This window comes from Somniosus microcephalus, chromosome 6 (genome assembly GCF_052327205.1).
Source record: "Somniosus microcephalus isolate GS21.2 chromosome 6, FLI_Smic_1.0, whole genome shotgun sequence".
Lineage (NCBI taxonomy): Eukaryota > Metazoa > Chordata > Chondrichthyes > Squaliformes > Somniosidae > Somniosus > Somniosus microcephalus.
Window position 1 is genome coordinate 152,979,939 of NC_140992.1, and position 72,089 is coordinate 153,052,027.

Sequence of the window (72,089 nt, forward strand, 5' to 3'; positions counted from 1 at the left end):
TCTGTAAAACCCGGAAAAGACCCGTATACGGAGGCTGGAGCGGGCTGCGATGGGCGCCTTGACGAATGAACACAAATTTGGCCTTCATCAACTCCACTGGAATGTGGGAGGCAGAAAAACCGTGTTGCGACGTCGGAACTGGCCGGAAGCACTGGGCCGCTTCCTGGTGAGCTTCCCGCTGAGTGGCTGCGGACCACGGCTGTGTAGGGGACGGCAGGAATTTGCCTGGTACCCGGAGCGGCTGGCCGTAAACCATTTCCGTGGCCGAAGCCTGCAGGTCCTCCTTTGGCGCCGTGCGCAACCCCAGCATAACCCAAGGCAGTTTATCGACCCATGCCGCGTCCAGGAGGCTGGCCCTGAGCGATCCCTTCAATGAACGATGAAAACGCTCACACAGCCCATTCGCCTGCGGGTGGTAGGCCGTGGTGCGATGGAGTTTGGTGGCTAAGGCTGAGGCCACCACGTTCCAAAGCTCAGATGAGAATTGTGGACCGCGGTCGGACGAAATATCCATCGGAACCCCAAAGCGTGATACCCATGATAGATTAAAGGCTCGAGCGACATCCGCAGAGGTGGTAGATGTCAGGGGAACCACCTCTGGCCATCTCGTGGTGCGATCTACCATTGTCAGAAGGTGTGTGAAACCCCGCGACGGCGGGAGTGGCCCCAGAAGGTCGACGTGGACGTGGTCGAACCGACGTTCCGGTACCTCGAAGGTGGCCAAGGGGGCCCTGACGTGTCGTTGTACTTTGGCTTGTTTACAAACCACACATGTGTTCGCCCAGTCGTGGATGTCCTTGAGCATCCCTCTCCAGATGAATTTGGATGCTAGCAACTTCTGCGATGCCCTCACACCAGGATGCGAAAGTCCGTGTATGGCGTCAAAAACTTTCCGATGTCAGGTGGACGGAACAATCGGACGAGGGTCTCCCAAGGAGACATCACAGAGTAAAGTGGTGCCCGCCGAATGGAATGGCACATCCTATGGTTGAAGGCTGGCGGACTCAGAACGAAAGGCTTGAGTGTCCGGGTCGGCAGCTTGGTCGGCCGCCATTCGCGCATAATTGATCCCCAACTGCACGGCTTGGACGGTGGCACAGGAAAGGCAATCTGCTACCAGGTTGTCCTTGCTGGCCACGTGCCGGATGTCGGTGGTAAATTCAGAAATAAATGTAACCTGTCGCTGCTGTCAAGTGCGGAGACCACGTAAAGATAACGGGTCTGATCCTGCACGACATTGCGGAGCTCGAACTGCGCCTCTACTTGTACGAACCAGGAGGCCGCCTGTTGTTCCCAAAATTGGGGGAGCTTCAAAGCCACTGCGTTGGCTTCCATCATGGCCCTGCGTTCCGTTTCCGCCGCGAAGAACATCCGCGAGGATTCGGGGTCACCAATGTAGGAGTGCTTGAACTCCTAACGAAAGTACTGAGACTGAAACTAGCAATTAACCAAACGTGGTTTAATGCACTAGTAAAAGTTACAAACAAAAACGCAGGAGAAACTTTACACAGGTCTGTACACCAACTGGTTCCACGAGGACAGAGGGGGAACGCCTCTCCCCTCTGACGTCATGACGTCATCACGTTTCCCGCCGTTGGGAACGTCACGTGACCTGTGTGATGACGTCATCGCGCTGGATCGCCATTTTACCGAACCCGCGCTGTTTATACAGAGCAAACACTTAAAGGTAACAAGCCCCTGTTAAAGGCAATTATATACATTACTGCAAGAGTCTCTTGGTGGCTTTGCCACACTGGTGCAATTATGTTGGTTGAGGGATAAATATTGGCCAAGACAACAGGGATATCTCCCCTGCTATTCTCCCAATAATGCCGTGGGGTCTTTTACCTCCACCTGAGAGAGCAGACGGGGGCCTTGGTATAACGTCTCATCTGAAGGACGGCACCTCCAACAGTGCAGCACTCTCTCAGCACTGTACTAGGAGTGTCAGCCTGGATTGTGTGCTGAAGTCTCTGGAGCGGGACTTGAACCCATGTCTTTCTGACTCAATAGTGAGCGTGCTACCCACTGAGCCATGGCTAGCACCAAAATACATGAAGGTCGAGCAACTGTTACCAGGCCGGAGTGCAAGTAACTTGAGGTTTATTATGTAGCAGTTTGTCTCCTGTTGGTGTTGACTCTTGCTGTGAGCTACTGCAGCCTCCAAGGGCCTTGACCGTTTGTGAACACTGGGGACATTTTTATAAGTTAGCGCACCTGCAGCGACGGGTTCGTATATCGGGAATTTGGATGTAGACCGAAACCCATGCACACTGGATTGTGTGCAGGGGGCGTCCCATCTGTATCCAATTTCCCAAGCTCCAACTCGTTGAATTTATCCATGGATTAGCAGACACCACAGCACAAGAATTACCCAATATCTGGCACAAAGCATGGTCAGCCATCGTGATTACATAGAATTTTACAGTACAGAAACAGGCCATTCGGCCCAACCGGTCCAGGCAAGTGTTTATGCTCCACATGAGCCTTCTCCCACCCTACTTCATCTCACCCTATCAGCATACCCTTCTATTCCTTTCTCCCTCATGTACTTATCTAGCTTCCCCTTAAAACCATCTATGCTATGCGCACCAACTACTCCATGTGGTAGTAAGTTCCACATTCTCACCACTCTCTGATTGAAGGCTTTCTCCTGAATTTCCTATTGAATTTATTGCTGAATATCTTATATTTATGGTCCCTCGTTTTCGATTCCCCCACAAGTGGAAACATCTTTTTCAGGTCTACCCGATGAAAGGTCTTCATAATTTTGAAGCAATTAATTAGGTCACTTCTCAGTCTTCTCTGGATAGATTAGGAACATGGGAATATAGGAACAGTAGGCCATTCAGCCTCTTGAGCCTGTTCCACCATTCAATGAGATCATGGCTCATCTGTATCCTAACTCCATCTGCTCGCCTGGGTTCCACATCCCTTAATACCTTTGCCTAACAAAAATCTATAGATCTCAAATTTAGAATTATTAATTGAGCTAAAATTTACTGCTTTTTTGTGGGAGAGAGTTCCACACTTCTACCACTCTTTGTGTGAAGTAGTGTTTGCTAACTTCTCTCCTGAATGGGCTGGCTCTGATTTTAAGGTTATATTCCCTTGTCCTAGACTGCCCACCAGCAGAAAAAGTTGCTCTCTATCTACCATATCAATTCCTTCCAAAATCCTAAAGACCTCAATCAAATCACCCCTTAACCTTTTATATTCCAGGGAATACATGCCTAGTTTATATGATCTCTCCTCATAATTAAACTCTTGGAACCCTGGTAACATTCTAGTGAATCTGCGCTGCTCTCCTTCCAAGGCCAATTGGAGGGTAGCTAACGTTACCCCACTATTCAAAAAGGGGGGTAGGGAAAAAGCAGGTAATTACAGACCTGTAAGCCTTACATCAGTTGTGGGCAAAATGCTGGAGTCCATCATTAAGGATGAAATAGCGGAGCACTTAGCAAATGGGGACAGGATAGGACAGAGTCAACATGGATTTACAAAGGGTAAATCGTGCTTGACTAATCTATTGGAATTTTTTGAGGGAGTAACTGGTAGAATAGATGGGGGAGAGCCAGTAGATGTGGTGTACCTGGACTTCCAAAAGGCCTTCGATAAGGTCCCACATAAAAGATTAGCATGGAAAATTGAGGCTCATGGGATAAAGGGGAAAGTTTTGGCGTGGATAGGGAACTGGCTGTCAGATAGAAAACAGAGAGTTGGAATAAACGGCTCATTTTCTGAATGGCAGGCAGTAACAAGTGGGGTACCACAGGGATCTGTCCTGGGCCCCCAGCTGTTCACAATTTACATTAATGACCTGGATCAGGGAGTCGGATGCAGCATTTCCAAATTTGCAGACGACACTAAACTAGGAGGGGGGGTGGGCTCAGAGGAAGAGACCAGGAAGCTCCAGAGCGATTTGGACAGACTGGGCGATTGGGCGGATAAATGGCAGATGCACTATAATGTGGACAAGTGCGAAGTTATCCACCTTGGGTGCAGGAACGGGAGGGCAAATTATTATTTAAATGGCAATAGATTGGGAGAGGGGGAAGTACAGAGAGACCTGGGTGTTCTTGTACACCAGTCACTGAAGGCGAGCATGCAGGTGCAACAGGCGGTCAAGAAGGCAAACGGTATGCTGGCCTTCATAGCAAAAGGGTTAGAATACAGGAACAGGGATACCTTGCTGCAGCTGTACAGGGCACTGGTGAGACCACACCTCGAGTACTGTGTACAGTTTTGGTCGCCTCATCTGAGGAAGGATGTTCTTGCCATGGAGGGGGTGCAGCGGCGATTCACCAGGCTGATACCAGGAATGGCGGGAATGACCTATGAGGAGAGACTATGTAGTTTAGGGATGTACACACTGGAGTTTAGAAGATTGAGAGGGGACCTCATAGAAGTGTATAAAATTCTGACAGGTCTAGACAGACTGGATGCAGAAGGAATGTTTCCCTTGGCGGGTGAGAACAGAACTAGAGGACATAATTTAAGGATAAGGGCTAAACCATTTAGGACAGAGATGAGGGGGAATTTCTTCACTCAGAGAGTGGTGAACCTGTGGAACTCATTGCCACAGAGGGCAGTGTACGCCAGCTCATTAAATATATTTAAGAGGGAATTAGATATATTTCTACGGGCAAAAGGGGTTAAGGGTTACGGAGAGAAGGCGGGGACGGGATACTGAATTAAAAGATCAGCCATGATCTCATCGAATGGCGGAGCAGGCACGAAGGGCCGAATGGCCTACTCCTGCTCCTATCTTCTATGTATCTATGTATCTATGTATCCTTCCAAAGGTACGGTTGTATACGGGGCTTTGTAGCTAAACTTACTCCCCTTTATATTCTAGCCCTCTAGATACAAAGGCTGGTATTCCTTTGGCCTTCCTTGAGTGATCTGTTTGGTGGGGAATGAAAAGTTAACACTAGTGCAGTAAAGATTGGCTCTGCTCAGGGTAGAGGTGCAATTGGACCAAGAAGTAGGAGCTTTGCTGTACATTACCAACAGTGACAGTTGGTGCAAAAAGAGGAAACTCTTCACTCTGTGTATAAATTCAGATACAACACAAGCAGAAATGTTGGATTTGCTCCTTGATTTCTAGCAATGTCATTGCACAGTTGTGTGAACAGACACCTGCATTTGCCCTGTTTCCAGTTTTCTCCCCATCTCTCCTGGGATGATGACATGCGCTGGAGTGGACCACAAAACATCTCACTCTAGTGGTTGATCGGTCATCTGTGCATGTAGGCAAGCTATTTGACTGTAGGGTTGGGGGGGGAATCACAGCTGAACCCAGTCCTCATCTAATATCCACAGGCACCTAACTTCTAGTCGGACACACTGGCTAAGATAAGCATCCCTCATGCTGACCTGCTGGGGTCATCTGACACACTTTCCCATTGAACTGTCAAGGGATCTTGCTAATCTATTACACTTGACATTGTACTCATCAAAGTAAAGATGTTAGTGGAAAGGGAGAAGTAACTTTGAGATATGTCAGCAGAAAACAGTTGAAAAATCACAGAAGTTGCTCACCAAAGTACACTGGCGATTTTGTTGACGAGATATTAATCACTGGGATTTTGTTGTCTCATCTGTACAGCAAATGTCAAAAAAATCAGAATAAATCTATATTTTAATGTCAGGAAAAATAGAGCCATTGTCAACACAGAACTAGCAATTTAAACAGGTTTAATTTAAAGTGGCATCACTAAGAGACTATAAGGAAGCATAGAATGATTTAATGTCGGAGCAAAAGTTCCCATTGTCAATACTCCTGGAGTTCCAAAAGTGTCTTCAAGGACAATCTGAGCCTTCATTTGCTATTTTGTCTAAAAAGTACGGGTGAGCTTAAGGTGGGTACACTTACTGGAGAGAGGGCATTGAGTAAAGAGATAGGACATTAGGCATAGGGGGTGGGTGTCTGAGTGTAAAGTGTGAATGCTGAATATTCTGGATTCTGGTGTTTTCCACTGAGTCATGCTTCAGAGAAGTGCTGATTGCCCAACCTGCCTGATTATAGCTCTGTGAGGGGAATTGGTTTCTGGTGAAATTGCTCTTCACTTGACTGGATACCTCTCACTTTCCCCTTTTATGATGCTGGTGTTTATTAGCTGACATTAAAATGTTCCCTTTCATCTTCTAATTAACATTGAAATGTACATTTCTTACCCTAGACCCACTACAACTCCACAGAGAGAACTTCTAACAGTGTTTTATTCACTTTTATGTTCTCTAATCTGCAATCACACTTTCTTTGAAACAGCTTTTTTAATCTATTGTTGAAATAGGCTGGTAACAAAACACACGTACTGCTTACAGTGTCTGAGTATTTCGGAGTGTGAGTTTAGGTGAGTTATTTTTAATGTATTCACAGGATGGTGGGTGTCACTGGCAAGGCCAGCATTTATTGCCCATCCCTTGAGAAGTTGGTGGTGAGCCACCTTCTCGAACCGCTGCTGCCTGTTCAGTGAAGGTACTCCCACAGTGCTGTTAGGGAGGCAGTTCCAGGATTTTGACCCAGCGATGATAAAAGAATGGTGATATAAGTCAGGATAGTGTGTGACTTTGAAGGGAACTTGGAGTCAATGTTCACATTAATACTTTTTGGGTGCACGACCCGATTAAGGGGCTGCCTGACCCATTGAAATTACTGTGCTGATACGCTTATCAATTAATCCATAAAAAGCGATGAATTAGGATGGTAATGAAAAGGTTTTTATTAACTAAAGAACAGAGCATGCCTCTCGTGGACGACTGGTTCCAAGAAGGAAGTGGGTTGCCGAGCAGCCACCTTTATACCAGGTCATGTAGGCGGAGCCATGGGTGGAGCCAGCTGAGGCATGCATTGGTACACAGTGAGTAGCAAGAGGTAACAATGTGCAATAACGATAATAGTAGTGAACAACAGTGAACAACAATGAAAATGATAACAGTGGTTTACCACATTCACCCCTTGTTTAAAATTGAGTCCGGTGGGGTGAAGTGTACTAAAAGTTCGTGTAGGTAAGTCTATCAGGAGGCCTTGTATGCCGTCCTGATTGTCGTAGCAGCGGCGGCGGCGGTGCAGTATCCAACCTCGAATCTGATGTCTGAGTGGTCAACGAAGGGTCCTGGGGCTCCGGCATGCCATCTACAGGGGTTGGGTTGGGAGAAGTGGTGGAGAATAATGGTGGTGATTCAGGGGTGCCCGAGGGTGCGAGGTCTCGTATGGAGACCGTGTCCTCCCGCCCGTCTGGGTATGTCACGTAGGCATACTGGGGGTTGGCATGTAGGAGGTTCACCCTCTCAACCAGGGGGTCCATTTTATGGGTCCTCACATGCCTCCGCAGTAGGACGGGCTCAGGAGAAGTCAGCCATGTCGGTAGCGAGGTTCCCGATGTGGACTTCCTGGGGAAAATGAACATTTGCTCATGAGGGGTGGCATTAGTGGCAGTACAAAGCAGTGACCGGATGGAGTGGAGTGCCGCAGGGAGGACCTCCTGCCAGCGAGAGGTCGGAAGGCCCTTAGATTTTAAGGCTAAGAGGACGGCCTTCCAAACCGTCGCGTTCTCTCTTTCCACCTGGCCGTTCCCCCGGGGGTTGTAGCTGGTGGTCCTGCTCGTAGCAATACCTCTCGCGAGCAGGTACTGACGAAGTTCGTCGCTCATGAAAGATGAGCCCCGGTCGCTATGTATATAGCTAGGGAACCCGAACAAGGCGAAGAAGTCATTCAGACATTTGATGACCGTGGTACTGGTCATGTCTGGGCAAGGGATGGCAAAAGGGAAACGGGAGTACTCATCAACTATGTTGAGGAAGTACACGTTGCGGTCAGAGGAAGGGAGAGGCCCCTTAAAGTCGATGCTCAAGCGCTCGAAGGGGCAAGTGGCCTTGATCAGGCGTGCTCTGTCTGGCCTATAAAAATGCGGTTTGCATTTGGCACAGATTTGGCAGTTCCTGGTCATAGTCCTGACCTCCTCGATGGAGTAGGGCAGGTTGCGGGCCTTAATGAAGTGGCAGAATCTGGTGACCCCGGGGTGGCAGAGGTCATTGTGGCGGGTCCGCAGCCTATCAACTTGCGCGTTGGTGCATGTACCTCGTGATAGAGCATCTGGGGGCTCATTGAGTTTCCCGGGCCGGTACAAGATATCGTAATTGTAGGTGGAGAGTTCAATTCTCCACCTCAAGATCTTGTCGTTCTTGATTTTGCCCCTCTGCTTATTATTGAACATAAAAGCAACTGAACGCTGGTCAGTGAGAAGGGTAAATCGTTTTCAGGCCAGGTAATGCCTCCAGTGTCGCACCGCTTCCACAATAGCCTGGGCCTCCTTTTCGACAGAGGAGTGTCGAATCTCGGGGCCCTGGAGGGTCCTTGAGAAAAAGGCCACGGGTCTCCCCGCCTGGTTAAGGGTTGCAGCTAGGGCGAAGTCGGATGCATCGCTCTCCACTTGGAAAGGGATGGACTCATCCACTGCGTGCATTGTGGCCTTCACAATATCACTCTTAATAAGAGTGAAGGCTGCACACGCCTCTGATGTCAGGCGGAAGGAGGTGGACTTGATGAGGGGTCTGGCTTTGTCCGCATAGTTGGGCACTCACTGAACATAGTAAGAGAAAAACCCCAGGCATCTCTTCAGTGCTTTTTGGCAGTGGGGGAGGGGGAGCTCCATAAGGGGGCGCATTCTGTCGGGGTCGAGGCCAATGACTCCATTCTCCACTACGCAGCCGAGAATGGCAAGGCGCGTGGTGCGAAACATACATTTCTCATTATTGTATGTTAGATTCAGCCGCTGGGCCGTACGGAGGAATTTCTCTAGATTAACGTCATGGTCCTGCTGGTCGTGGCCGCAGATGGTGACGTTATCCAGATAGGGAAAGGTGGCCTGCAGCGCGTTCTGGTCAACCATCTGGTCCATCTCCCTTTGGAAGACCGAAACCCCGTTGGTGACGCCGAAGGGAACCCTAAGGAAGTGGTAGAGGCGGCCGTTTGCCTCGAAGGCAGTATACTGGCGGTCCTCAGGGCGGATAGGGAGTTGGTGGTCTGCTGACTTAAGGTCAATGGTGGAGAATACCCTGTATTGCGCAATCTGATTGACCATATCTGATATGCGGGGAAGAGGGTACGCGTCCAGCTGAGTGTACCGGTTTATGGTTTGGCTGTAGTTAATGACCAGGCGGTGTTTATTGCCGGTCTTAACGCCTACAACCTGGGCTCGCCAGGGGCTGGTGCTCCCTTCGATAATGCCCTCCTTCAGGAGCCGCTCCACCTCAGAGCTAATAAAAGCTCTGTCCCCGGCGCTGTACCGCCTGCTCTTGGTAGCGATGGGTTTACAGTCGCGGGTGTGGTTAGCGAACAAGGGAGGGGGGGAGACTTTGAGTGTGGAAAGACTGCAAATGGTGCGTGGCGGGCGATTTAAAAGCTGTTGGTTGCAGACTGTGAGTGGGGGGAGGGGTCCACCGTATGCCAATGTGACACTTTTAAGGTGGCACTGAAAATCCAACCCTAGCAGAACGACAGCGCAAAGACGGGGCAGGACAAGAAGTTTAAAATTTTTATATTCTGTGCCCCTAACCGAAAGGGTCACCACACAGTAGCCGCCGACGTCCGTTGAATGGGACTTGGACGCCATAGAAATCTGATGGCACGTTGGCAGGACCGTGAGGGAGTGGCTACGCACCGTGTCGGGGTGAATAAAACTCTCCGTGCTCCCGCTGTCAAACAGGCAAGTAGTGGCACGGCCGTTTACCGTACTGTCCATCATGGACCTGGACAGATGATGAGGGAGAGCTTGATCCAGCGTAATGGAGGCCAGTGTATGGCTGAGTGAGCCGGTGTGGTCATCAGACGAGATGGTGGTCGAGTCCAGAGACAAAATGGCGGTTGAGTGCGGCGGGCAAAATGGCGGCAGCCATGATTCCGATCCCCACGCGGCCGGAGGTGCTCAAAATGGCGGATAAGATGGCTGCCCCCACAGTTCACACGTGGCGCTGCTGGCGTTCGCGGGTTTCCCTCTGCAGGCGTTGGCGTAATGGCCTTTCTTCCCGCAGCCAGAGCAGGTAGCGGTCTTCGCCGGGCAGCGCGCTCTAGGGTGTTTTAACTGGCCACAGAAATAGCATTTTTGGGCCTGGTTACGGGACATCGCTGCAGTAGTTGGTACCGGGGGCGGTGGTCCCAGTTGATTTCGGGACATCGCTGCAGTAGTTGGTACCGGGGGCGGCGGTCCCATGTCCCAAGGTCGCGATGACCATGGCGTGGCACCGTTACGTGAGTATGCTTTGAGGTTTCGGTGGGCCGCATCTAATGAGAGCGCGAGGGCTACGGCCGTCTTCAGGTCGAGCTCCCTGCTTTCGAGCAGTCTCTGCCGGGAGTAGTCGGACTGGAGGCCCTTAATGAAGGCATCACAGATAAGTCCCTCCACGTGTGCCGCAGCCGATACCGCCTTACAGTCGCAGTCCCTGCAGAGTGTCTGTAACGCCCGTAAAAATGCCTCTACCGATTCCCCCGGTTGCTGCCTGCGGGATCCCAGGAGGTGTCTGGCGTAAATCGTATTCACTGGGCGCGTGTATTGCCCTTTTAGCAGGCCGAGAGCCGCCATGTACGTAGTAGCGTCCCGGATGAGTGTATATACTTGAGGGCTCACCTGGGCGGTCAGAACTTTTAATTTGTTCTCCTCTGATATCACGGCGGAGGCTTCTAGGAAGGATTCAAAGCAGCTCAGCCAGTGTTCGAAATTGGTAGATGAACCCGCCGCTTGAGGGTCGAGGTCCAGGCATGCTGGTCTGAGGGCTCGCAGCAACGCCTGCTGTTGTTGCTGTTGTTGCTGCTCAGGTGCCGACATTTTAACTTTAGTTAATAAAATTGATACGCTTATCAATTAATCCATAAAAAGCGATGAATTAGGATGGTAATGAAAAGGTTTTTATTAATGAAAGAACAGAGCATGCCTCTCGTGGACGACTGGTTCCAAGAAGGAAGTGGGTTGCCGAGCAGTCACCTTTATACCAGGTCATGTAGGCAGAGCCATGGGTGGAGCCAGCTGAGGCATGCATTGGTACACAGTGAGTAGCAAGAGGTAACAATGTGCAATAACGATAACAGTAGTGAACAACAGTGAACAACAATGAAAATGATAACAGTGGTTTACCACATGTGCATTTGTGTTGTTTCCTATTATAACGCCATTGGGCGAACTGCGCGAGACCTGCAGGTTGCTGCGTGGCTGTGTGGCCGTGCAGCTTAATGGGAACATTGCTTGGAGGTGGTGGTGTTCTCATGCACCTGCTGTCCTTGTCCTTCTAGGTGGAAGAGGTTGTGGGTTTGGGAGGTGCTGCCGAAGAAGCTTTGGCTAGTTGCTGCAGTGTATCTTGTAGATCGCAGATTTTCTTTCCAGTTTTGAAGAAGGGTTCAACTCAAAACGTCAACTCAGATTTCTCTCCACGGATGTTGCCTGACCTGCTGAGTTTTTCCAGCATTTTCTGTTGTTATTGTAGATGGTACACACTGCAACCATGGTGCGCCAGTGGTGGAGGAAGTGATTGTTTAAGGCAGTGCATGGGGTGCCAGTCAAGTGGGCTGCGTGGTCCTGGATGGTGTCGAGCTTCTTGAGTGTTGTTGGAGCTGCACTCATACAGGCAAGTGGAGAGTATTCCATCACACTCCTGACTTGTGCCTTGTAGATGGTGGAAAGGCTTTGAGGAAGCAGGAGGTGAATCACTCACCGCAGAATACGTAGCCTGTGACCTGTTCTTGTTGCCACAGTATTTATGTGGCTGGTCCAGTTAAGCTGCTGGTCAATGGGGACTCCCAGGATGTTGATGGTGGGGATTCGGTGATGGTAATGCCATTGAATGTCAGAGGCGATGGTTAGACTCTCTCTTGTCGGAGATGGTCATTGCCTGGCACTTGTGTGGCACGAATGTTACCTGCCACTTATCAGCCCAAGCCTGAACGTTGTCCAGGTCTTGCTGCATGCGGGCATAGACTGCTTCATTATCTGAGGAGTTGCGAATGGAACTGAACACTGTGCAGCCATCAGCAAATATCCCCACTTCTGACCTTATGATGGAGGGAAGGTCATTGATGAAGCAGCTGAAGATGATTCAGCCTAGGACACTGCTCTGAGGAACTCATGCAGCGATGTCCTGGAGCTGAGATGATTGGCCTCCGACAACCACAACCATCTTACTTTGTGCTAGTTATGACTCCAGCCAGTGGAGAGTTTTCCCCAATTCCCATTAACTTCAATTTTACTGGGGCTCCTTCATGCCACACTCGGTCAAATGCTGCCTTGATGTCTCTCACTTCTCTGGAATTCAATGATTGGACCAAGGCTGTAATGAGGTCTTGAGCCGAGTGGTCCTGGCGGAACCCAAACTGACCATCGGTGAGCAGGTTATTGGTGAGTAAGTACTGTTTGATAGCACTGTCGATGACACCTTCCATCACTTTGCTGATGATTGAGAGTAGGCTGATGGGGCAGTAATTGGCTGGGTTGGATTTATCCTGCTTTTTGTGAACTGGACATACCTGGGCAATTGTACACTTTGTCAGATAGATGCCAGTGTTGTAGCTGTACTGGAGCATTTTGGCTAGAGGCATGGCTAGTTCTGGAGCATAAGTCTTCAGCACGACAGCCAGGATATTGTCACGGCTCATGGACTTTGCTGTATCCAATGTGCTCAGCTGTTTCTTGATATCATGTGGAGTGAATCAAATTAGCTGAAGACTGGCTTCTGTGATGGTGGGAACCTCAGGAGGAGGTTGAGGTGAATCATCCACTCGGCACTTCTGGCTGAAGGTGGTTGACGTAATAAAGACTCACTACGCACTTGGTTGTACATAAAGCAAGGCTTTAATCGACTTGTAACAAAACATGGAGGTCTAGTTAGTAGTCACTAGCTTCCTGTTTCCAGATTGTCTCTGGCCAAGGTGGGCCCACGCCTGAGTATTTATACTCCTCGGACGGCGCCCTCAGCTGGCCGTTCAGTAGTACTTCCTGAGTTACTTCTTGTAGAAGTTGCGATTTATGACAGTGGTTGTGACTATATAAGTGTGTGTATGCATGTGAATGTGTGTGAGTATATGTGAGCGGGCATATGTATGTGACTGTGTGTATATGTGAGTGTATAAGTGTGTGCTTGTGTATGTATGTGTGCGAGTGTGTGTGTGTGAGCATGTGTATGTGAGCGTGTGTGTATGTGTATGCATGTGTGCGAGTGTGTGTGTGTGAGCTTGTGTTTGATTGTGTATGTATGTGTGTGAGTGTGTGTGAGCATGTGTGTGAGTGTGTATGTACGTGACTGTGTGTATGAGTGTGTGAGTTTGCGTGTATGTGAGTTTATGTGTGTATGTGAGTGTGCTTGTGGTTTTGTGAGTTTGTGTGTGTGTATGAGTATGTTTGAGTGTATGTTTGTGAGTGTGTGTAAGTGAGTGTGAGTGTATTTGTGAGTGCATGTGTGAGTGGCTGTGTGCGAGAGTGTGTGGTGTGTGTATGGGAGTGTGTTTGTGAGTGTGTTTGAGAGTGTGTGTGAGTGTGTCAGTGTCTGTGTGTGTGTGTATGTGTGTCAGAGTTTGTGTATATGAGTGCGTGTGTGTGAGAGTGAGTGTGTGTGTGAGTGTGTGTGAGTGTGAGTGTGTGAGTGTGTTTGTGAGTGTGTGTGAGTGTGAGTGTGTGTATGTGAGTGTGTGTAAGTGTGAGTGTGTGTGAGTGAGTGTGAGTGCATGTGAGTGTGTTTGTGAGTGTGTGTGAGTGTGAGTGCTTGTGAGTGTGTGTAGGTGAGTGTGTGTGAGTGTCAATGTGTGTGAGTGAATGTGAGTGTGTTTGTGAGTGTGTGTGAGTGTGAGTGCTTGTGAGTGTGTGTAGATGAGTGTGTGTGAGTGTCAATGTGTGTGAGTAAATGTGAGTGTGCTTGTGAGTGTGTGTGTGTGTGAGTGTGTATGAATGTGTTTGTGAGTGCGTGTGTGTTTGTGTGAGTGTGTGTGAGTGTGTTTGTGATTGTGTTTGTGAGTGTGTGTGAGTGCGTGTGTGTGTGAGTGTGTATGGGTGTTTGTGAGTGTGTGTGAGTGTGTTTGTGAGTGTGTGTGGGTGTTTGTGAGTGCATGCATGTGTCACAAGGTCACAAGGAAATTGGTGTGCTTCAGCAGCTTTCTACCTCAGTGGATGAAAGTACTCACACTAAAATCAAAATTAAAATAAACCATATCATAATCATAATCAACATTATTGTCATTGTTAGTGCACAAGTGCAGTACAATGAAATGTAGGCTTGCGACATTCATTTGGCTTGTAATACATTAACATAAACATAATAAAGTGCATTGGCAGATGTGCAGGCTTTAGAGTTTATTTGTGGAGTTCAGTAGGATGACAGCCCTGGGAAAGAAGCTGTTCCTGAATCTGGTCGTTCGGGTGCGAATGCATCTGTAGCGTCTCCCAGATGGCAGGAGGGCGAACAGACTGTGGCTGGGGTGGGTAGGGTCTTTGATGATGGTCAGTGACCTCCGTAAACTCAGAACACACAAAGAGAATGTCAGTCAGCATTGGAAAGAGAAAGCGAGTTACAAGTCAGATCCTCGACCGGAACCAGTCCCACTAGAATGTGAGATAAATGATGGGACGAATGGCCTCCCCCATGCTGTAAGGTTCTTTGGGGGAGACATTCGGTATCGCCCCGTTTGTGGAGCTAAAACTTTAAAAGTTGAAAAGTTAGCGCCAGGCGCTAATCATTCCCGCCTCCCGTGAAATTCAGTTTTAGCGCTCCAGGAGGGAAGTGGAGCGCTAAATCAAGCTAAAGTCTGAGAGCAGGGTGGCAGCGGCAGAGCGCTGAACAATTTTGAGCGCATTGCAAACGGCACTCTTTCATCACAGAGGCTGCTTCCCTTGCTTAAAGGGAAAGGCCGATGATGCTGCACAAGCTAGTTGTCATCAGTTCTGTTTTGCAAGGTGACCTGAGCGACTGCCATTACAGCCCCAAACACACTTACATAGCAGAGGGCTTGGACATCTTGCACCAATGAAGCAGTAAAAACTTTGCGCAGGCACCAGGCTGGTGCAAATAATAAAGGTTGCGTGAGCTGAAAAGCATTCCCTTTAATTACCGCTCCCAAAGCAGCCAGCCAAGTTCACAATGCCTCCTCTTGCTGGTGTTGTCAGCACGAGGCGATAAAGCAGGGGGCGAGAGTCAATTTTCCATCCGGGGCGATAACGGGGCACTGCGCACTTTATGACATCATGATCTGTGAGGCGCTAGAGGCCCAGGCGCTAAGAGTTAGCACCGGCGCTAAACCGGCACTGAAGATCGCAGGCGTCACTGCATTTGCCGTGCCTGGGCACTGAGAGTTAGCACCGGCAGTATACCGGCACTGAAGATCATGGGCGTCACTGCATTTGCCGTGCCCGGGCGCTGAGAGTTAGCACCGGCACTAAGCCGGCACTGAAGATTGCGGGCGCCGCTGCATTCGCCGTGCCCGGGCGCTGAGAGTTAATACCGGTGCTAAACAAGCACTGAAGATTGCGGGTGTCGCTGCATTCACCATGCCCGGGCACTGAGAGTTAGCACCGGCAGTAAACCGGCACTGAAGATCGTGTGTATCGCTGCATTCACTGTGCCCGGGCACTGAGAGTTAGCACCGGCAGTAAACCGGCACTGAAGATCACGGGTGTCGCTGCATTCACTGTGCCTGGATGCTGAGAGTTAGCACTGGCAGTAAACTGGCACTGAAGATGGCGTGTGTCGCTGCATTCGCCGTGCCAGGGCGCTAATGGGAGGCGCTAACATACCGAATATCACGGCCTTTAACTCTATGATCTTTTCCCACCAGCCACTGATTAATCTGCTGTGCACTCTCAGCCTTTTCTAATTTGATTACAGTTTTCCAGAATTCATGAATTCCTTTCTGCTTCTGAAATTGAAATAGGAGTACTTCAAAATGGAAGTCTGAATCTTTGATGTGTGAAGTGCTGTGCCAATATATCAAGTCTATAATGCCAATCTTTGTTGATGTATTGTCATCTGCAAAATAGAGAAGAATCGAGTATAACCATGATCTTTGTATACCAAGGTGCTTATGTTCTGCCGTGGCTCAATACCTCTAAGTTACGAAGGTTCAAGTCCTCCATGAGATTTCCGCACATAATCTAGGCTGGCACTCCAGTGCAGTGCTGAGAGAGTGCTGCACTGTCAGAAGTGCTGTCTTATGGATGAGACATTAAACCAAGGCTCCACTTGCCCTCTCAGGTGGACGCAAAATTCAAAGTATTGGATTTGCAAATTGACTGCCGTGTTTCCTACGTTTCTAAAGTACTTCATCAGCTGCAAAGCACTTCGGGATGTTGTGAGGTTGTGAAAGGCGCTGTAGAAATTCAAGTCTTTATTTTCTCAGATTGCACTGTTAGACATGGACTTTTCTCTATTTGGGAGATCAAAGTAGCTCAAAAAGACAATCATCACCGACAAGACTCATTCTAATATGGAGATGATGAACCGTAGTACAGGGTCTCATGTAACCTGAGTACATCAGCATCAGTCAATTCATTTGAACAGGAGTAAGCACCACAGCTCAAGCTCATTTAGGATCATGAGAGACAAAGGCCTAGAAATTCACTTTGGGGCGGCCAGCTCGCTCGCGCCCAAAAGTTAGCGCTGGGCGGGGAGGCATTAGCGCAGATATTCGTCTTCTGCGCCCCAATTCGGAAGCGGGCGCTATACCAGGGTGTGCCCGCCTCCGCTTGGGGCGCTGCAACTGAATATCGGCGAGCTAGTTGCCGCAGCGCTGCCCGCAGCGGAGCGGCAGACTGCGGTACAGCAGGCCTTCCTCCCTCTCTTAAGGGGGAGGTGCCTGCAACAACTGGAGCCCCGATCGCGAGTGCCGGCAAAAGAGCCCGGCACAACGGAGAAGTGCCGGGCTCGCGGAAAGCAGCCTATCAATGCCGCGGGGGGGTGGTGGAGGAGGCCGGGGAAGGAGGTGCGGGCAGGCGGCCACCGCAAAAGTGGCCGGCCGCACCTTCCGCTTTAAAGCGCCCCACTAAGGCTGCAGGACGGCCCCGTTTTCTGGTCGCTGTTTGCGGCCGCTTCGGAGGAGGCGGGCGCAACTAAATATGGGGATCGGCGTGGTTTCGGGGCGTTACCGGGGCACCGCGCACACCGATGACGTCATCGGTGCCGGCGCAGCGCTAACGGATACCGCCGCCCTTAACGCTGCACTCAATTTCCGCGCTACCAACCCCGCCGGCGCAGAAGACCTCTTTAGGCGCTAAGTGGGCGCAAGGCCCACTGAATTTCTAGGCCAAATACTTTTAAAATTCCGTGCTGTGATGTGCCTTGGGTTTGCTGAGATTTAGTTTTCATAGACTCATACAGCACAGGAGATCATTCAGCCCATCATGTCTGTGCCGGCTCTTTGGTAGAGCTATCCAATTCCCACTCCCTGCTCTTTCCCCATAGCCCCGCAAATTTCTCCTTTTCAAGTATGTTTCCAATTCCCTTTCGAATTGAATATACCTGTATTTATACGCTTAAGTATTTTCTATCTCGCCTCTCAGAAGGTCTATGTTAAGCTAGTCACCTACGGCCGCGGCCATTCTCTGATGCTGTCACGGTGACGGGGAGTCAACATCATTAAGAGAACCATTTGACCAGCTGAAACCTGCCAAAACTGTGAAGCAGTGAAACCAGGGGTGATGGCACCTCCTGGTGGTGAGCTGTGGTGCTGTAAGAGTGGAGCAGCGATTTCAGCAGCTGCTGTAGCCTGGTGCAGTAAGCCAAATACCAGGGCTCACTTTCTATATGGGAAAGGGGCTGGCACCCCAAGAAATGCAATGTGTGCTTTCTAAAGTTTGCCTCTCCACGACACAAGCCTGTTCTAAAGGTAAGAGGCACCCTTGAACAGTCCCATTTGTTTTCTATGTCGAATAACATTGGGACTATACTTTGTCTGTAACGTTGTCTTTGGGAGCGATATATGAAACATGTTAAGAGAGTTGCGCCACAGATAAGATACTTTAGAAGGGCTCTCTATTAATGAGGGAGCCCTATCCAATACATGTTAGTGTGCATCCAAAGTGGCTCGATGTCACTGTGGCGGTGCTGTAAGAATTCGCAATAATTTACAGTTCTGAAGATTCATTTTTGATCAAAGAATCCCTGGGCGATGTGCTTTTAAATTTTCAGGGATAAAAATGGCTGTCACCACATGGCCGAAGACAAAGGACAATGCTTTGTTTACAAAGCAATTGAATGCTATTAGCATTTGTTTGTATATCGAGTGGATACATCTAAACTGCAGAAGAGACTTTTGCACCTTGAATGGGAATCGTTCAAGATTTGAATGGGTTTTAAATCACCCAGCACTGGACAATAGAGCAGTTGTATCTCCCTTTTGTTTCAGCCCAGGAAGCTCCGGAAGACACATTAACCCAGTCTAACCACTTTGAGTTAGCCAATCACAGCTTTCTCTTGTGTATTGGACCCTTTTGGGTGGGGAATTTTGCACACAGCCTGCAAGGCAGGACGGGAGGGGCTCACCAGATATAAAGGAGGGCTGAGCAGCCAGCTCGCTCTCTTGACTCTCTCTTGACTTCCTGGGACCATAGGTGAGCTCTCTCTCTCTCTCTCTCTCTCTCTCTCTCTTCGCTGGACCACATGTGAGCAGAGTTTCTGACTCCTCAACAAGGCAACCTAGGAGGAGTTAAGGGGGGATGGTGATTTAAGGGAATTGCTAAGATTGTTTAAATAACATTGTAGCCACTGTATCCCTCGTTTTCAACATCTGCAACCCCCCTGTTAAGCAATTTTCCTGTAATTACTGTGCTCGTGTGGGATAGTTTGATATTTTGATTATAGTTCTTTTAGTTAAAAAAACTTGATTTTTTTCTCTCATCCAAACTACGTGTCTGTTTTAATATCAATAATTATAAGCCCTGCAGTCAGAACTGGAAGGTGGGGTAGCGATTCGAAACCGCTGTTTTAAAATTGGTTTTATTGGAACTTTAAACCAGTTTAAAGAAGCCCCAACCCTACAGTACCACCGGTTGTACCTTACATAAAGACACATAATTCCCTTTAACTTACCTTTTGGGGCTGTTGTCCTTTTAACTTACCTGTTGGGGCCATTGCCCCTTTAAGACGCGCCCTAGCGCGCTGACGTCACAGCACGTATGACGTGATGTGCGTGCGCCAGCACAGCCCGGCCTCCCGACTTCGGCCTCAGCGGCCAGCGACGCAATGACGTGCATCACGTGACGCCCTAAGCGTGGGAAACGCGAGCAACGTGATGACGTCAAAACACAAACGCGATGACATCATCACGCTCCCCACAGGACTGCGAACTCAGTCCTCGTGGAGTCCCCGCTGGGACAAGACCTATACCACGGTGCTCCTACAGTCAGTCATCTTACCTGCCATCTTACCTGATGTAATTAGTCTGTTCCTGTAAATAAACAACTTGTTAATAGTTCGTCGAAGTCAAACTCTCTTATTTAGTGGAGATCTACACGAACCGCTACATCACTGAGAATGTGTTGCGTTGAGGGCTGTTACACGATCCAGGAGGATTCATTGTGAAGCATGAAAGCAGAGCTGAACAGACAGTGTTGAAGTGACGGGAACTCTTCATCTAATGGGTATAAACCAATGGGGAACCCAACAAGCTTGGACTTCAATTACTTTGTTTAAAACTTGAGCCTGAGTTGATATATATCTGATTCAGGCCCTTTACACCGTGTTCACATGTTACAGGGTACATGCCTCTGAGTCCACAAGCATGACCCTGACCTTCTGGTCGCCTGTTATTTTAATTCTCCACCCCTCTCCCACTCTGACCTCTCTGTCATCGCCCGCCTACACTGTTCCAATGAAGCTCAACGGAAACTCGAGAAACAACACCTCATCTTCTGATAAACACATAAGAAATAGGAGCAGGAGTAGGCCATTCGACCCCTCAAGCCTGCTCCGCCATTAAATATGATCATGGCTGACCTGATATTGGCCTCAACTCCACGTCCCTGCCCACTACCCATAACCCTTGACTCCCCTATAGTTCAAAAATCTGTCTATCTCAACCTTGAATATATTCAATGTCCCAGCCTCCACAGTTCTCTGGGGTAGAGAATTACAAAGATTCACGATCCTCTGACAGAAGAAATGCCTCCTCATCTCCGTCTTAAATGGGTGCCCCCTTATTCTGAAACTATGACCCCTAGTTCTAGATTCCCCACGAGGGGAAACATCCTTTCAGCATTTACCCTGTCAATCCCCCTCAGAATCTTATATGTTTCAATAAGATCACCTTGTAGGTATTCGTGTTGACCTCTGAGGGCGAATGCCTACTAAATAATTAAGTTCGACTTCAGATGAACGATAAATAAGTTGTTTAATCACTTGAACAGATGAAATACAACAGGTAAGCTGGCTGGATGCAGGAACACCGCGATGTAGGTCTTGCCCCGATGGGGACTCCACGAGGACTGAGTCCGTAGTCCTTGGGAGAGCGTGATGACATCATCACGCTCAGTCGCGTTTTACCGCTCTTCGGGTGTCACGTGACCACGTCCTGACGTTAGCGCGTTGGCCCGTGCTTGGGGCGGTCACGTGACCCGTGCTGATACGTCGGCGCGTTCACCCAGTGCGGAGGCTGGCCGTTGAGGCCGAAGTCGCGAACGCGGGAGCAGGAGCTGGAGGCCGAGCTGAGCCGACGCTTGCCGCGGGGGATCACGTCGCTCATGTCTGCCGGCCGATGCAGCCGAAGTCGCGGTAGGCTGGGCTGTGCCGGCGGCCGTCGCGCGTAAGTCACATAATGCGTGACGTGACGTCAGCGCACTAGGGCGCGTCTTAAAGGGGCAACGGCCCCCACAGGTAAGTTAAAGGGGCAACGGCCCAAACAGGTAAGTAATACACGTACAGTTAGGTTAAAGTGAATTATATACATTATATGTGTAAGGGACACCCGGTGGAACCGCCACATGCGCCCCCTCAGAATTCGCATTAAAGAAAGTCCAAAGATGAGATGGTCTGACGAGCAGGTGGTCTCAGTGGGCGTGCTGTCTCGACTTGGCGGGCGAGGTCTGAAGATGCTGGTCATAAGCGGATCCTTACGCGCGTCATGGCGAATAAAACGTATCCGCCAAGCGAAGGACCGTGGAGACGTGCGACCGCTGCAGCCCGTGGTTCGAACAGGCGCCTGGGCGAAACAACGGGCCGTGTCATGGAGGTGGACGATCGTACCTGGTGTGCCGTAACGATGATGGCGGTTGATGGTCAGGCGGGCGATATCAAAATATGCTGGCCAACTCATGGTGGCTTGCAAGCCAGGCAGGCGCGGATTATGGCTTTGTTGACGTTAGTGAAAAAGGAAAAACACAAAGTCCCCAGTCTGACGAAACCTGCAGGAGACTGGAACGCATGGGACGGTGCGTGCCGTAGTGCTACGACAGCAACACAACAGAGAGTGAAGATACAGGGAGTTGTAACTCGTCAAAGAATACTCTAGTAGTTGTTTACATGTTTCCTTGGGTGTTCGACTGTAAATAGCAAGGATTGTCCCTTTTTCGTTTTTGAATTTCTGATGCTTCGAAGCTGTTAGGAGCTTTTTGGATGATAGTAGGACTAAAGGTTAACTGGCCCTGCGTTGAGCCTCATTTTTTAAGTCCTCTTCACTGATGGGAGTGGCCAAATCGAGTTCTTCATCTGGAAGGCAATTGGAAGAGCCACTGTCCACACAGTGATGCAACAATTTTACCCCTTGATTGCCCCTGCCAAAGTGTTTGAAACTAAAAACTGGTGAGGCAGCAACATTGAGGAAGCGATTGAGCAAGGGGGTGTGCATCTTGAGCTCCATTTCTGACTCTTGCTCTACTTGTCTGTTGAGGACTGGGCTATCAATCACACGCATGTCAAAGGCAGATCCTAAAAAGGATGGTTTGTGAGTCTCGTTGGCCGTAGCGATGGTGTAAGGAGGCTGAGCTGTGGATTCATTCCAATATTTCCCAATCAAGCCAACCTGAAGGATTCACTGAGCGAGACTGCCATGTAGTTGTTCTTTTGGGCAATTAATGTTCTGTGTGTGTCTTCCGAAGAAAATGGTCACCTTCATTGCATGAAATCACTGAGAGGCTTCCGGGAAACGCCATTTCATATAGTAGAGCGGACAGTAGTCAGCGGTGATGTCTCATCTCAACATTACATTCAACTCTGTGCCTTGCGGTGCCAAAGGAACTGGAAATTAACCAGATAGAATAGGAAACATTTTCTATGTATTGTCAATTGACGTGCAGCTGTGCTTCAAATCCTTGATGGGTACAGCTTCGCACGAATCCTGTGCCCCATAGCCCTGGTAGGCAGGTTACTGCTGGGCTTGGCATGGACCATGCCACTGTTTCAATGAGCGCGAGTCTTGTGTGGTTTACCACCAGGAGTGACAGTGCTGTTCTTTGCTTTGTAGACATAGGCACCTCTCGTGCCCAGGTAAAATTCTGTTTCCTTGCGGCAATAAACCCCCTCAATCTTCAGGAGAGCAGTGCTCTCTTTGGTTTTGAAAGCCTCGTTTATAGCCAGTAAACATAGTTTTGCAGAACATATGGATATTACAAGGCCTGATATCAGCAATGAAACAGTAGAAGGAATAGTAACCTGCTTTCAGAAGGTTTTCTGTCAATGTTCCAGTAGGAAGGCTATTCGTTCGGCACTTGTCCGGTCGTGAAAATCAGAGTGCAGGCTTTTGACCTGCTGTAGCTTAAAACCTGTTTCTAGCACGTGCTCTATGGAGAGGAATCGCCTCCGGACCCTTGTGCTGAAGGACGAGAGAAATGGTGGGATGGACCGGGTCGTCGTCGCTTTCGGTGGGGGGAAACTGCCGGAAGGGCAGCAATGCTGCTTGTTGTTGCTGTTGACTTAGTGAAACTACTACCGAGAAGGCGGCACGCTTCTCTTACTCGCCGGCAAGTATGATAGGTAACACAACCAGCAGGCCGACGGGCTGGTGCGTCGTCGGCGGGGAACGAGTCTTCGAGTTGCACAAGGGGTGGAGCCTCGTGGCTTGCGAGGGTGAGTCCTCGTGGTATCCCCGCCGGGCGCGCTCCGATCTTGTGGGCCTGAACATGCTGTACCCCGCGCTTGGAGAGATTTATACTTGCTGTTGCGTTGGACGTAGAGGCGACTACGGGGACGGAAAGCAAATGCATGGCCTGCCCCCCGTCGCTACTCCCGGCGAACTGGACTTATACCTTTACCAAGCAAGAGGGCGATTGTTTCTCCCTGAAGTGCGGCAGCGACAGCGAAACGGCTGGTGCTTCCATGGCGTGCTTCTTTTGTGAAAAACGTTCACAAAAATCGAGGTCCAGCTGCTTTTTTGTTTTGTCCGTGAAAAACGAGATCACCTCCAGGCTGCGCTTCCCTTGCGAATACGTTTGCAAACACGGGGTCACCAGGTTCAGGCTGCGTGCTTCCTCTGTGAAAACCATCCACGGAGGCGGTTGTTCGTCGGTTGTTCGTCGGTCGTCGTCTGAGGAGACGAGGTTCAGGTTGCGCGTTTCTTCCGTGAAAAACGTTCACGGATACGGGGTCACCAATTGTAGCGTTGGAATTGATGAGCTCCCGTACTCACGTCGTTGGGTCACCAATTGTAGGTATTCGTGTTGACCTCTGAGGGCGAATGCCTACTAAATAATTAAGTTCGACTTCAGATAAACGATAAATAAGTTGTTGAACAGATGAAATACAACAGGTAAGTTGGCTGGATGCAGGAACACCGCGATGTAGGTCTTGCCCCGACGGGGACTCCACGAGGACTGAGTCCGTAGTCCTCGGGAGAGCGTGATGATGTCATCACGCTCAGTCACGTTTTCCCGCTCTTCGGGTGTCACGTGACCGCGTCCTGACGTTAGCGCGTTGGCCCGCGCTTGGGGTGGTCACGTGACCCGCGCCGATACGTCGGCGTGTTCACCCGGTGCAGAGGCTGGCCGTTGAGGCCGAAGTCGCGACCGCGGGAGCAGGAGCTGGAGGCCGAGCTGAGCCGGCGCTTGCCGCGGGGGATCGCGTCGCTCATATCTGCCGGCCGATGCGGCCGAAGTCGCGGTAGCCTGGGCTGTGCCGGCGGCCGTCGTGCGTACATCACGTAATGAGTGACGTGACATCAGCGCACTAGGGCGCGTCTTAAAGGGGCAACGGCCCCTACAGGTATGTTAATGGGGCAACGGCCCAAACAGGTAATTAATACACGTACAGTTAGGTTAAAGTGAATTATATACATTATATGTGTAAGGAACACCCGGTAGAACTGCCACAACCTCTCATTCATCTAAACTCCAATGAGAATAGGCCCAATCTGCTCAACCTTTCCTCATAAGACAATCCCTTCATCCCAGTAACAACCTAGTGAACCTTCTCTGAAATGTCTCCAATGCAAGTATATCCCTCCTTAAATAAGGAGACCAAAACTGTACGCAGTACTCCAAGTGTGGCCTCACCAACGCCATGTACAGTTGTAGCAAGACTTCCCTACTTTTATATTCCATCCACCTTGCAATAAAGACCAACATTCCATTTGCCTTCCCAATTACTTGCTGTACCTGCATGCTAAACTTTTTTGTTTCATGTATGAGGATACCCAGATCCCTCTGTACTGCAGCATTCTGTAGTATCTCTCCATTTAAATATTTTGCTTTTCTATTCTTCCTACCAAAGTGGATATCCTCACATTTTCACACATTATAATCTATCTGCCAAATTTTTGCCCATTCACTGAACCTACCTATATCCCTTTGCAGACTCTTTGGCCGTGATTTTCCCAGGCCCGAGGAGGTGTGTTTGGAGGCAGAACGATTGGGAAAATGGCAAAAATTGAGTGCGGATTCAGAACCCACATCCAACCCGCCTCCGTGCAATTTTGCCGGACGCGGGTTTCATGGGTGCAATTCGATCCCACCTCCATCAGTCGGGAGAGGTGGTTAAGACCCTTAAATAGTGGTTAAGGGCCTCTATAATGCTATTTTGACAGGCCTTTGTTATTGTACCATATTTTCTAAGTGTTGTACGGCCCTCTTATGTAAAGGAAAAGCCATAATTCAGAAAAATACACCATCCTATGAACAAAATTCTGACTATATTAAAACATGATAAATTGGGGTTAAAAATCTAAAAAGCCTCAACGACACAAGCTGTAAACAGAAATACAGGCTTCTGAGATAAGATGAAGTGTTAACACAAAAGTTGTAAACACCACACAAGCTTTTGAAATGGGAATTGATTGTTAATACTAAAACAATGGCCCTATTGAAGCAAACCATTGGAGTTTCCAGAAAGTCTGCAGTTTGGGAGAAACACAGTAGCAATGCCCAAGTAAAGTGTTAAAAACTTGGGGCTAGATTTTCAGTTGCTTGCGCCAGCAGTTAGCGCCTTAAGAGAAGTGATTTTCGGGCGCTATGCGTGTAGCGCCTGGGCGCAGCGCAGTTTGCGCCCCGCCCCAAATTAAGTTGCCCGTTAGCGCCGGCGCAAAGTTTAGCGGCCGCCCGGATGCGCGTGCAGAAAATGACGTCACATCCTCGTGCAACGCCCTTTGGCCGCCCTGATTCCAAACTTCAGTCGGACCGCCCCATTGTGCGGCTGGCATCCAGAGCGTTTGTAAAATGGAACGCAACACACCCTGGGGAGCGCAAATTAAAGAGCACTCCTCCTGCACTATATACGGCACTCTGCATGTGTTGTGTGGAAGGATCCAGTGTGTGGTTGTGAACGGTGTATTTATGTTTCCGGACTCCTCCTCCTCCTCCTCCTCCTCCTCCTCCTCCTCCTCCTCCTCCCCCTCCTCCTCCTCCTCCTCCTCCTCCTCCTCCTTCTCCTCATCATCATCATCATCATCATCTTTTCCCCCCCAGAATCTGCCTTTGAAAAAAACACATGCACCCTTCCCCTTTAAGAGCTCACTGGCACCAGAGTGTCTGCCGTGCGCTGCGCCCGAGCTCGGGTGTTGCGCTCTGCACCGCCGGCTTAGCGCCTAAAGATAGTAGTGGAACGCCTCTTTTAGCGCTCCACCAACCTCTTAGGGCGAAGCCACTGAATTTCCGGCAACAGGGCGCTACTTTGGGGCGGGCGCTAACTTCGGGCGGGCGCTAAGGTTAGCGCCCCAAAACTGTCTATACTGAAAATCTAGGCCTAACACTTCAAACAGAAACACAGAGGCCTAGAAATTCAGTGGGCCTTGCGCCCACTTAGCGCCTAAAGAGGTCTTTTGCGCCGGCGGGGTGGTAGCGCGGAATTTGAGTGCAGCGGTATTGGCGGCGGTAGCCGTTAGCGCTGCGCCGGGACCGATGACGTCATCGGTGTGCGCGGTGGCCCGTAACGCCCCAAAACCGCGCCGATCACCATATTTATTTGCGGCCGCCTCCTCCGAAGCGGGCGCAAACAGCAACCAGAAAACGGGGCCATCCTGCTGCCATAGTGGGGCGCTTTAAAGCGGAAGGTGCTGCCGGCCGCTTTTTCGGCGGCCGCCTGCCCGTACCTCCTTCCCCGGCCTCCTCCACCACCCCCCCCGCGGCATTGCCGGCTGGTTTCCGTGGAGCCCGGCACTTCTCCGTTGTGCCGGGCTCTTTTGCCGGCACTCGCGATCGGGGCTCCGGCCGTTGCAGGCACCTCCCCCTTAAGAGAAGGAGGAGGCCTGCAGTACCGCAGCCTGCCGCACCACATCGGGTGGCGCTGCGTCAACTAGCGCGCCGATATTCAGTTGCAGCGCCCCAAACGGAGGCGGGCACACCCTGGTATAGCGCCTGCTTCCAAATTGGGGCGCAGAAGACGAATATACGGCATGCGCTAATGCCTCCCCGCCCAGCGCTAACTTTTGGGCGCGAGCGAGCTGCCTGCGCCCAAGTGAATTTCTAGGCCAGAGGCCTAGAAATTCAGTGGGCCTTGCGCCCACTTAGCGCCTAAAGTGGTCTTTTGCGCCGGCGGGGTGGTAGCGCGGAAATTGAGTGCAGGGTATTGGCGGCGGTAGCCGTTAGCGCTGCGCCGGGACCGATGACGTCATCGGTGTGTGCGGTGGCCCGTAACGCCCCGAAACTGCGCCGATCCCCATATTTATTTGCGGCCGCCTCCTCCGAAGCGGGCGCAAACAGCGACCAGAAAACAGGGCTGTCCTGCTGCCATAGTGGGGCGCTTTTAAGCGGAAGGTGCGGCCGGCCGCTTTTTCGGCGGCCGCCTGCCCGCACCTCCTTCCCCGGCCTCCTCCACCACCCCCGCGGCATTGCCGGCTGGTTTCCGTGGAGCCCGGCACTTCTCCGTTGTGCCGGGCTCTTTTGCCGGCACTCGCGATCGGGGCTCCGGCCGTTGCAGGCACCTCCCCCTTAAGAGAAGGAGGAGGCCTGCAGTACCGCAGCCTGCCCAACCGCATCGGGTGGCGCTGCGGCAACTAGCGCGCCGATATTCAGTTGCAGCGCCCCAAACGGAGGCGGGCACACCCTGGTATAGCGCCCGCTTCTGAATTGGGGTGCAGAAGACGAATATACGGCATGCGCTAATGCCTCCCCGCCCAGCGCTAACTTTTGGGCGCGAGCGAGCTGCCCGCGCCCAAGTGAATTTCTAGGCCAGAGTCTTTAAAAACCATGTGCCTTTGCTAAAAGTAACATCAAATGAAACAGAAAACACAATTATATATACAGCTGATTGAAGTAGCTAAGAAATGCATGGAACTCCCTGGTTGAAGTGGTTTTTATTTACATGTTGTAAAAGGTACACAACAGAACACTTTGAAAATATGATTTCAATAGATGACACCAAGCAATCACATTGTGTTTGTGTTGAACTTGGAACACATAGGAGGCACGATGTCTGATTATAACCAGTTAAGCCAATATTAAGAATTGAATGGAAGCCCTTTGATAAAAATGGCATCAAATAGATACGTAAGTTATAACCATTTATTTATGATATGTTTTGAAATCCTATACAGCAGACAGGATTCTGAGAGTTGGCAGCGTAAATGACAGTAAGAATTGAAAAGAATTCAACAAAGTATGACTAGAGATAATTAGCTTACATCAGCAGAAAACTTCAAAGGATATACCACTGAAAAAAGGGTATAAAAATAGGAACTTTCAAAGAGAAAGTCAGAAGTCGCTGGAAAGGACAAGCGATTCTTCACTTCAGAGGCAGGCGCTGTAAGTTTTTAATTCTTTGAGTCACTGGGATCAAAAAGGTACTCTTATTTGATTTTGGTGGATATTCTTGATTAGAAATAATAAGAAATGTATAAATATAACAAAGTTAAGATTTGAGAATAAGGATCTTTGAGAATAAGAAATGTAAGCTATTTATATTTTGAACTGTTAAAGTCGCGATTGACTCACAAGCTGTTAACTGTATGTCAGCTTTTAAATAAATCGATATATTTTTAGAATTGTCTCAAGTAGTATTTCTGCATCAAACTCGCGAACTCAATTTCTGTACACTCTTTTGTGAGGAGTTGCAGAATTCTGGGGGGTTTTCTGGTCCCTCATAATATCTGGAAGGTTACAGTCCAGTTAAACTTATTAAAAGTGCTAACTGGAAGATGGTAACATCTTCAAGTCATTCCTTTCCTTTAGAGAGAGATAACCTGGACCTTTAGACCCAAATAAGTGTCTTATAGAATTTGGCTATCTCTAACTTTAGTTGAAGGTGAATGTCTGGGGAATACGCCTGATCTGGGGTAGCCCAAAAAGGGCTAGGACTAGTAATTATCCCTTCACTTAAACCACGCCAGCTAAACCTGGCGGGTTGACAAGTGGGTGGCCTCCTCACAGCTGCAGCTCCACCATTAAAACAGAGCTTTCAAAAGGGTTCAGTTGCACGTGGCAGAACTTTTGTTCCACACGTCTTTCAGCACTTTTAGCAGGCCTACCGAAGTCGGAGGTGCTGCAGCTTTTATCTCTCAACTGTGGGACCTCCTTGGCAAAACTTCTCCCCGCTTGGACTGAGCACTTCCCCAACGGAAGTATCTGCTAGCAGCATGGGAACCATTTAGTTCCTTTCATCATGGGCCTCAGATTTGGATGAGGAGCAGCCACGGCAGCAGCAGAACCAGGCAGCTCAGCAGCAACAACAGCAGGAGCGCCAACCTCCTGCTCACCCACCTGATTCTACACAGGGCAGAAGGCGCCAGCACATGGAAGCACGTCACCTCAGGAGATACCCCCAAAACAGGGTTTACAGACAGAGCATGAGCTATCTCAACATGACTGAGCAGCAGTGCCAAAGTAGGCTGAGAGTTCCACGGTGGCATAGTGGTTAGCACTGTTGCCTCACAGTGCCAGGGACCCGGGTTTGAATCCGGCCTCGGGCGACTGTCTGTGTGGAGTTTGCACATTCTCCCCGTGTTTGCGTGGGTTTCCTCCGGGTGCTCTGGTTTCCTCCCACAGTCCAAAGATGTGCGGGTTAGGTTGATTGGCTATCATAATTTGACCCTTAGTGTTAAGGGGATTAAATACGTGGGGTTACGGGGATAGGGTGGGATATGTGTTGGTGTAGGGGTTACGGGGATCGGGTGGGATATGTGTCAGTGCAGGCTCGATGGGCCGAAATGGCCTCTATCTGCACTGTGGCGTTTCTGTGATTCTGTGATCTGTGCACTGCTGCACCAACACCTGGAGCCCAGAGGAGTGGGTGGACACCCCTTACCAGTGGCTTTCAAAGTCACCACCGCACTCAACCTTTTTGCCTCAGACTCCTTCCAGGGATCATCAGCAGACATCAGCGGCATCTCCCAGTCAGCCACCCACAATTGCATCATGCAGGTTACCAATGCCCTTTTCACAACGCACACAATTACATCCAGTTCACAGGGGCACAGGGTCCACACGTGGCGGAGCAAAGCTAGGAGAGTCCTGCAACCTCCGATGAGGACTCTCCACTGTTGTCCCTGTCTCCACCACCTGCTGATGTTCACCTGTGAGCTGTGATACACAGGGTGACAACACTCTTCTATGTCCCAAAGGTTCCACCAAGGTGTGCGTTTCTGCACTGGTGCTGGGTGCGCTTACATTTGCTGATGCTGCATCCTCAGTGGTTGTACGTTCCCCTGAGGAGTCTTGCGGCTCAGACTCTTCCTCGTCGACAGTGGGGGGGGGGCGGGGGGAGGGTACTGTGGATGGTCCTGTTGGGGAGTAAAGGCATGGGTTAGACATTTCACGGAAGTCTGGGATGCACATGCAATAGTGCAGATGCTCAAGTGGTATTCTAATAATGTACACCAGCACCCATTTCAGTCAGTCAAGCAGTGTAAATGAGAGAGACGCAAAATTATTCTGTCACCAGCTTGGTCTGCATTGCCCGTCTGTCCGTCCCCCACTTCCACCTCCACCTCTGCGCCGGCGATATCCAGGGCCGCCTCTTCAGCCTGGGTGAGAAGCGCTATGGAAGGTGGCCCACCTCCTGTCTTCGGCCTTTCCCTTCTATTGTGGGGTCTCTTTTCCTGCAGTGAGGGAGACAAATGGAGTTTGAGTGAGAATGATGGAGTGAGTGCAGAGAGTCCAGAGCATAGATGCTTAGAAAGAGACAAAGATGGAGTGAGGTTCCATGTCCAAGGGTACTCCCTGTGTGTTGTTAGTCATTGTCATTGCATAAAATTGAAAGGAGTGTGAGGGCAGCATAGTCGAATAGTCAAGTGATTGGGTTCATAGAGTGAGAGGGATGATGAAGGGTGCAAGGGTTGTAAGTGTAATGTGGGATGTGTAAGAGAAGGTTGACTATGCGGAGTGCTGGTGATGAGAGGAGAAGGGGAGCAGAAGGAGGGTCAAGTTGAAGGTGTACTCACTTTGCCTGATCTTACAAGGTCATTGAACCTTTTATGGCACTGCATCCATGTTCTGCTGCACACTGATCTGGAGGTGATATCCCTTGCCAGCTGGACCCACACAGCCTTGGTTTCTTTGGGAGGCCTCTTCCTCCCAGATGAGGGGAAGAGCACCTCCCTGCTAGCTCTCGCCCCCTCAACCAGGATGCCAAGCACCTCATCTGAGAACCTTGGGGAGGCCCTTGCCTTGGAGCTGGCCATTCTTCTCTGTGATGAAAGTAAGGAGTGGTGCAGCAGCGACCAAAAACCAGTGGAATGAGACAAGGCAGCAAGCAGCCCTTAAATGAAGCTGGATAAGTGACATCAGCAGAGGGAAGTTTCAGTCCCAAAAGACTAATTGGCCCAGGGGAACCCACACCTCTGAAATTAACTGGCCAATTAGGGGGAAATCGCAAATTTTTCCCACATGACAGTGGAGGCGGGTTGGAACCTGCCCAAACCGAAACCCGCCTCCAACCTGCCTCCAAAGGAAAAATCGCCCCCTTTGTGTCATCCTCACCACTTGCTTTCCCACCTATCTTTGTATCATCAGCAAATTTGGCTACAATACACTTGTTCCCTTCATCCAAGTCATTAATATTGTAGTAACCTGGGAGGTTATGAGTAACCTGATCCACCAGGTGGTGCTGTGGCAATTGGTCTCCTGAGTTAAGTCTGCTCTGTACTGGTTGTACTCTTTGGTTTTTGCTGCCTCATGGCAGAAGCTTTTATGTGCAAGTGTTGATTAAACCATGTTACAGAGTTAACCTGTGTCTGTCTCCATCTATGGTCACCTCAAGATACCATATATGGCGACGAGAATAAAGGACGGAAAAGTTTTGGTGGATCAGTCATAGTTATGGAGTATTCGGAAGAGGTGCTCGGGTTGGTTAGCAAACTAGTCGGAAAACCACGAGGATGGGCCGCGGGAGTCGAAACGGAGTTTGATTTTTTGGCTGAAGTGATCGGACTCCAAGGATGGCAGGAACGGTAGGCTCCGTGGCACCTTTTGACAGCGAGTCGCAGTCTTGGGAGGAGTATTGTGAAATACTGAGCCATTTCTTTATGGCAAACGAGGTGGACAGTGCTGAAAAGAAAAGGGCCATTTTACTGAGTTGTGTGGGAGCGCAAACCTATACACGGATGAGGAATCTGCTGAGCCCGGAGCGGCCAGGAGAAAAATCTTTTGACGAGTTGGTGAGTCTACTAAAGAATCATTTCAATCCGAAACCTAGTGAAATAGTACAGAGATGGAAATTCAATTCGAGGATTAGGAGGCCGGAAGAAAGCGTTACTGAGTATGTGGAGGAGCTTCAGAAGCTCGCACAGGACAGTAATTTTGGAAATGCACTCACAGCCATGTTAAGGGACAGACTAGTATGGGGAGTTAACGACGACAGTATACAGCAAAGGTTGCTGTCAGAAGAAGGATTAACGTTTGAGATGGCACTTAAAAAAGCACAAGCCATGGAGACGGCTAACAAGGACATTAAGGACTTAAACAGTATGAGCAAGGAGAAATGGAGTAAACCAGTGGGAGGAGCTGTTTTCAAGATGGAAGCTGGCGCAAAAAGTCCACCAGTCGTGGTTGGGGATTGCTACCGATGTGGCGGGACGAGCCATTATGCAAAGGACTGCAGGTTTGCAAAGTCAAAGTGCCACAATTGTGGAAAAATAGGGCACTTAAAGAAAGTCTGTAAAAGGGCAGTGAGTGAGAGAAGCAGTGCTAAAGGGGCAAAGCATGCTAAAGGGGGGAGGGAGAACTACACAAAGCGGGCAAATTACATACAAGAGGAGGAAGAGCCTAGTGAGTCTAGTGAGGAGGTTTTCACTATATACAGTATGGACACTTCAAGGCCCAACGTAGCTCCTCTCACTCAGTATTTGATAGTGAATGGAGGTCAAGTAAAGTTTGAGATTGACACCGGATGTAGTGTAACCATAATGTCACAGGCTGAGTACGCCAAGCTATGGGGGGAAGCAAATGTACCAGAGCTAGTTGTAAGGGTTTGGGGGCTTCTTTAAACTGGTTTAAAGTAATTTTCCTGGTCTTGCAGCCTTTGCATGCACTTAGACCAATTCCAATAAAACCAATTTTAAAACAGCGGTTCCAAATCGCTACCCCTCCTTTAGTTCTGAGTGGAGGAACTTATAATTAATGATATTAAAACAGAACAAGTGGTTTGGATGAGAGAAAAATATCAAGTTTTATTACCTAAATAAACTACAGTCAAAAGAATAAACTATACCACACGAACACAGTAATTACAGTAAAACTATATAACAGGGGGTTGCAGATGGTGAAAACGAGGGATACAATGGCTACAATGCTATTTAAACAATCTTAGCAATTCCCTTAAATCGCCACCCCAAACTCCTGCTAGGTTGCCTTGTTGAGGAGTCAGAACACCCTGCTCACCTTTGGTCCAGCGAAGTAAGAGAGAGAGATAGCTTCTCAGCTGCTATCTTTATACCTGGTGAGGCCCCTGCCATTCTGCCTCGCAAGGGCTGTGTGTAAAATTCCCCACCCAAAGGGTCCAATACACAAAAGAAAGCTGTGATTGGCTAACTCAAAGTGGTTAGACTGGGTTAATGTGTCTTCCGGAGCTCCCTGGGCTGAAACAAAAGAATGCAACAGCCCTATTGTCCAGTGCTGGGTGATTTAAAACCCATTCAATTGTTAAACGTTTCCCATTCAATGTACAAAAGTCTCTTCTGCAGTTTAGATGTATCCACTCGATATACAAACAAATGCTAATAGCATTCGATTGCTTTGTAAACAAAGCATTGTCCTTTGTCTTCGGCCATGTGGTGACAGCCATTTTTATCCCTGGAAATTTAAAAGCACATCGCCCAGGGATTCTTTAATCAAAAAAATTGATCTTCAGAACTGTAAATTATTGCAAATTCTTACAGTCCGCCCTTGGATACTTCCAGCTTGCTTGTAGTATCCTCTTGAGGAAATGAGCAATAATTTCTGACCCCTCACAAACAACCATCCCCTGTATTTACCTAATAGCTATCTGCCACTGATCCCCATCCCGTCTATTCCCCTTAAATTCAAGAAAAAAACCACGGTACGGTAGGCATCTTACAGATACTTCAGTTTTCAACAAGGGGTCTCATACCCCTACACGCTTGTAAAATTATACAGTGTAAACCAAATTTACAATCACTTTTATTACATCATAAGTTATTACAAAATGTTGCAATCTTAGTTACACAATGTAATCAAAATGATCCCAAGCACGGAGAGGGTCCTACACCTCTGCTCAACTTGGAGTTGTCACAAACTGGTCCCAAGCACGGAGAGGATCCTACGCCTCTGCTCAACTTGGGGCTGCAACACAAATTACAAAAAATCATTAAACAACATGCTTAAATGAACCCCGATCATCACGTGCCAATGATGGGTTGTGAAATTCGAGTGGGCATTGCTCCTCCCACTCAGGCAGTAAAAGTACCTTCCAACCCCTTTTAATCATCTTAAACTTTAAAACAGGCAGAATGGATTTACCGACCAGCCTGCTCCACCAGCCCCGAGCCGTTCCCTTGTCCCTGTGTGGAGGCGGGGCACCCCTCCTGTTTAAAATTACCTGGCACAGACCGAGGCCGGGGAATATGGGATCTCATGACTCCCAGTCCCTCCCCCTCCCGTCTTCCCTCGACTGGCTGCAGAAAATGATGGGTGCCTGTGTGGCGGCTCTCCCTGGCCCCACACTGATCCGGCCACCCACTCATCCTTCCCAGCCACACTTATCCTCTTTGCCCGTGGGCCCCCGGGTGAGTTCCTCCCTCCCCCGACTGCACCCACGTGACTCTTGGGTCACCCCCTCCTCTATACGATCTATCCCGGGCCATCACCACCCACCCCCGAGGAACGCGTCCCTATGACCAGCGCCCGTGCTTCCCCATCATGACTCCTCAAAAGCGAGGTCTCCCGCAAATGAACTTCGGTCAGGATAGTGCTGGGTTGGGGGCCGTGCCCCACCCATCTGGAGCCATCTCCTCCCCGTAGGAGGAGTAGGCAAATTCCTCCGGACTCTGTCCAGTTTTTCCCGAAGATCGCTGCGGGGTCTCCTGGATTCGTCCAGTGGTGAGGTGATCCCCATCATTCTGTCTCCATATCTCCATTCGATGCCCAGCTCGGGCTGGGCGAACATGGCTGCTTCATTTTCCAATCTCTTAAAAGGACATGCAGCCAGGTCTCACTGACCTGCTGCCTTAGGTAGAGACATGGTCGGGTCCCTTGACCTCGGACCAAAATACAAACATTTGGCACACATGTTAACCTAAACTCTTTAAACTTAAACTTAAAACTAGTTACATCAACAAAACTTAAAATACACCTTAAAGCAAGCTATATACACACACATAGCTATAATACAGATGCCGCCCGTCTCCGGACGGCCAGACTAATCTCTGGCACTGTTGCAGATTGCTGCTGGCTGCAGCGAAGCTGGACTGCCTCCTGTCTCTGGTCCCTCACAGCTTATGGCTGTTGAGTGGGGGCCTCTGTTCTCTGGCTTCTCCCTGGCTCGGGAGGCCGCCTTACTCCACTGTAAAGTGGGTGACCATGCTTTCTTAGGCTGGGGTACCCGCTGAGACCTCCTGAGGGGTGTCTCTCTGGGGGAAACTTTGGCTGGCTGACCCTGAGTTTGGGTCACAGCCCCAGCTGGCTGGGAACCTTCTCCCCCATGTCCAAATAGCCCGCACTGTATAATGTACCTGGCAGCCTGCCGGTGCAAATCTGTCTCTCGGTTTGTCTGCTCTTCCCTGCCCACTCCTGTGCTGGGGGCAGGTATACTCTCACCACCCGCTGCTGGTGGCTGGAAATTTTCCTTCCCATGTTTAAAACCTGGTGTCAGCTCCCCCCCTTTGTCTCCTGCAAGAGGGATTGCTATCCCTGCCCCCGCAGGGTCCCACATCATGGGGGTGGGCCACTCTAGAAGCGGGCTGGGAAGCTGGTCCCTTTAAACAGGCCACAGCGCCTGTCTTTACAGGCGGTGAACTTGAACTTGCCTTGTACAATTTTTCTGCTAAAATTCGCAAATATTGAAGATAAGAGAAACTACAGCTGATGCTTTCTCCAGATCCAGACCACTTATTAAATCAAAAACTTCCTCCACTGCTACCTGGCTCACCATTGTAAGGGTTTGGGGGCTTCTTTAAACTGGTTTAAAATAATTTTCCTGGTCTTGCAGCCTTTGCCTGCACTTAGACCAATTCCAAAAAAAACAAATATAAAACAGCGGTTCCGAATCGCTACCCCTCCTTTAGTTCTGAGTGGAGGAACTTATAATTAATGATATTAAAACGGAACAAGTGGTTTGGATGAGAGAAAAAAATCAAGTTTTATTACCTAAATAAACTACAATCAAAAGAATAAACTATACCACACGAACACAGTAATTATAGTAAAACTATATAACAGGGGGTTGCAGATGGCGAAAACGAGGGATACAATGGCTACAATGTTATTTAAACAATCTTAGCAATTCCCTTAAATCACCATCCCCCCTTAACTCCTGCTAGGTTGCCTTGTTGAGGAGTCAGAACACCCTGCTCACCTGTGGTCCAGCGAAGTGAGAGAGAGAGATAGCTTCTCAGCCGCTATCTTTATACCTGGTGAGGCCCCTGCCATTCTGCCTTGCAAGGGCTGTGTGCAAAATTCCCCACCCAAAGGGGCCAATACACAAGAGAAAGCTGTGATTGGCTAACTCAAAGTGGTTAGACTGGGTTAATGTGTCTTCCGGAGCTCCCTGGGCTGAAACAAACGAATGCAACAGCCCTATTGTCCAGTGCTGGGTGATTTAAAACCCATTCAATTGTTAAACGTTTCCCATTCAAGGTACAAAAGTCTCTTCTGCAGTTTAGATGTATCCACTCGATATACAAACAAATGCCGATAGCATTCGATTGCTTTGTAAACAAAGCATTGTCCTTTGTCTTCGGCCATGTGGTGACAGCCATTTTTATCCCTGGAAATTTAAAAGCACAACGCCCAGGGATTCTTTAATCAAAAAAATGGATCTTCAGATCTGTAAGTTATTGCGAATTCTTACATAGGTACATGCCCCATTAGTCTCAAAACCTACACAGGACAGAAGGTGGACATTTTGGGGGCGGCCGAAGTACAAGTGGAACACAAAGGAGTCACCAAAGAGCTTACAGTGGTAGTGGTAGCAGGGTCAGGGCCAAATCTGTTAGGGCGAGGGTGGATCAGTGAGTTGAGTGTGGACTGGCAGGCAATGAATATAATGGAGGACAGTACAGAGGCACTGCAAGAAGTGCTGATGAAGCATGAGTTAGTGTTCAAGGACGAACTGGGCACCTTAAGGGGAGCCACAGCCCAGATTCATGTAGCCAGTGATGCCACACCTCGTTTCTTTAAACCAAGGTTGGTACCTTTTGCAATGAAAACCAAGGTTGAGGCGGAACTAGATCGCCTGCAAAAGGACAAAGTAATAGAACCAGTGAAATTTTCAGACTGGACGGCACCAATAGTCCCGGTATTGAAGCCCGACGGTAACGTAAGGGTGTGTGGTGACTATAAGTTAACAGTGAACAGGGTATCATCACTGGAACAGCACCCCATTCCGAGAATGGAGGACATGTTAACATCGCTCGCTGGGGGAGAAAGATTCAGCAAACTGGACATGAGTCATGCATATCAGCAGATATTGCTAGATGAAGAATCAAAAAAGTTTGTCACGGTGAACACGCACAAGGGGCTGTTCACGTATGCCAGGCTACCATTTGGTGTCAGTTCTAGCCCAGCAATATTCCAATGGACTATGGAGGGCATTCTGCAGGGCATTCCAAAGGTGGCCGTGTACTTAGATGATATTCTGCTAACAGGAAGTGACGATCATGATCACGTAAAAACACTGGACAAAGTGCTACAGTGGCTGGAAGAGGTGGGGCTATGCCTGAAATGGAGTAAGTGCAGTTTCATGGAGAAGGAAGTTACATTCCTGGGACATTGGGTAGATGCCACAGACCTCCATCCATTACCAGGGAAAGTGCGGGCAGTGCAGGCTGCACCTGCACCCACCTTAGTGACTGAACTGAATTATTATAACCGGTTTCTTCCAAACTTATCGATGCTGCTGGCACCCCTGCACAAACTGCTGAGAAAGGAGGAGCCATGGCGTTGGGGGCCAGAGCAAGCGAAAGTGTTTCAGCAGTCAAAGGAGCTACTTCAGTCCAGCAGGGTGTTAGTGCATTACGATGAGAAGAAGGAGCTGATAATGTCCTGCAATGCATCACCCTATGGAGTGGGGGCAGTGTTGGCCCACCGCATGCCAGATGGAGCGGAAAGGCCCATCGGGTTTGTTTCACCCACACTCACAGCTGCGGAAAAGAACTATTCACAGCTTGATAAAGAGAGGTTAGCCATTATATTTGGAGTAAAGAAATTCCATAAGTACATATATGGGAGGAAGTTTGTAATCAGTACTGACCACAAACCTCTTATTAGCTTACTGAATGAGATGAAAGCGGTGCCTTAAATGGCATCACCGAGAATAATGAGATGGGCAGTAATACTAAGAGCCTATGAATATGTGATCATGTACAGAGCCGGCAAGGAAAACGGGAACGTTGATGCTCTCAGCCGCCTGCCCCTCTCAAAATCTCCTCGCAGTACTTCCCCTGAGGAGCATATCCTGATGCTGGATCAGGAGATCAGTCCCCTGATGACTTCAGCGCAAATCCAGGGCTGGACAGCCAAGGACCCCGTTCTGTCAAGGGTCCGTGAGTATGTGTTGAAAGGCTGGCCAGATCACCGTGAGGGACAGGAGTTCACGCCGTACAGACAGAGACAGCACGAGCTCAGCGTCCAAGATGGATGTGTGCTATGGGGAGCACGCATCATAGACCCAGAGCGGGGACGCTCTACTTTGATGGAACAGTTGCATCAATCGCACCCAGGAATGACTAGAATGAAAGGACTGGCTAGGAGCTACCTGTGGTGGCCTAACTTGGATGCTGAAATTGAGTCAAAGGTAAAGTCATGCACTATATGTCTCCCTACCTCCTCCCCCTGCCCCCACCATCATTGCAGGATGGTTCAGGAGTGCGGAGACCCCTTGTGATGTGGTACTGAGTGGTAGAAATGAGGAAGATCCCAGGTTTAATCTGTGACTGAGCCCAGTTAGCTGAGCCACAGCTCTAATGGCAGATGACTTTTGTAAATAGATACGTGTTCATTTATTTATCTATTTGAACTTCTGATGCTGATGGGTGCAGGGGAGTCAGGGACCATTTCCTGGCTGAATGGGAGGCATTTTGACTCAGCAGTGGAGTTTACAGGTGGCTGACATTATGAAGCTCTGCGCTGGCATCTTACAGCGGGCCACATTTTGTTGGGAAAGCAAAATGATGGAATTTTTGAGGCAGCGCCGATGGTCGGCAGACACCTGACTGAGGCTCGGAACTTGATGCAAATGGTTGCTTGTGCATCTCGCTATCAGTGCTGCTCATCCCTTTGTAATGGGCCCTGCAGGGTGCGATGGTCTGGCCTGTAGGATAGGTTTTAAAGGTGAGCACTACTGTTTAATTTTTCGATGGCAAATAAATTGCAATAGCTCTGCCACCTCCTGGAGATCAACATGTAGCAAAGGGGGGCTTTTCCCAATGGGCATACATTAGCATTAAACATTTACACCACTGGATCCATCCAAATAACGGCATGCGACACCTGCTAAATTAATCAGTCAGTAAATCAATCCGCTTTTCATGAATGCATCAAGCAGATGAGACAGGTCTTATTTGCAAGGCGAAAAGCGTTTATCAGTTTCCCTGTGGAAAGAAGACATCAGTTGGACAGGGCGCAGGATATTTCCCAAGCAGCAAGTCCCAAATTTATAGGGCAAAGTAGATGGCACCCATGTCGTGTACAGATTGCTGTACCCGCCATGTGAATCTCCGCACAGTAGTGTTACAGATGAAACAGGTGCTCAGTCCTGGCTGGTCTAAAGGCAGAGTCTGTGGCCGATAACTAATGGTATAGTGATGGATACACATTCAACTCCGGGCAGTGTAACGGCACAGTGTACACGTGGTAGAGGCACATTAAGTGCCTCGGCCTTCTAGAGTTCTGTGCCTTGGGGAGAGGGATATTTCTGCAGCGAGCAATTATTTTTGTCCGCTGGTTTACATATTAAACTCCCACTTGTCGGATTGATAACTGTGTTAAACTCGTACAGAAGGAAATGTAATAGTGTGGCGGAGCCACCAAGAGACTCGGCAATTAGCAACAATCCCTTTAACTACAGTGTAGTGCAGCTGCGGACTGCACCTTTAAACTGTCTGTTAACTATACTGTATGTACTTTCTTGCACTCTGCGTGATGACGTCATGACACCGGTCACGTGACCGTCAGTGGCGCGGAGAACGTGATGACATCATGATGTCAGCTCCCATAAACCTTGCAGCAGTTGTTGAGGGGCTGGCAAGCTGAATAGGCCTGTGTACATCTTCTCCTGTAGTTTTACCAGTTAACTTGTTTGCTCATTAAACTTTGTTATTTTGTTTCACTGAGTTGAACTCCATTATTCAGATAGGAACCTCCGTTCCTATATTGGTGACCCCGATCTCGTTGGACAACTTTCGTTGAGATATTTATAATGAACACAAACGCCGTTGCCCTTAAATTGCCGCAGTTCTGGGAACAGCAACCAGCAGCATGGTTTTTCCAGGCAGAAACCCAGTTCGCACTCCGGGAGATTACAGCGGATTTGACCCGTTATTATTAAGTGGTCTCCGCTCTCGACAGCACCACGGCCTCGCAGGTCATCAGCCTCCTTGGCAGTCCACCGGCAGAGGGCAAGTATGAAGCTCTAATAACTCGTTTGCTACAGGTGTTTGGTCTAAATAAGTCGGAGCGCGCACGCAGGCTTATTTCTATGCCCGGCCTCAGGGACTCAAAACCATCGGAACTGATGAGCCAGATGCTCACGCTTTTGGGTTCGGAGCCCCAATGTTTTTGTTCCGAGAACCCTTCCTCTGCCAGTTACCTGAACCAGTTCAGGCAGCCTTGGCCAGTTCTGCAATTACGGACTGTGCCGAGCTCGCTACAGAGGCAAACAAGAGTTTTACGGTCACACAGCAGTGTTGTGCAGCCACAAGGCACCCTTCCCCCACGCGAGTGAAGCCCAGCCCTCCTCCAGCAGGCTGGTGTACGTACCACGCCCGTTTTGGCGCCAAGGCTCGACGCTGCCGTTCTCCCTGTAGTTTTGCCGAAAAAAAATCTCCAGCAGACCTAAGAGCTTCAATAAGGACGACAGGGCCTGAAAAATACGCCCAGTTCACCATGGCAGTCGGTTCAGCGGGAAAACTCCTTTACATTACGGATTCCTTGACAGGGCGACGATTCCTGTGTGACACTGGTTCACAGTGCAGTATTTTGCCAGCTTCAAAGCTGGATCTGCAATCTGGCGGTCACGGTCCTTCTCTTGAGGCAGCCAATGGTGCGGCTATTCACATGTTCGGCAAACGGACAGTCAATTTAACCCTCGGCGGTCGGTGTTTTGTGTGGGAGTTTATAACAGCTAAAGTATCACAGGCCATCCTAGGGGCTGATTTTTTCTGTGCCAACGGCTTTCTGGTCGACGTCCAACATTGCCGACTCATTAATGCGTCCAATTTCCATGTGGTGCCTTGCCACCGCAGCACCGCCGTCTCCTGGTCGGTCGCCTGTGCGGTTCCATTGCAGGACGGGTTTACGCGCCTACTCGGCGAGTTCCCGGAGCTCACCAGGCCTACATTTTTGGCAGCAGTCGCAAGGCACAGTGTGGCGCATCACATCACCACGACGGGATCGCCTGTTTAAGCTTGGGCACGAAGATTGGAACCCGGAAAGCTTGCAGCTGCAAAGGCGGAGTTTCAGACCATGGAGCGCCTTGGGATTGTCCGACGTTCCGACAGTCCTTGGTCCTCCCCACTACACATTGTCCCTAAACCAGGCGGCGGATGGAGGCCTTGTGGGGATTACAGACGCCTTAACGAAGCCACTACGCCGGATAGGTATCCAATACCGCATATACAAGATTTTTCGGCTCATCTGGCTGGCAACTCAATATTTTCCAAAGTAGATCTCGTCCGCGGATATCACCAAGTTCCTGTGTGTCCTCAGGATGTCCCCAAAACGGTGGTCATCACACCGTTTGGCCTTTTTGAGTTCCTCCGAATGCCGTTCGGATTGAAAGACGCGGCTCAGGCCTTTCAGCGACTCATGGACTCTGTGTTACGGGATCTTCCCTTCATTTTCATTTACTTGGATGACATTTTCATCGCTTGAAAGGAGACGAATGAGCATATGGTCCATTTACGTACACTCTTTGCCCGTCTCAGCCAACATGGCCTCATCATAAACCTAGCCAAATGCCAGTTTGGGTTAACCAGCATTGACTTTCTGGGGCATAGGATTACCTCAGAAGGCGCCGTCCCACTGGCCACCAAGGTAGAGGCAGTTACGGCATTCCCGTAGCCCCACACAGTTAAATCTCTTCAGGAGTTCCTGGGGATGGTAAATTTTTATCATCGTTTTGTCCCCAAGGCAGCCCAGTTGATGCAGCCGCTGTACGAAGCACTCAAAGGGAAGTCAGGCAAGGACGTTATCACTTGGACACCGCAGATGGACCAGGCGTTCCTTGACATCTTGGCAGATGCAACCATGCTGGCACACCCACTCCCGGGCGCGACCATCGCCCTCACTACCGATGCCTCCAACTACGCCATCAGGGCGGTTCAGGAACAATGGGTCGACAGGACTTGGCAGCAGTTGGCCTTTTTCAGCCGCCAACTGCGCAAGAACGAGCGAAAATATAGCACTTTTGACAGGGAGTTACTGGCCCTGTTTTTGGCCATCCGGCATTTTCGTTTTCTCTTGGAAGGGCGCCCGTTCACTGCGTTCATGGACCATAAGCCGCTCACATTCGCAATGCTAAAACGGCAGAGCCGTGGTCAGCTCGGCAACAGCGCCACCTTACATTTATATCCGAACTTACGACGGATTTACGACATGTATCCGGCAAAAATAATCTCGTGGCCGATTGCCTTTCACGTGCCCCAGTCCAGGCAGTTCACCTGAGAATCGATTTCATCAGGTTGGCGGAAGAGCAACTGGCAGATCCCGAAGTACAGGCGTATCAGACCATGCCTTCTAGTTTGCAGGTAGCCGATGTTATGTTCCAAGCAGCAGGAACCACGGTCTTGTGCGGCACATCCATGGGAGTGCCCCGGCCCATTGTGCCGGTCGAATGGCGTAAGAAGATTTTTCAGGCTATACATGGTTTATCACACCCGGGGTTGCGAGCTTCACAACGGCTCATGTCCCGCAAATTTGTTTGGAAAGGGATGCATTCGGACGTTCGGGACTGGACAAACAATTGCGTGGGCTGTCAAAAATCAAAAGTCCATCATCATGTTAAGGCTCCAGTGGCCATCTTCCCGGTGCCGGAACGCCAGTTCGATCACGTAAACGTGGACTTAGTGGGTCCTCTCCTCGCTTCGCGGGGTTTTACGCATCTCCTGACGGTAGTGGACCACACCACCAGGTGGCCAGAGGCAATTCCCTTGGTCGCTACCACTGCAGCAGACGTCTCCAGGGCGTTCATTTCGTCGTGGATGGCTCGGTTTGGGGTGCCATCTGACATCTCCTCCGACCAAGGTCCACAATTCACATCAGAATTGTGGAACACAGTTGCACAGGGTTTGGGTACCAAGCTGCACCGTACCACCGCTTACCATCCGCAGGCGAATGGTCTGTGCGAGAGGTTTCATCGGTCTCTCAAGACGTCCCTCCGTGCCAGCTTGCGTGGTCCCAATTGGGTGGACAGACTCCCTTGGGTGATGCTAGGCCTCCGCACAGCCCCTAAAGACGACCTCCAGTCGTCATCGGCTGAGTTAGTCTACGGTCAAGCACTTCGAGTGTCAGGGGACTTCCTCCCTTCACATACAGAACCATGGCCGTCAGCTCAGCAGCTCCTTCAGCATCATGAGGCGGCAAAGAATTTCCTGCCTATTCCAACCTCGCATCACAGCCTACAGAGGCCTCATGTTCCGGCAGAACTCATGAGCTCCGATTACTTTTTTATTCGGCAGGACGCTCACAGAGATCCGCTCAGACCACCTTATGCTGGACCGTTTCGTGTCATCTCATCGGGAGAAAAATTTTTCATGGTCGAAGTGGGAGGCAAGTCCGATACCACCTCTATCGACTGACTTAAACCAGCCCATCTAGATCGGGGTGAACCAGTTGTTGTGGCCCAGCCACCTCGCCGTGGATGCCCACCGTTGACTGCCAGACCAGTTATGCAACAGCCCGCTATTGAACCGCCTGCTTCTGCCTCATCCTCGCCCACACCTCCTGCTACTGTTTCCTCCACACTTGATGCGCCGCTTCAGAGGCAGCCAAGCACCAGCTCGTCTTCCAACGTTCCACTGCTGCTGCCTGAGTTTCGTAGTTGGTCGGGCAGGATCATCAAACCTCCTGTTCGTTTGACACTGTCTGTTAAAGAGAATTCTAGGGGGGCGCCTGAGCGGAGCCACCAAGAGACTCGGGGCAATTAGCAACAATCCCTTTAACTACAGTGTAGTGCAGCTGTGGACTGCACCTTTAAACTGTTTGTTAACTATACTGTATGTATTTCTTGCACTCTGCGTGATGACGTGATGACGCCGATCACGTGACCACCAGTGGCGCGGAGAACGTGATGACGTGATGACGTCAGCTTCCATAAACCTTGCAGCAGTTGTTGAGGGGCTGGCAAGCTGAATAGACCTGTGTACATCTTCTCCTGTAGTTTTACCAGTTAACTTGTTTGTTCATTAAACTTTGTTATTTTGTTTCACTGAGTTGAACTCCATTATTCAGATAGGAACCTCCATTCCTATAATAGGAGCACATTAACCTGTGGTCCACAAGCATGCAGCCCATCACTGGTAATATATCAGGGTAGCTGCATCTGTATTTATGTCAATCTAGTGGTGAGTGTAAACTGAGTCCCTGGTAGTTCAACATGTTCAGCTAATAATCTTGGCTACATATAGTGACACCCAGCCATATTCTCGGCCAGAATGGCAATTGTAAGATTCTCAAAATTCAGCAGATCCCCCAAAACCAAGAAGATTACCCTAAAGGAGGGATTTTTGGACTGTTATAAACCATGTCAGAATGGTATAAGAATATTGGGCCTAAGGGAGTCTTAAAACCAAAAACCCCAGGATTTTGGTATTTTTTAAAAGCATGTTCGAGCCTGTGGAAGGAAAAAGGCTGCAACAAAAGAATTGGGATTGGCCTCTGTAAATGGACAGTTTTGGGTATTGGCATTAACCAAGCTGTCAGGGGACTATCTGGACTGTCTCAGTCATTTTACATACTGACAATAGACCAACGGAAAAGCAGTTCCCGCCAAAATTACAGAACCATCCAAAACCTTGCATAATGCAAAACATGCCACCAACCAACAAAAGAACCTTGGCCCCCACAGGAAAATACAACTTTACTGCAATTAAAAAAGAGGTTAAACAATCGATGGGACCATCCCGAAACCACTTCACACGTTCTTAAAATCAACTTAAGATTGATGGGACCATCCCAAAACCAATTAAACAATTCAAATTAAAAAAATTAACAAACCCGCCAAAATTAACAATAAGCCAGAACTGATTTGGCACACAGATTAGCAGGCCTCAATCAGTATAATTCAAGGCCTCTTTCTCACAGAAGAAAGTTCAAGAAAGCAGTCCAAGAGGAAGTTAGTTCGCGTTCAAGTTCGAGTAAGAAGATTCGTCGACCCTCAAGCGATCCACCAACATCGAGAAGAAGAAGTCCATCTCGAAGCAGTTCTCTCTCTCAAAGAAGTAACACACCATCACAGCAGACAAGGGCCCCACGAAACAAACAACCAAAAATATTGCCAGAAACCGGGTAATATTGGTCCACCACGGCCAAAAAGAAATCAAATTGGAAGAAGCCGAAGTTCCGCAAGTTTTTCCACTCTACAAACTATCCTGATTACCCCTGGGTAAGATTTTATCGAAAAGACTCTAAACCCTACTTCTAACTAAAAGAAATTGGGTACTCCCCTGATAGATCCAATACGCACCCGACCGCATCAGCGGACACGCGGAGACTGACCAGCAATGCAGGTGAATTCCTCTACCATGCCTGGGGTACAGCAGGCCCCAACTGCCACATCTAGAGAGCCCCAAAATCGCGAACATCTACAACTGTCAAAAGAAGTCATTTTGGTGAAGATAAGAGATTAGCGTGCAAAATTCAGGCACATGGGATTGGGGGCAAGATGTTGACTTGGATAGAGAACTGGTTGGCGGATAGAAAGCAAAGAGTTGGAATAAACGGGTCATTTTCTGAGTGGCAGGCAGTGACTAGTGAGGTACCGCAAGGATCGGTCCTAGGACCCCAGCTGTTCACAATATACATTAATGGTCTGGATGAGGGAATTGGATGTAATATCTCCAAATTTGCAGATGACACAAAGCTGGGTGGGAGGGTAAGCTGTGAGGAGGATGTCGTGAAACTCCAGTACGATTTGGACAGGTTGGGTGATTGGGCAGAAACATGGCAAATGCTCTATAATGTGGACAAATGTGAGGTTACCCACTTTGGTGGCAAAAACAGGAAGGCAGATTATTATTTGAATGGCAATAGATTGGGAGAAGGGGAAGTGCAAAGAGACCTGGGTGTTATTGTGCACCAGTCGCTGACAGTAAGCATGCAGGTGCAGCAGGCGGTTAAGAAGGCAAATGGTATGTTGGCCTTTGTAGCAAGATGGTTCGAGTACAGGAACAAGGATGTCTTGCTGCAGTTGTACAGGGCCTTGGTGAGACTGCACCTTGAGTATTGTGTGCAGTTTTGGTCACCTTACCTGAGGAAGGACGTTCTTGCCATGGAGGGAGTGCAGCGAAGATTCACCAGGCTGATTCCTGGGATGGCTGGAATGATGTACGAGGAGAGATGGTGTCGATTGGGCTTGCACTCACTGGAGTTTAGAAGATTGAAACCTATAAAATTCTGTCAGGTCTGGACAGACTAGATGCAGAAAGGATGTTTCTGATGGCCGGGGAGTCCAGAACCAGGGGTCATAGTCTAAGGTTAAGGGGTAAGCCATTTAGGACTGAAATGAGGAGGAATTTCTTCACCCAGAGAGTGGTGAACCTGTGGAATTCTCTACCACAGAGGATGATGGAGGCCAGTTCATTAAATATATTCAAGAAAGAGTTGGATATATTTCTTGAGGCTAAAGGGATCAAGGGATATGGGGAGAAGGCAGGGACAGGGTACTGAATTTGGATGATCAACCATGATCTCATTGAATGGCGGAGCAGGCTAGAAGGGCCGAATGGCCTACTCCTGCTCCTATCTTCTATGTTTCTATGTTTCTATGTTTGGTTCTCTGGAGCCCAACTTAGCTAGTGAAGTGGGATTGGGAGGGGTGAAGCATTCACAGAATCACAGAAATCACAGAAACCCCACAGTGCAGATAGAGGCCATTTCGGCCCATCGAGCCTGCACCGACACATATCCCACCCGATCCCCGTAACCCCTACACCAACACATATCCCACCCTATCCCCATAACCCCACGTATTTAATCCCCCTAACACTAAGGGTCAATTTATCATAGCCAATCAACCTAACTCGCACATCTTTGGACTGTGGGAGGAAACCGGAGCACCCGGAGGAAACCCACGCAAACACGGGGAGAATGTGCAAACTCCACACAGTCAGTCGCCCGAGGCCGGATTCGAACCCGGGTCCCTGGCGCTGTGAGGCAACAGTGCTAACCACTATGCCACCGTGCTGTCTATTCTGTCTATTGTTATTTTCCCTTGTATATTCTGAAGTGTTCCCCCAATTTAGAGTGTTAAAATTATTGTATTGTGTATTTTCTTTCTCAAATAAAGATCAAAGTTCTTTCATCAAAAATTCAGTTGTTTGCTGCAATTTCATTACAACCCCCGAATAAGTCCAAGGTCTAGAACCAAGGGAGTGGGAGCGATTTGAACCACTCATAATCAGAGGCGAAGCTGACCTCAAACACCACCCCCCTACAGAAATGGCGACCACAGCAGGACCTTAGCAAAAGGGCTGTGATGCAGTGGACACTGTTTTTGAGGAAAGAAATAAGATGGAAGAGAAGATTTCCTCTTATGCGTTGAGAAGGTGAATATCACCAAGAAATGGGTGACCAGTCTGTTGCGCGCTGAGCGTCCGATGGATGCTGCAGCCAAAAGGACGGAGAGCAAGGATCATAAAAGTCTGTGGAGAAAGCCATCTGGTTGGTCTGATCCCACCGACAGATCCAGCTTTTAGATAAACGAATTAAGGCACTGAGAGAACAGCTGCGGGAATCAGCTCAACTGTCTCAACAAGGGCTCTAGCAGGGGAAGGAATATTGCAGGAATTAAAGGCCCAAAGTCAGGAGAAATTACAGATTGCAGAAAAGAACAGGAACAGACATGAATATTTTTGGTGTCAAGTCACCGAGGCAAAAAGTAACAAGTTAGTGTTACGAGAGGAGAGCGCCCACCTTACCAGGCAAATAAAAGAACAGGAAGAGAGGTTAAGAGACGTACAGGCAGCTTATAAGGTAGCAAGCACTTGGGGTTTTGAAGCGGGAGATCACGGCCCCTGCCAAAAGCAGATCGATAGTTTAAACCTTGCTCTGTCCAGGGCAAAAGCATGGTATGCCTAGTGAGCCCGGGTGCGGCCCAGGTGGACCTGGAAGTAGAAGGGGAAACTGTTCAGACATCACCTGTGGTGCTGGGGAACGATTCAGTTGGGCAGCAGGAAGGACAGGCAATCTGTAAGGAAGGCAGGGAAGAGAGCACACCACCACCACCTGTGGCGTCGGGTTTTAACTCGGATTGGCAGCAGGGAGAAGGGGGCAAGCCAGTGCAGGAAATGTCGGAGCCGGGGCCGATGTGCCCGGCTTGGCAGCAAAAGTTTGGCCCACCCGGGGGTGGTGGGGGTCAGGGACCCCTTGAAAGCCAATTTGTGATTCCCCATGGTACCCAACAGCTTAGGGCTATGGTAAGCCACCTGAACAAACTCACCCAAAAGGAAGACCCCTCGGTCCGCTTCATGGAAGTGGAACAGGCAGCAGGCATCAATGAGTGCGATGACTCTGAGCTGGCAAAAATGCTCCTGTTCTCTCTGGATGGCAAGTTGTACCAGTCCCTCTCTGCAGAGAGCAAGAAAGGGCAGGGCGGGTATGCTGCCATCTGGGAGGAAGTTCTGGAGGCCATGGGTATGAACGATGGTAGTACTTTCTCCCAGGTGGAGAAGACTACACAGTTAGCAGGGGAGACCCCACAGGCTTTCGCAGACAGGCTGTGGCCTGTGTACAAGAGTGCCTGTAATGGGGATCTCAAATGGACTCACATGAACCAGGACGAGCTGGCCCACTGGCTCCGAAGTCTGGTGGCAAACAGCTCGCCACGGATCGGGGCCAAGGCTGAGCTGTGGTTTGACCCGAAAGGCCCCCAGGTCACCGAGGAGACAGTGGTCAGACAACTGACCCTGGCTTACCCCAACAGTAGAGGGGTGGAACAACACCAAACAAAAGGAAAGGTTCACAAAATAAAACCTACTAGCAAGAAAGAATGGCACCAGGAAGGGTATAACCCTTCCGATATGAGGCGTAACTGCTTTGGGTGCGGGAAAAGTGGGCACTGGAGAAGGGGCTGTAGAAATCCATGGAAGGATAATGTAGGGAAAAACTCCCCAGCTCCTGCCCCAAAAACAGAAACACCGACCTCTCCCCCCAACGCTTGATTCGATAGTAGCTACGCTCCAGGTTTTGTTAGCTGGCCCAGGGAAGGTAGCCACAGCCACTGGAGTTTTAACTCCATCTGCCCCACCCAACACAGGCCTATGACTAGAGCCAGTGCAGTCTGTCTACCTGTGTCCCCTTGAATATGATGCATTGAAGAGACCGCTTGTTAAGATGGAGTTCGAAAAGGTGAAAGGGACCTATCTGTTGGACACGGGAGCATCAAGCACCATCTTATATTCAGATAACCCCGCTATCTCAACTCTGTCTTACGGGGACCCGTACAGCTTAGTGGGGTTTACAGGTAATGAGCAGGCTGGCTCCTTCTCCATCCCGCTGTCCATTCACTTAGGAGCACTCCACACCAAGTGGACATGTGTTTTAATGAAATGGGAGCAGGAAGGAAAAGGGATCATGGGGGCTGATTTTTTCATAGGCCACAGGAATCTAGTGGATCTTAGGAACCACTGTCTGTGGAGAGCATGCACCGGCAAAGAAACTGGAGTGGCAGTTATCCCAGAGAAACAGGGCAAGGGGACCTTGTGCACCGTAAAACCAAAGGAGGGTTACGACCTCGAAATAATGGTCAGTAACACTCCACTGGAGTACCAGGCATTTGTGCGAGCACACCTCGGCGCATTTGCCACTCATAAACACGATTGTGGGAAGGTGAACGGGGTTGAAGTTAGTGTAAACGTGGACCCCATGACTTGACCCCAAAAGCTGTACAATTTCCCCAAGGAGGAGGGGGCAGACATGGAAACGGCCATGACCTCTCTGGTCAAACAGTGGGTATTGAAACCGATAGCCACCCACGTCAACTCTCCACTGTGGTCGGTTAGAAAACCGGACAACTCCTGGAGAGCCACAGTGGAATAGTGGGTACTCAATCGAAACATCCCCACCTGTGCACCCACGGTCGCAGCTGTCGCCGACCTAATTGGAAGTATCCCAGCCTCCGCAACCACCTTCACGGAGCTAGATATTTCCAACGGGTTTTGGTCCATCCCTCTATGGAGAGAGTACCAGTACAAGTTTGCCTTTACTTTTAAAGGCCAACAATACACCTGGAACTACCGACATCAGGGTTTCCACAACAGCCCCAGCATTTTTCACCAATGCATGGCTAATTGTTTAAAGGGCTTCAGCCGGCCTCGGCAGTTCATTCAGTATGTGGATGACCTGCTCCTATTCACCGATGAAGGAGAGGAACACGGTCCACTACTGGCTGGACTGCTGGAGTTGCTCAGGCAAGAAGGCTTTAAAGTAAACCCTAAGAAAGTACAGATCAGCCAACAGGAAGTAAAATTCCTAGGGCTGGCTGAGCGCGCAGCGGAAAGGGCCATCGATAAAGCCAGAAGGGAAGTAGTGCAGGAGTTACCAGCCCCCAATACAGTAACGGGAGTGAGATCTTTTCTAGGGCTAACCAGGTACTGCAGAGATTTTATTGAGGCTTACGCAGCCACAGCAGCCCCTCTGTTCGGAATCATACATAAGGGAGTGGAGTCGGTTTGGGATGCGGGTTGCGAGGCTGCATTTGTAAAACTCAAACAAGACCTGCAGACCGTGCCAGCTCTAGGGGCTATTGATGGGGGAAAGGAGTTTTTCCTGGAGGTGGCAGCCAGCGGGGCCAGTCTGAGTGCAGTGCTGCTCCAGGAATGGCACGGTCAGCAGAGACCGGTGGTTTACTCCTCCAGGATACTCACAGATGTGGAGATGGGCTATTCCAACTGTGATAGGCACCTCCTCGCCACTCACTGGGCTGTGAAAAGATCATTGATCTTTACAGCCAACTCGCCCTTCACCCTCCGTACCCATCACACGCCCACTCAAATGCTCCTAGATGGGACAGTGAGCAGTGCCCGCATTGCTCGCTGGACCCTGCTTCTCTCCCAGATGGACCTAAGGGTGAAAGGTCTCTGCAAGCCAAAGCTCGCAGCCAACATGATTTATCCAGGGATGGCCCACCGGTGTTCCATTGAAGGGGTATGGGAATTCAACATATGTTTTCGGGCCAGGATCAGGCTGCAAAATCTAGGTAGACGGTTCGAGCACAGTATCTGCTGTGGAACGACTTACAGAGTGTGGAGTTTATGGCCCAGGGATGGACATTGCCCCGGCAATTAAACTCCCCAGCACTCTGAGCGCCCAGCAGGTTGACCTGTCCGCGGTAGTGTACGTGGTTACACACCCCGAGAAAATCCCGACCCCGTACATGATTTGCTCGGACAGCATGTTCACATACAATTCGTGTATGGAATACCTGGCCATCTGGTCCCGTCGTGGATAAACCTCCACTGACGGGAGACCCCTGGCAATCAAACCTCTGCTGGAGAAAATCATGACAGCCTTGGGGGAGGAAGGGAAGGTCTATATCCATAAAGTTAAAGCCCATTCAAAGACAGAACCCATGCAGGAGGGCAACCAAAAGGCAGATGAATTGGCCAAGCAGGGGGCCAGGGAAGGAGAGTTCTGGGATCCCTACCGAACAGGTTCAGTAGCCGCAACCCAGGACAAGGGAGGCACACAGGAGGTAGATTTGGTCCCGGACTTAAAGCAGGCCCAGGTACAGGGTCCCGTCCTCAGAACCATCCTGAATGCGGTCACGAAAGGGGAGAAAGTAGAGGGTCCGTACGGTACAGCCGTCATCACCGTCAAGGAAGGCATGTTCTTCAGCGGGGAGCAATGGGTAGTGCCGCAGCAGCACCAAAGGGAATTCCTCCAACTGGCCCATGAGGTTCCAGGCGCGGGGCATCCCAGGCCTGAGACCACCTGGCAGCGGGTGGAACAGGCAGGATGGTGGCCGGGACTGAGGGAACATGTCCGCGAGTTCTGTGCCAGCTGTCTGGTGTGTGCTGCCAATATCCCTTTCCCCCAGAAAAGGAAGATAACTTTGGGACACATCAGGAGGGTAGAGGGACCATGGCAGTCGATCCAGATTGATTACATCGGGCCCCTACCCACCGCCCATGGAGGCTACAATTACTGCCTAGTCCTGGTGGTTGTGTTTTCAAAGTGGGTGGAAGCTTTTCCCTGCCGAACAGCTACCGCATTGGGTACAGCTAAGATCCTGGTCAGGGAAGTGTTCTCATGATGGGGACTGCCACAGTATGTGGAGTCTGACCAAGGGAGTCACTTTACCGGACAGGTCATGCAAGAGACCCTCACAGTACTCGGCATTGAGGGGAAATGGCACGTCACCTGCAACCCGCAGTCATCGGGTCCTGTGGAGCGTTTAAACCGTACCATCAAAGGTAGGCTGCGTAAGGAGACGGGAGACTCACCCAAGAAGTGGGTAGAAGTCTTACCGTTGTTCCTAATGGGGATCCAAGCCAGCCAGTCAAAAAACACAGGGCATTCCCCACACGAGCTTGTTAAGTCTGTGTGTTATAGTGAGAATTACTACACAGACCACAAGAGTAAAATTCAACAGGTCTTTACTGGTTGGAGGTCGGACTATACTGAATACAATATTATTACACTGTGCTTATCTACCGGTGTGGTCACCACCGGTATTACGTATACAGCAGCCAAAGAAAGTAGTACCTTTCTTAAGGTGGACCAGGCTTAAGTTCTCTTAAGGTGGAACAGGTTACATACACCACAATCCTCCCTTTTTAGCTTAACAGTCATATCCCCAAATAAACATAACTTATATACATATATAACTTCAGGTATAACAGTTCAAAGGTTCAGTCTCTCAGGAGGCTTTCTGATTCGGCTTGGATAACGCCTTTCAGTGGTCTCTGATTCTTGTTGTTGAGGTGCCTCCTCTAGTTGGTTGCCAATGTATTGGGTGTCATCATCATCAAATACATTCTCGGCCGAGGTAGATGCTTCAGGTTCATGAACGTCTTCCACAGCTGTCTCTGTCACAACCATGGGTTCGACCCTTGCTCTCGACTCTACCAGTTGATCCGCATGACGCCTTATCACATTATGACCAATATCTACGGTGTACATCAGAGGTCCTTGTCTGGCCCGGATTGTTCCGGACTACCATTTGTCATTTCCATAGCCCCTTGCCATCACTGGTTGTCCTACGTCGAAAGTTCGAGTAGTCTTGCTGTTAATATGCCGAAACTGTTTGTTTTCCAATTCCCTCCGCACATTTGGTTTTAACAAGTCCAACTTGGACCGCGACCTCCTGTTACAAAACACCATAGCAGGACTTTGGTTAGTCACGGCATGATCGGCGTTTCTATATGACATCAGGAACTTATCGACCTTGTGTTGCAGCGGAATCTGATCATCATTCATGGCCTTAATAGCCTTTTTGAATGTCTGGACAAATCTTTCAGCCAACCCGTTTGTCGCCGGCTGATATGGGGCAGAGGTATAATGTTTAACGCCATTCTTCTTTAAGAATTGTTGGAATTCTTCCGATACAAACTGTGGTCCGTTGTCCGAACAGATCTGTTCTGGCAATCCGTTCCTTGCGAATATTGTTCTTAACACCGCAATTGTCTTTTCTGAAGTAGTGGTATTCATCTTGATGACTTCTGGCCATTTGGAATGTGCGTCCACCGCGATTAGGAACATGGAGTCCATGAATGGACCAGCAAAGTCAATGTGTACGCGTTGCCATGGGGCTGAAGGCCATTCCCATGGGTGTAGCGGTGCTATCGGAGGTGCATTTTGCACTTTTTGACACCCAGCGCAGCTTTTCGTTAACTCCTCAATCTGTTGGTCAATACCCGGCCACCATACGTAAGCCCAAGCAAGACTTTTCATTTTAACTCCCCCCAGATGACCTTCATGTAGTTCTTTTAAAACTCTTTCCCTTAACTTGGGAGGGGAATAATTACTCAAAGTACCATGGCAGACGGACAGCTGGTCTCGCCTTGCCGAGAATGCCGGTAACAGAGGATCACCCCGTGTTGGCCATCCTTTCACTGTCACCTCGTAGACTCTGGACAGTGTCGGGTCGTTCCTGGTTTCTCTTTCAATACTTGCGTTGGTGACAGGTAAACACTCGATAATGGTCGAATGAAATAACTCAACAGGGTCAACTTCCATCGTGTCTTCATCTTCAGGTAGTGGCAGGCGCGACAGGCCATCAGCATTGCCATGCTGTTTCGTACCTTTGAATTCTATCTGATATTGATGTGCCCCTAAGAAAAGAGACCATCTCTGGAGACGCTGTGCTGTCATCACCGAAACACCCTTCTTAGGGTTAAAAATGGACACCAACGGTTGATGGTCCGTCAGAAGTGTGAATTTTTGGCCCTGTAGGTAATGATTAAACTTCTTCACTCCCCATACAAGGCTAAGGGCCTCCCTATCGATCTGCGCATAGTTGCGCTCAGCGGAGGTCAATGATCTGGATGCAAACGTGGCTGGCCTTTCCGTGCCATTTGGCAATTTATGTGAGAGTACTGCCCCAATACCATATGGAGAAGCATCACAAGCCAACCGAATAGGCAGTGTCGGGTTGAAGTGAGCCAACACTTCCTCTGAGGTGATCAATTCTTTGCTTTTGCAAAATGCCTTCTTACAGTTTTCGCCCCAGTCCCATGGTACCCCTTTCTGTAAAAGAGCGTTCAACGGATGCAGCACCGTGGATAGTTTTGGCAGAAATTTATGGTAGTAGTTAATTAATCCTAGAAACGACCTCAACTGAGAGACATTCTCCGGAGCGGGAGCCTTTACAACTGCCGCTATCTTGTCAGGAGACTTATGAAGCCCCTCCCGGTCAATGACATGACCACAGTACGAGATCCGCTTCTGGAAGAACTCACAATTCTGCCGATTTACCCTAAGTCCATACTCTTTCAGTCTGTTGAGCACCAGTTCCAAGTTAGGGAGATGCTGTTCATCACCATCACCTGTGATCAGAATGTCGTCCAGGTAACATTGCGTGCCTGGAATTCCCTGTAATACTTGCTCCATGGCCCTCTGCCAAATTGCTGGAGCCGATGCCACACCAAAAACCAGCCTATTGTACCAGTACAACCCTCGATGCGTGTTGATCGTGAGGTATAGGCGTGACTCTTCTTCAACCTCCATCTGCAAGTACGCCTGCGCCAGGTCTATCTTGGTGAAGTGTTTCCCGCCAGACAGTGAAGCGAAAATATCCTCAATCCGTGGAAGCGGATACTGCACCGTGTGAAGCACCGGATTAACGGTGATCTTGAAATCTCCACAGATGCGAACCTTCCCTGGATCTCCTGGCTTATTGTTCGCAGGACGTTTCATAACGGGAACAATGGGCGTAGCCCACTCACTCCAATCTACTTTAGACAGTACCCCTGAACGTTCTAGTGCTTCCAGCTCTGCTTCAACCGCAGGTCGTATTGCATAGGGTACCGGTCTGGCTTTAAAAATTTTTGGTTGTGCATGTTCATCAATCTTGATGTTTGCCGTAATTCCCCTCAGTGTTCCCAGTCCCGGCTGGAACACCTCTTTAGCCTCATCCAATATTCTGGACAATCGTTTAGGTTTGACAGCTGTTTCCCCGGAATCTACCGTTAGTGCTTTCAAGGAGTGCCAGTCCATATTCATTTTCCTAATCCACTCCCGTCCTAGTAGTGGTGGACCTCCTTCAGGTAGCACATATAAGTCCATTACTTGGCTTCCTTCGCCCTTGTGGACCACTTCTACCTCTATTTTTCTGATGGGGTACACTCTTTGCCCCGTGTACGTTTTCAATATAATCTCCGTATCCTGTAAGGGAATATGTTGGAATAACCTTCTGTAATCTTTCTTATTCATGACCGTCAATGCCGATCCAGTGTCCAATTCCATTTTTACTTGGACTCCTGCTATCTTAAGAGTGACCCAAATTGTCTGGAGGTCTGTATCCTTACCAACGTTGTGTATTCTTAAGCTATCCAGTTCATTACTGCTAGCGTCTGAATCTGACTTCTGTTCAGTCAAACTGTTCTTTGTCACCTTGTGTACCTTTGCATATTTTCCTTGCGGTGACTTTTTATTGCTGGTCTTCTATCCTGACCGGCATACTTTAGCTATGTGGCCAAACCTGCCACACGTTCTGCATTCTTGGTTTTTAAACCAACACTGGTTCTGATCGTGCGTTGTCTTTCCACAACGATAACATTTGACAGAACTCAAACCCAATTTGTTTGTACCGAGTTCCGGTGGCTGTAGCTGCATTACTGCCGTGCCTCTCGCTGCGGCCTCGTGTGCTGCTGCCATAGTGACCGCCTTCTCGGGAGACAGCTCATTCTCCTCGAGCAGTCGCCTTTGTGTATCCTGTTTAAATAAACCACACACAAATCTATCTCGAAGTGCCTCTGTCAGTCCCGTTCCAAACTGACAATATTTTGCTAGCTTACGTAATTCCATCAAATATTCAGCATTGCTTTCATTTTGCTGCTGTCTTCTATCGTAAAATTTAAATCATTCCGCTAGCATCAGCGGCGTGGGGCTAAGATGATTTTTTAGGACAGTAACAATCTGTTCGAACGTCTTATCTGCCGGTTCATCTGGTGATAACAGGTGTTTCAATTGCCCGTATGTCTTCGCACCCATTAAGTTTAGTAATGTTAGTGCTTTATCTGTCTCAGGAATTTTATTTGCCTTACAATAGTTTTGTATGCGTTCTACATACATAGCCCAGTCTTCTATATCACTGTCGAAGGCATTAATGTTCCCATGTTTAGGCATCGTAGCAATTTATCGTATCTTTAATGTTATCTAAGATGGCGGCTTCCCGCTCTTGCCATCGTCCTCCGCCCACAAAATGGCGGCTTTCCTGCGCTTGGCGATCTTCACACGTCCCCCGACGCTGTCTCCGCTTCACCGCGGCTCTGGCCCCTTCAGTTTCCCCAGACGCTGCGCCTTTAGCCCGAATGCGGCCCTTATCTCCGGTCGCGATCGATGTCCCGCGCTGCGCCTCTCGCTCGAAAGCGGCCCGGCCCTTATCTCTGGTCGCGATCGACCTCACCGCCCTTATTCCTCCGTCTTCCCAGCCCCGTCTGTACAGCCAACGCGGTTGACTTTCTGTCGCGTCGCTGCCCAGCTTACCCACCACGAGGTAGTAGAAGAAGCTGACAGTCGCTGATGGAGGCTTCGAGGTCAGGATGTCTTCTGCACTCCGGTTGCTCGATGCCTGCCGCTCAACGTGTCTTCCCGTAGGTGATGAGGGTGGAAACCTCTCTTCGACGTCCTGTCTGTGGACGAAGTCGCCGTGGAAATTACTGCAGCAGGGTAAGAATCAGACTCGTCGCCACTGTTAAGTCTGTGTGTTATAGTGAGAATTACTACACAGACCACAAGAGTAAAATTCAACAGGTCTTTACTGGTTGGAGGTCGGACTATACTGAATACAATATTATTACACTGTGCTTATATACCGGTGTGGTCACCACCGGTATTACGTATACAGCAGCCAAAGAAAGTAGTACCTTTCTTAAGGTGGACCAGGCTTAAGTTCTCTTAAGGTGGAACAGGTTACATACACCACAGAGCTCATGACTGGTAGGTTTATGTGGACCCCCACCCATGTGCTAGCCCCGGTGCTCATAGAAGGTCAGCTCAGAGAGGTGAACCGGGACAGCTTCGTCAGGAATCTGTTTGAACACATTAAACATATTCACTGGCAGGCTGCCATCAGCATGGGAAAACAGCACCAGAGTAACTGACTGCTGCTGCAACCCAACAGTCACCACGGGTGGGAGATAGCGGATCATGTCATGGTGAGGACCTTGGCCCGGTTAGGGAGTTTTGAACCATTGTAGATGGGGCCGTACAGCATTGTGGGCAAGGCAAGCCCCACGGTCTATGCCATAAAGATGCCCCACCACACAAAGTAAACTGTTTAAACCAGAGAAAGGGGAACGGCCAGAAAGGGTGAACCGTTTTAAAAATAGAGATCATCAGCCTGCAGCTGTGGCAGGCTCACAGACCGCACTGGAGGGGGCAGTGGCCTATCTTACTGGAGGGGCCCTCCCACCAATTATTGGGGACACGCCCCCAGTAACCAGAGCCCTAAGGAGGTCTCCTCGCATACCACAGCCTAAACTACCGTGGTCACCTGTGTACCAGTTTAAACGATCTAGCCCTGGGAGGGCCACAACCCAAAAGGGAATGCCTAAGGTAAGGGATCAGCCTAAAAATAGGGATCCCCAGCCTGCCGTCTCCAACGTTGCGGGACTCACAGGAGATGTAGCACTGGGCAGAGAGAGAGACAAGTGTCCCCAGCCTGTGGCATCAGGCTGCGCGGAACCCACAGGACAGGACAGGAAACCGAAGGGGGTAGTGTGTTGCAGCACAGGAGGGCACACTCCCCCGATCATCTGAGATTCGGAGAAACTCCCAGTTCCTTTAAGGAGGACTCTCCGGGTCCGGTGGCATAGGCCACCTTACGCCCAGGCATACAAGCTGCCCAGGAGCCACAAAAGACGGGGACCAAACAGGAATTAGCCTGGCTCTCCGGAGACGGGCGGCGGATATACATAGCTTTTTGGTAAATTTTTTAGTGTATTTTACAGTTGGTAGTTTTAGGATTATTATTATTTAATTTAGTTTATGAAAGGTTTAAGTTTTCAAAACTCGGTAACTGTTAAGCCAGAGAACCTTCTCGGGACATGGCCATCCGTTTAATGTGTCCCTACAGAGAGGAAATCGGCATGAGGAGGGTTCTGCTCCTGCTCGCCCTGGTGGGGGTGAGCATCCGTGACTTAGGAGACATGGAGGATGTAGTGTATGTACTTTGCAGAAGGAACTATATTCTGCAGCCCCTGTATACTGCAGTACCAGTAGTGACCACCCCTGTATATAAGCCTGTGTAGTAACTTTGCATAGTTAGTTCCAGTTTGTCTCCACTCTGCAAAGACCTGTTATAACCAACTCCTGCAGTCCGTATCTCAATTATACACGGACATAATACTGGCGACGAGCAAATCCGAACTTACCTACAGTCTGCACCACCTCATTGGGATCCATCCCTGAAGCGAAGTTGTCAGAGGTCGAGGCCAGAAGGAAGAAAGAAAAAAAAAAATAACAAAACAATCAGAAGAAACGGGCTACAGTTCTAAAGATCAATTTTTTTGATTGAAGTATCCCTGGGCAATGTGCTTTTTAAATTTCCAGGGATAAAATGGCAGTCACCACATGGCCGAGACAAAAAGGCTTGGAATGCAGCTTTCTGTGTCTGGAAGTAAGGTTCAATGAAGACAAAGGACAATGCTTTGTTTACAAAGCAACTGAATGCTATTAGCATTTGTTTGTATATCGAATGGATACGCCTAAACTGCAGAAGAGACTTTTGTATCTTGAATGGGAAACGTTTAAGATTTGAATGGGTTTTAAATCACCCAGCACTGGACAATAGGGCTGTTGCATTCTCTTTGTTTCAGCCCAGGGAGCTCCGGAAGATCCATTAACCCAGTCTAACCACTTTGAGTTAGCCAATCACAGCTTTCTCTTGTGTATTGGACCCTTTGGGTGGGGAATTTTGCACACAGCCCTTGCAAGGCAGAACGGCAGGGGCCTCACCAGGTATAAAGATAGCGGCTGAGAAGCTCTCTCTCTCTCTCTCTCTCTCTCTCTCTCTCTTCGCTGGACCACAGGTGAGCAGAGTTTCTGACTCCTCAACAAGGTAACCTAGCAGGAGTTAAGGGGGGATGGTGATTTAAGGGTATTGCTAAGATTGTTTAAATAACATTGTAGCCATTGTATCCCTCGTTTTCGCCGTCTGCAACCCCGTTATATAGTTTTACTGTAATTACTGTGTTCGTGTGGTCGAGTTTATTCTTTTGATTGTAGTTTATTTAGGTAATAAAACGTGATTTTTTTCTCTCATCCAAACCACTTGTTCCGTTTTAATATCATTAATTATAAGTTCCTCCACTCAGAACTAAAGGAGGGGTAGTGATTCGTAACCGCTGTAATAAAATTGGTTTTATTGGAATTGGTCCTGCAAGACCAGGAAAATTACTTTAAACCAGTTTAAAGAAGCCGCCAAACCCTTACAGCGTCGACCATGGGCAACCGCCTCTGATTCATCGGAGTGAAAGATCTGCAGGAGAGGCTGTCGAGAGCAAGGCTTGGTTATCCTGTCGATGGTGTTCCAGCTAGTCGGGCTGGTGGCAGGTAGTACACTGATCCTTCCTGGGCTGCGGCGGGCTAGAGCTCGATCGGGTGGCTTTTCAACGGGGCCGAGCGGCATTGTCAGGAAGAGGAGAGAGAGAGAGAGGGTGGAGCACACAGGGCGCGGCCGGTGCTACGAAGCCGGGCAGCGTACAGACCCGAGAAGAGGGAGGAAAGTGTCCCGCAAGGTTGCTCCGACGACGGGGAAATAAAAGAAATTAGAAGCGCAGAAAGCCGCGAGGAGCTGCAGTTTGCCACGGGAACCGCGGAGAGCGGCGTTAGCAGCAGCGTGGGGGGAAGTGCGCGAAGACCATAGGGCGTTGCCGTCAAGGCATAAAATGCCAACAACAGCGCTAGCAGCAGCGGAGAAGACGGAAAGCGCGGGAGGCGCCATTTTGTTAAATCGGGGAAGGAGGCAAAGCACGGGAGGTGCCATCTTAGATTTCCAAGATGCCGAAGACTGGCGATATCACTGCCTTCGATAATGCAATAGAAGACTGGACCACGTATGTGGAAAGAATCAAAGTATATTGCGAGGCTAATGAAGTAGCCGATGAGAAAAAGGCGTCAGTACTACTAAACTTAATGGGCGCAAGAATGTGCGGCCTATTGCGGAACCTGATTACTCCAGCCAAACTGATGGCGAAGAGTTTTAACGAAATTGTTGATATCCTACAGGAACACCTAAATCCTACACCGCTGCTGATAGCAGAAAGATTTAAATTCCACAGGAGAAATCAGCATAAAGATGAGAGCAATGCTAATTACCTTACGGAACTACACAAGCTATCAAAGCACTGCCAGTTCGGAGTAGGACTGGCAGATACCCTACGGGACAAATTTGTCTGTGGACTCCTGAGTGAAGGAACCCAGAAGAGGTTACTCTCAGAGAAAGAGCTGACGCTAGATAAAGCTTTCAGCATGGCAGTATTGTACGAAGCAGCAGCAAGGGGAGCTGCGGAAATACAGCAAAAGCCACAGGAATACGGCACCCACGAAATGGCACGGGGATTTGAAAAATGTTATCGCTGCGGCAGAACAACCCATGACCAGAAGGACTGCTGGTTCAAGGACAAAATATGCAGGCAATGCAGAAAGATGGGACACATTGCACGAGTTTGCAGGTCTGGGAAGAAGACTAACGAAAACAAAAAGGCTACTAAGGAACAGTACAGGAAGGTACAATAGATGACGGACAGTAGTTCCGAAGACCAGATGAGCGATAGTGAATCCGGGAACAAGAGACTAAGCTGTCTCAAACTACAGAACGTAATCGCAAAAGAAGATCACCGAGCCATTTGGGTCACCCTCACGATAGCAGGGTCCCAAGTCAAAATGGAATTGGATACAGGATCAGCCCTGACCGTCATGAATCGACGAGACTACGAGCGGCTATTCTCACACATACCCTTGAAAGAGACATCCATTGTCTTGAAGATGTATACGGGGCAAAAAGTATACCCCAGAGGGAAAATAAGGGTGCCTGTCGAATACAACGGCAAGGAAATACAGAAATTGTATCTGTACATACTGCAAGATGGTGGACCACCGTTATTGGGATGTGAATGGATCAGAAAGATAAGTTTAGACTGGCACTCCATTCAGGCACTGACGGTGGCTGGTAAAAAGGATGACGACGTCACACCTCGACGATTGTCACAAATCTTAGCTAATGCCAAAGAGGTATTTCAACAAGAACTGGGAACTCTTAAAGGCGTAACCGCCTCGATAAAAATAGAAGAGAATGCAATTCACAAGTTTTTCAAAGCAAGACCGGTACCATATGCAATTCGCCCAGCCGTCGAGGCAGAGCTGGAGAATCTGGAGAATGCAGGCGTGTTATCTGAGGTAGACTGGAGCGAGTGGGCGACACCCATCGTTCCTGTCATGAAGAAAAAGTTAAAAAATAAGTCTGAGGAGCCAAGGAAGGTTCGCATCTGTGGGGACTTCAAGGTGACGGTGAACCCAGTCCTTCACACAGTACAATATCCTCTCCCGAGGATAGAAGATATTTTCACCTCACTATCTGGAGGGAAGCGTTTTACAAAAATTGACCTAGCACAAGCATATTTGCAGATGGAGGTTGAAGAATCCTCTAGGAAGTATCTCACGATAAACACTCACAAAGGTCTTTACCAGTATAATCGACTGGTATTCGGAGTAGCATCAGCTCCGGCGATATGGCAAAGAGCGATGGAACAAGTCTTGCAAGGGATTCCGGGGACTCAGTGTTACTTGGACGACATGCTAGTGACAGGTGAAGATGACAGTGAACACCTTGCCAACCTAGAGCAGGTGCTCACTAGACTAAGAGAACATGGGCTATGAGCCAATCACCCTAAGTGCGAGTTTTTTAAGAAACAGATATCGTATTGTGGCCACGTGATTGATGAAGAGGGGTTACATAAGTCCCCTGACAAAATTGAAGTGGTAGTTAAGGCTCCAGCGCCTGAAAATGTGTCGCAACTGAGGTCATTCCTCGGATTGGTAAATTACTACCATAAGTTTTTGCCAAATTTGTCCACAATTCTGCACCCACTGAACACCCTACTACAAACTGGAGTAGCATGGAAATGGAGCGATGAATGTAAGCGGGCCTTTCAGAAGAGTAAAGACCTAATCACTTCAAGAGAAGTATTGGCTCACTACAACCCATCACTACCGATAAGACTGGTGTGTGATGCGTCTCCCTACGGCATTGGAGCGGTACTGTCACATAAATTCCTTGATGGTCCAGAGAGGCCGATAGCTTTTGCATCACGCTCGTTACCTTCAGCTGAACGTAACTACGCCCAGATTGACAGAGAGGCCCTCAGCCTGGTGTGGGGGGTGAAGAAGTTCAATCACTACCTGCACGGTCAGAAATTTACTCTACTAACTGATCATCAACCTCTTGTCTCCATTTTCAACCCTCAGAAGGGCGTCCCAATAATGACAGCACAACAGCTACAGAGGTGGTCCCTTTTCCTAGGGGCACACCAATATGACATCGAGTACAAAGGAACTAAACAGCATGGGAATGCTGATGGATTGTCGCGCCTACCGTTGCCGACGGTGGAAGAAGCACCTACAGTGGATCCAGTGGAGATATTCCACTCGGCCATAGTCGAATGTCTACCTGTGACGAATGCAAACATAGAAAAGAAAACACAAAATGACCCGACACTCTCCTGGGTCTATGATTTAACGGTGAAGGGATGGCCAGCACATGGCGAACCACTGTTGCCAGCATTCTCGCCGAGAACAGAACAGCTGTCAGTGTGCAGAGGAAACTTGATGTGTGGATCCAGAGTAGTAATTCCACCCAAATTGAAGGATAGAATGCTCAATGAGCTTCATGAGGGTCATCTGGGAGGGGCAAAAATGAAGAACTTAGCCAGAGCGTTTGTGTGGTGGCCGGGAATCGATAGAGAAATCGAAGAGATGACCAAGAGCTGTACAGGATGCCAGAAGGTCCAAAATGCCCCACCACAAGCCCCTCTACATCCATGGGAGTGGCCCTCATCTCCATGGCAAAGGGTGCACGTTGATTTTGCTGGTCCACTTATGGACTCGATGTTTTTAATTGCGGTGGATGCACATTCAAAGTGGCCGGAGGTAATAAAAATGTCCTCAACCACCACAGAAAAAACTATCACAGTCTTACGAACCATATTCGCCAGAAATGGGCTGCCTGAACAGATTTGCTCCGACAATGCACCACAGTTTGTGTCTGAAGAGTTCCGGAGGTTCTTAAAGAACAATGGTGTTAAGCATTACACATCCGCCCCATATCATCCAGCTACCAATGGATTGGCTGAGAGGTTCGTTCAAACATTCAAGAAGGCTATCAAGGCAATGTGTAATGAAGGCATACCCCTACAACACAAGGTGGATAACTTCTTGTTTGCCTACCGGAATGCGACACATGCGGTTACCAACCAAACTCCAGCCATGATGTTCTTCAATCGAAGACTACGATGCCGCTTGGATTTGGTTAAGCCAAACATCAGAAGAGATGTGGAGAACAGGCAGTTTCAGAATATGAATGAAAGGCCGACCAGGAGTTTTAAGATAGGTCAACCAGTTTTGGCCCGGGACTACCGCACAGAGAAATGGCAGCCAGGAACGATCTGTACACGGCAAGGACCTCTAATGTATACCGTGGACGTTGGAGAGAGCATTGTAAGACGCCATGCTGACCAGATTCTAGAGTCACTGGAAAACGTCAATTCCACACCACGATCCGATACACCTGGTGATGAAACCAAAGTACCAATTGCATCTACCTCAGAATCGGGAATATTGGAAGCAGACGAACCCAACAACGACGTTGATTCCAAATCAACTCTGCCAGAAGAACCTGATACCCCAAAGAGGCGTTATCCAGACAGAATCAGGAAGCCTTCTCAAAGACTGAACTTATAATTGCTTAACTTCAGCTAATGTATATGACAACTGTAATTGTAAATATGTTATTTAATTATTAATCGAATGTTATGTACTGTTTAGCTAAAAGTGGAGGAATTGTAGTGTATGTACTTTGCAGAAGGAACTATATTCTGCAGCCCCTGTACACTGCAGTACCAGTAGTGACCACCCCTGTATATAAGCCTGTGTAGTAACTTTGCATAGTTAGTTCCAGTTTGTCTCCATTCAGTAAAGACCTGTTATAACCAACTCCTGCAGTCCATGTCTCAATTACACACGGACATAATAGAGGACTCCCACATCTATGTGTGCTTGGGAGAGAGAGCACCAATTGTTACCGCTGGGGGTGGCGAACGGGATGTGGAGGAGCTCGCCATTTAATTCCATGAGGGAAGGTGGCCAGGGTGGCTGGGGTCTAACTCGACACAGTATTCCAGCCAGACCGGTTTCACTTACGGGGAGGCCTCCAACCTGTGCCCCAGGGTACAGGGCATTGCTACAAGGGTCAGCGTCACTGAGGGTAAACGTGTGTGCCTCACATGTAAAGGACAGATTCCCCTGGATAGGTGATGGTAGCTCAGGAAGCTGAGCAGGGACATAGGGGACTGTACAGCTGAATAGGAACGATTGGGGAATGACACCGACCGTACGATCACAGGGACCCGAGGGGGAGTGAGTGTGTGTTGGAATAAGTGGTGGAAGTCAGAACAGGCAGTTTACATTTGTATGTGGGGGGTCAGAGAATGTCTGCCCCACAGGCACATCCATCATCTGCCACAGACAATGGCAAGATGCCGGGGAGGGAATGGGGTGGGATTCTAGCCTGCATGCGTGAACGATCCCACACTCCCCAGTCCGAGTCAACGCCACTGAACTCATAGCACGCCCCCAAAAGCCCCTGCCCATGACCATGACGTCAAGGACCATAGTAGAGAGGTGTCCTACCACCACCAAGGGACCAGGGAATGGGTTAGTCCAAGTGCCAACTGATATGTTGCTGTACCAGGGGGTACACTATAAAGTGGCCTCAGTGATCCTGAACCTGACTGAGGTGCACTTACCTGACTGGTGCCCGAAGGAGACAGAACAGCTATACCAGGCCCTGCTGAAAGAAATTTTATGGAAGTTTTATGAATTCGACTTTGCCAACATAGACAAAGCAAAACTGTATGCACTACACCCTCAAAATAATATGGGCGCGGGGAGATAAAGGAGGGGAACCTGGAATGATATTTTCACAACCTGTAGGGGGTGGTGTGTGGTTGAGCTTCACCTCTGACTTGTGAGCAGCTTGAATCGCTCCCACTCCCTTGGTTCTAGACCTGGGACTTATTTGGGGGTTGTGATGAAAAGTGCAGCAGACAACTGGAATTTGGTGAAAGGAATAAGATCTTTATTGAGAAAGAAAATATACAACACAATAATCTTAACACTCTAAATTGGGGAACACTTCAGAATATACGAGGGAAAATAACAATAGATGGAATACTTCACCCCTCCCAATCCCACTTCACTAGCTAAGTTGGGCTCCAGAGGATCAGGGATAATGCTCATCAAAACGACTTCCTTTGACAGTTGTAGAGGTTCGCGATCTCGGGGTTCTCTAGATGTGTCGGTTGGGGCCTGCCATACCCCGGATGTGGTAGAGGACTTCACCTGCATGGCTAGTCAGTCTTCACAAATCCGCTGATGCGGTAGGGTGCGTATTGGATCTATCAGATGAGTACGCAATTTCTTTTGGTCAGAAGTAGGGTTTATAGTCTTTTCGATAAAATTTTACGCAGGGATAAGTCACGATAGATTTTAGCATGGAAAAAAACTTGCGGATCTTCGGTTTTCTTCTGAGTTGGGTTTTGTTGGTTGCGGTGGCCCAATATTATCCGGTTGCTGGCAATATTTGGTTGTTTGTTTCGGGGGGCCCTGGTCTGCCGCGAGGTCTCTGACAGAGTGTTTGTTTCTTTGAGAGGGAGCTTCTTCTTCGACTTGAACTTGGTGATTTGATTTGACATGAATGATGAAGCAAACTCTTTTCTTCAACTCGAATCAACTCCTTGAACTCTCCTCTCACTCAACTGCTTGAAGCGCTTGACCCGAACTGAACCCGCACTCCTTGAACCGAACTCCTTCGAACTGCACTGCACTGCTGTTTGAACTTTGTTGAACTGCTTGACCTGCCTTTGTAAAAGCAGGCCCTCAGTTATACCGTTTGAGGCCTGCTAATCTGCGCGCCAAGTCAGTTCTGTCTCTCGTTAGTTTTAGCGGGCTCTTTAACATTGATGGGTTAAAAATTGTTTAATAGGTTACGGGATGGTCCCATCGATCTTAATTGGTTTAAGATTGCGCAAAGTGGTTTCGGGGTGGACCCATCGATTCTTAAGTGGCTTTAAGCGATTGTTTAACCTCTTGTCTAGTTGCAGTAACATTTGTCTTTTCCTGTGGTGCCCAAGGTTCTTTTGTTAGTTGGTGGCATGTTCTGCATTATGTATACTTTGGACGGCTCTGTAATTTTGGGCGGGAACTCATCTTCCGTTGGTCTATTGTCATTATGAAAAAATGACTGAGACAGTCCAGATAGTCCCTAGACAGCCTGGCTAATGCCAATATTCAAAACTGTCCATTTACAGAGGTCAATCCCAATTCCTTTTGTTGCAGCCCCCTTTTCTTCCACAGGCTCAAACATGCTTTTAAAATAAAAACCAAAATCCTGGGGTCCTTGATTTCTAAATCCCCCTTTAGGCCCAGTATTCTTATACCATTCTGACATGGTTTATTAACAGTCCAAAAATCCCTTCCTTAGGGTAATCTTCTTGGTTTCTGGGAATCTGTTGAATTTTCCAAATCTTACGTTCCCTCCTGTGATACTCCATTCGCTAGACTATCATACTGGGTGAGCAAAATTTCTGATTTCCGAGAGCCAACCTTCCCCCTTTTATTTATCTAACCCCCCACAAATAAACACATACATTCCCCTTATTGGTGTAGTGTTCAAAATATATACAATGTTCAAAAATCCGGTTACATTCACATCCAAGAACGGAGGGGGTCCAACACCCCTGCACCACTTGGAGAAACATAGTACACACATAAAAAGAAAAAATAATCACACATAGTCACAAAACATTATTTATAACAACGGTTAAGGTTTGTTTTATACTTGGTCATAGACTTTATTTTTATGTTTGTCCCATGCTCTCTCATTTTGAGATCGGAGCATCCTGTCTCTCCCCTTGCACTTTGTGCACAGTAACGAGAAAACTATACCGAGCTGGCAGACCACTAAAATGTGTGAAGCCATTCTGATCCAAGAAGGGACCTCTATATTTTCGAAAATATCCCACCAAGGTGGAACTACGATATCCAAAATCTTGGTCCCTATCTCGACTGTCTTCTGTTCTAATGTGTAGAAATGCTTTTGTGATATGACCACTGATTTAATAGGGCGGTAAGATGTTCGGGTAGAGGGGGAATCTCATAGCCGAAATGTGTGACGTTGTTTTGCAGGTTGGTGGTGTTTTTCCTGACAGTGAGTTGAACAGTGGAGGGTGCAGGAATGGGGAAAATCCGTTCCTGGGCCACTTGAACTTCTGCCTCGTGTTTAAAGCAGAAACTGCTGTCACTCACGGGACACCAAATGTGCTGTCCATGCTGGTAGTGGGGTGCACTTGTGGTGACACAATATGTCCCACCCCCTATGACTGCTACCTGTGGGAGAATATGGCCTTGTGCCATTACCTCCACTGTACAGTTCACAGGTTGTACGCCAGCAGCTTTAAACCCGCACCCTGATCTTGAATAGGAGTTCAAGTGCTGGGGAAACAGTATTATGTGTGTACCCCGGCTCTGGCAACCAGAGAGGTCTGTACCTGTCATAGCTTACTCCCACTTTATGACATCAATTGGGACCTCTGCGAAACGGATGTGTGCACCCCCTTGAATGACCCCAATGTTCTCCGCCCTGTATACCGGTGCGGGTCGGGCTGTCCCACCCATGACCTGCATCCTCACTACTATCCCCATGATAGTATGGATGGAACTTCCACAATCCACTGGGACAGGGTAGGCTTCAGAGGCTAGACGGATCTGACACGGGCTCCGCAAATTACTAAACGGGTGTAGGGCTGCAAGGTTCTTGCTGCAAATCCAGGAGGGAAATAAACCCTGTATTAAATCCTCCAGGTAGCTGCGGCCCTCGCCCAGCAACCATGCCCCGTATAGCAAGCACACCTCATTCTGTGCAGACTGATCCGAAGCATTCCTTTCCTCCCATTTGTGTGCAATTACTGTTTTAGCGTGTCTCTCTAGCTCAGCAGTGATCTCTTTTAAATGGGCTGTCATAGCTTGGTTCTCAGGTAGCTCTGAGCCTACCACTGTGTTTTCTTCCTTTAGGATCTTTCACAATTGTGCCTTTAAACCATTTATCTGTGTTTGTAACTCTATATCATCCATGGTGTGGAGATGCCGGTGTTGGACTGGGGTGGACAAATGTAAGAAGTCACACAACACCAGGTTATAGTCCAACAGTTTTATTTAAAATCACAAGCTTTCGGTGCACTGCTCCTTTGTCAGGTGAAGTGGAGAGATGCATAAAGACACAGCTTATATAGTCAGAGAATAATGCCAGATGATTACAGGTAATCTTTCTAACTGCCATTTATCACACCTCGGCAGAGAGATACTCACAGCAATCAAAGGTGTGAATGGTGTCCAAACAGGTTAGTCAGGAAAACATTACATCAGGAACAATAAGGTGGGGTCACAATGGGTCAAATGTTGCAGATGCTGGGGTCTGTATGAAAAACAAAAAAAAGACAAAAAAGCATTTTTTTTTGCTGGATCTCACAGCAGGTCCAGCCGCATCTGTGTAGAGGGAACAAGCCAATGACGACTCAAGTCCGGGTGACCCTATGTCAGGTGGGGTTACATGTAGCGTGACATAAACACAAGATCCCGGTTGAGTCCGTCCTCATGAGTGCGGAACTTGGCTATCAGTTTCTGCTCGACGATTTTGCGTTGTCGTGTGTTTCGAAGGCCGCCTTGGAGAATGCTTACCCGAAGATCGGAGGCTGAATGTCCTTGACTGCTGAAGTGTCCCCCGACTGGGAGGGAACACTCCTGCCTAGCGATTGTTGCGCGGTGTCCGTTCATCCGTTGTCGCAGTGTCTGGATGGTCTCGCCGATGTACCATGCTCCGGGGCATCCTTTCCTGCAACGTATGAGGTAGACAACGTTGGCTCTGCTCAGACGAGGAGGAACGTGATGGACACCTACAGACGCTGAAAGACACCCTTGTAAGAACGGGGTATGACGCTCGACTCATCGATCGACAGTTCCGACGGGCCACAGCGAAAAATCGCATAGGCCTCCTCAGAAGACAAACACGGGACACAACCAACAGAGTACCCTTCATCGTCCAGTACTTCCCCGGAGCGGAGAAAGTACGCCATGTTCTTCGCAGCCTTCAACATGTCATCGATGACGATGAACACCTCGCTAAGGCCATCCCCACACCTCCACTACTCGCCTTCAAACAGCCGCCTAGCCTCAAACAGAACATTGTTCGCAGCAAATTACCCAGCTTTCAGGAGAACAGCGACCACGACACCACACAACCCTGCCACGGCAACCTCTGCAAGACATGCCATATCATCAACACAGATACCATCATCACATGTGAGGATACCACCCACCAGGCACATGGTCCATACTCATGTGACTCGGCCAACTTTGTCTACCTCATACATTGCAGGAAAGGATGCCCCGGAGCATGGTACATCGGCGAGACCATGCTGACACTGCGACAACGGATGAACGGGCACCGCGCAACAATCGCCAGGCAGGAGTGTTCCCTCCCAGTCGGGGAACACTTCAGCAGTCAAGGACATTCAGCCTCCGATCTTCAGGTAAGCATTCTCCAAGGCGGCCTTCGAAACACACGACAACGCAAAATCGTCGAGCAGAAACTGATAGCCAAGTTCCGCACTCATGAGGACGGCCTCAACCAGGATCTTGGGTTTATGTCATGCTACATGTAACCCCACCTGACGTAGGGTCACCCAGACTTGAGTCGTCGTTGGCTTGTTCTCTCTACACAGATGCGGCCGGACCTGCTGTGAGTTCCAGCAAAAAAAAAAATGTTTTTTTCTCTTTTTTGTTTTTCATACAGACCCCAACATCTGCAACATTTGACCCATTGTGACCCCACCTTATTGTTCCTGATGTAATGTTTTCCTGACTAACCTGTTTGGACACCATTCACACCTTTGATTGCTGTGAGTATCTCTCTGCCGAGGTATGATAAATGGCAGTTAGAAAGATTACCTGTAATCAGTCATAGAGTCATAGAGTTTTACAGCACAGAAAGAGGCCCTTCGGCCCATCGTGTCTGCGGCGTCCATCAATCCCTGTCCAGTCTAATCCCATTTTCCAGCATTTGGTCCATAGCCTTGTATGCAATGGCATTTCAAGTGCTCATCCAAATGCTTCTTGAATGTTGTGAGGTTTCCTGCCTCTACCACCCTTTCAGGCAGTGAGTTCCAGATTCCAACCACCCTCTGGGTGAAAAAGTTCCTCCTCAAATCCCCTCTAAATCTCCTGCCCCTTACCCTGAATCTATGCCCCCTTGTTATTGACCCCTCTACTGAGGGGAAAAGTTCCTCTTTATCCACCCTATCGATGCCCCTCATCATTTTGTACACCTCAATCAGGTCCCCCCTCAGCCTTCTTTGCTCCAAGGAAAACAACCCCAGCCTGTTTAGCCTTTCTTCATAGCTGAGGCGCTCCATACCAGGTAACATCCTGATGAATCTTCTCTGCACCCTCTCCAAAGCAATCACATCCTTTCTATAGTGAGGCGACCAGAACTGCACACAGTACTCCAGCTGTGGCCTCACCAGCGTTTTGTACAGCTCCATCATAACCTCCCTGCTCTTATATTCTATGCCTCGGCTAATGAAGGCAAGTATCCCATATGGCTTTTTAACCACCTTATCTACCTGTTCTGCTGCCTTCAGGGATCTATGTACATGTACACCAAGG

General features: G+C 49.1%; 1 pseudogene; it reads right to left on the bottom strand.

The window, feature by feature from the left end:
- Positions 1-22,266: 22,266 nt before the first annotated feature.
- LOC147116127 (large ribosomal subunit protein eL33 pseudogene) lies at positions 22,267-22,561 on the bottom strand (annotated as a pseudogene).
- Positions 22,562-72,089: the final 49,528 nt, after the last annotated feature.